The sequence below is a fragment of the Oryza glaberrima genome, chromosome 10, assembly GCF_000147395.1.
Source record: "Oryza glaberrima chromosome 10, OglaRS2, whole genome shotgun sequence".
Taxonomy (NCBI): Eukaryota; Viridiplantae; Streptophyta; class Magnoliopsida; order Poales; family Poaceae; genus Oryza; species Oryza glaberrima.
The window spans coordinates 964,615-1,036,703 of record NC_068335.1 but is presented as its reverse complement, the minus strand read 5'-3'; the positions used below and the strand labels follow the sequence as shown (position 1 = coordinate 1,036,703).

The window sequence follows — 72,089 nt, the reverse complement described above, 5'->3', positions numbered from 1 at the left end:
CGAACAACGTTTGACCATTCGTTTTATTCAAATTTTTTGTGCAAATATAAAAATATTTATATCATACTTAAAAATCATCTAATGACAAATCAAGTCACAATAAAATAAATGATAATTACATAATTTTTTGAATAAGACGAATGGTCAAACGTTAGACAAAAAGTCAACGGCGTCATACATTAAAATATGGAGGTAGTATTACTTATAAGGTGGTTTAATTGAGTGTTCTAACATATAGCCCTTATAGATATACCATGTTATCAAATTATACATGTTTCAAGTCGACGCGACTTAAATAATGTTAGATAGGTACTTGAGTTGAGAGAAGGTTTAGTGCTAAAAAAAAAGGGTTTGTTGGAACCATGCCACCATAATTTTGCGAAATTTGAGATATGCCACCCGTATCTCAATGACATGTAGGAACCACATGAGTCAATGACATATGGGTCAGGGTGGCATATCACAAATTTTGCAAAATTTGTGTGGCATGGTTCAAATTTTCCCTAAAAATTATATGTGCTGGGATTCCCTTATTGCCTTCTATTGATGGTATCTCTAATCAACAAAATACAAATATCGGCAATGGGCTCTTTTAGTGAAGCATTGGATGTTGGGCAACCTCATGCAACTCAACGCTAGTCATACTTACTATAACCCTATGAACCATGCAACAGGTCACACAACCACACCTGACATCTCAAATGATTTTCTATTAGACAATGCTTGGATGGATGTTTTTTTATTAAACTAGGTGAAACCCCGCGCGTTGCTGCGGGAGTTTATCATGAGAACAATAAGTAAAAAAAACGTGTAAAATAGCTTAAAAACATAAGCTTATATAAACATAAGTTTTCATAAATTGATGAGATTTAAATTGAAATAGTATGTAGAATAATGATTTAGATGTAAAAGTAAGATGATGTGGCTTTATGAGGCGGTTGGACAGAGGCGGCCTGCACCCCTCGGCGGCGGGAGACGACGGGAGGTAGGCGGCAGGAGACGACGGGAGGTAGGCGGCCCGCATCCCTCAGTTGCGGCAGGCAACGTGCGGTGGTGGGAGGTGGTGCGACGGAGGCGGCCCGCGCTGGATCAGGAGGTGTGGCGCGGCGAAGACAGCAGGCATGTAGGGATGCAAGTGGGGCGGGCTTTTTTTTCGGCTCGCAGTCCCGCCCCACAAAAAAGCCCGCAAATTTGCGGGCTGGCCATCCCGCGTGGACCTTGCAAAATTGTTTGGCCCATCCCGCACAGCCCGTTGGGCGCCACGGCATTAGGGTACAGATTGGGAGACGCGAGACGTAGCCGCAGCGGCGCAGCCGAGACGGGAGACGGGAGACGGCGGCGGCGAGACGGCGCCGCAGCGGCCGCTACTCTCGTCTTCCTCGTCGCCCATCCATCCAAATCCAGCAGCCGACGCCCTCCAGTCTCCTGATCCAGCGAAATAGCGAATCCAATGCATTTCATACTTCAGTTCTTGATAGTTCTTGATAGATCCATCCAATCCAAATCCTGCAGCTTGCGACGCTGCGCTGCCGCCTCCAGATCTCTACACACTAATTAAGGTACAAGATCAAACTAACCTTTCATGTGTTTCTTGTGTATTTATGTGAATCAACGAATTGCTTCTCCAAGAATGGCAGCAGGTTGTCTCACTCACTCTATTTGTTTTCGTATATGTTAAACTTTGAGTGTGATTGGTGATCTAGCCATTGTTATACTGGACATCAGCGTCTGCAAATGATCTATTGCATCTTTTTTTTATCTAATTAATGTGGTGCATGATCAGCTACCACTGGTTTGACATAACAAGATTGATAGGTGCTCATTCAGAGAAGTTTCCTTCAAACTAATTTCTTAATTATTAGCTTCAGATTTTTTTTTTCTTGTTCTATAGTATATAAAGTACAGTTACATGTAGTAGTAATATTCACCCCAGATGTTACACTGGATAATTATTTTTTCATGTTTTCCCTGCATCTGCATTAGTTATTCAGAATTTCATCTTGGTGAAATAAACAGAACACTTACACAACTGTTGGCCCAATCAGACTATCAGAGTACTGTTCTAATAGAGGACCAATCAGGCACATGTGCTGATAGTAGAGTGCTACGCATTCTTTTTATTATTTGCCCTTCATGATATATAGTCTATTTGTTTTGATTTTTGAAGTGCTATATAGTTCACAAGTGCTCGCAATTTTACTCTTTTCATAAGTGCTCACAATTTTACTATGCTCACAATTTTGCTCTTTTCAGCACAAATTTTCTTCCATGTCGACCCCATCATCGTTTGAAGCTACTGAAGAGGCAACCCTTTTAGGGGCAAAGCGGAAGTCTTCTTTAGATCCTCCTTCAGCCAAGCGACCACGGTCACCTATTTTGCCATTAGTAAGGTCCCCAGGGGTGAGACACATGATGTCCCAAGTGAGCTCTCCATCTGTTAGATCTCCAATGGCAATTATCAATTCTTCAAGGCAAAGAACTCCATCACCAGCCCCAACTTCTAATGATATCGATATGACAAATCAGACAAGAGCGACTCCTTGTGGGAGTCACGGTAAGAAATTGCTGACTTTTCTTTGAAATTATTTGTTCTGATTTTTGTCGTTATCTATCCATGTCTATGAATTATTATTTTTACATTAATTGATTGCATGCATGTACTGCAGTTATATAATATGTATGCAATAGCCATTAATTGATTGTTACAGTAATCTATTCATGTCTATGAATTAATTTATATTAATTGATTGTGTGCATGTACTGCAATTGCACAATATGTATAAACTGAACATAGAGTACTTGTCGAAATGTCGCTGGTATACTTATAATATTCGTATAATACTTGTCAGTGCAGTATTTTTACTTTACTTGTCACTAGTGTATTTATAGCAATATTTTTGTGCTTAGCCACAGGGAGAGCAAGAAAACTGAAATCTACAATGTGGAAAGAATTTGATCCAATACGTACTAATGATAAACTATCACATGCTAAATGTATCCACTGCAATAAGATTTTCGTGGCTAGCCGATCTTCTGGGACTAGTCAGTGCCTTAGACATTTGAAAGTTTGTAAGGTCAGGCTTAGAATGCACCATTTGATTGAGCATATGCATGCCAACTTATCCCCTACCGCCGATGTTATGAAGAATTGGAAATTTGACCAAGAAGTGTCACGGAAAGAACTTCTTAGGATGATTGTGTTGCAAGAGTTACCCTTTAGCATTGTTGAGCATGTTGGATTTAGGAGATTTGTTGCAAGTTTAAATCCATATTTTAAGGTGATATCAAGAACCACACTGAGAAATGATTGTATGGCTGCTTATGAGGATCATAAGTTAGCTTTATTTGATGTCTTGAAGAGCTCAAATTCTTGAGTATCTCTTACTGCCGACATGTGGACTTCCATCCAGAACTTAGGCTATTTGTGTGTTACCTGTCATTACATTGATAATGAATGGAAGTTGCAAAAGAGAATTATAAAGTTTGCTCTAGTGCCGACCACACATGATGGCATCACTATGTTTAGTGAAATGCTAAAGGCCATTCAGGAGTGGCATATCGAAAATAAGTTATTCAGTGTTACCTTAGACAATGCAAGTGTGAATGATACAATGATGACTCATCTGAAAACCAATCTTGTTGGTAAGACAATGTTGCCTTGTGATGGAGTGTTGTTGCATTTCCGCTGTGCTGCCCATATATTCAATCTAATTGTCCAAGATGGGCTAAAAACCATGAGCAACGCCATTAACAGTATAAGAGAAAGTGTTAAATATGTTCGGAGTTCGCAATCACGTGGTCAAAGGTTTGAAGAGATGATTGCTCAAGTGGGAATAAAAACTAACAGACGACCATCGCTTGATGTATCAACGAGATGGAATTCGACATACTTAATGCTCGAGTCATCTTTATTGGTCAGAATGGCCTTTGAAGCCTTGGATCGGCATGACATAAATTATTTGCATCAACCCTTCGATTATCAATGGACAATGGCTGAGAAGCTTTGTGCTTTGTTGAAAGTTTTCTATGAAGCTACTATTGCAGTATCTGGTACGTTGTACCCAACTTCAACATGCTATTTTCATGAACTTTGGAAGATAAAGATGGTTTTGGACAAGGAGGCTACAAATGAAGATGTCACCATTGCATCTATTGTCAAGGAAATGAAAGAAAAATTTAAGAAGTATTGGGACGCTCAATACTTGCAAATATGTTTCCCGGTTATTTTTGATCCAAGGTATAAGTACAAATTCATTGAGTTTCGTTTGAAGTCTGCATTTGGAGCTGCTGCAACTCCTTACCTTAAGGAAATCAAGAGTAATATGCAGAAATTGTTTGATGAATATTCTGCCAAGTATGGGGGCTCAAACAACATCAATTCTCAGCCCGAAACAAGTGTTGAGCAGAATGTTGATGCAAGTAATCAATTCGCTGATTGGAGACAGTTTCTACATGACAAAAGCAGGAGCAAAGTAAAGAGTGAGCTTAGTCGATATCTTGCTGATATGCCTCAGGAAGGTGATTTCCAAGATGGGCATGATTTTGATATCTTGAACTGGTGGATGGTAAACAAAACAAAGTACCCTGTGATTTCACGAATGGCACGTGATGTTTTGGCTATTCTAGCAACATCAGTGGCATCAGAGGCAGCATTTTCAACTGGAGAAAGGATCATTAGTGACTATAGAAGTAGACTTTCGAGCAGTACTGTAGAGGCATTGATTTGCCTTCAAGATTGGATGAGGGCAGAAGGTTTGGGTGATTTCTTTGCACGTGATCTTGCTAAGAGTGATGACCAAAATGTGCAACATTCAGGTATTTAAATTGAGATTCGTTTGAATTAACTTGGCTATTCTATATTTTTGTATAGTTGTATACTACACCACTAACATCATTGTTTAATAAAAAAGAAACAAACATCCAACAGTCCAGCATGTACTCTTTTTTATTAACTCCATTGTTTCTTCGTAATAGGAAGTTCCTATACAGGTGAAAATGCCTATACACCTCTAGTAACATGTAGTACCAGCACAACAACCAGCAGCAGGTTATATATCTCACTATCCTCGATAACTGCTTGTTATTGTCAATTATGTCCTTTAATTCATATTTTGGATGCATTCTTAATTGATGAAACTTAGTACATATTTACTCCATTCTACAATATGGAATAACGTTGTGATCAGTCGGTTGATGAATTCATTTCTAATTTTCGATTAGTAGTTTCTCCACTCTAACTTTATTAAATTTAATTTAATGTGTTGAAGGTAATATAGAAAAAGACCGGAAGAGCTCATGGAGTTGGAAGCAGTTGTTTGTCACTTTGTCAATTGGGACAGTTGGTTTATCATGAAGAGAAAATGCATCATCATCACTCTAACTTTAGTCATGATGTTGAAGGAAAAGAATGGTGTTCTTATTCAGTACTATACTTGTTATGTCATTGAAAAAGAATACTTTCACATGAAAATAATACAGTTTTCATGTGCTAAATTTGGGATATGGAGTAGTTATGTGCTTGTGTGATTGATGAACCTAATTAAACAGAGATGTGCACATTGTGGGCTGTCCAGCGGTGACCGTCGGGCTGAGCAATCCCGCCAAGCCGTGCGGGGCGGGCTGCCGTTTGCCCGCACATTCAGTTTGCGGCTGGTGTGGGGCGGGGCGGGACGGCCCACAACCCATCCCACTTGCAATCCTAGGTGAATGTGTCAGCTTCATCTTCGTCAGTTCAGCGAATTTAGTAGTAGCATACATGCATCGCGACAGGTATATGATTGGGAGCTGGCCGGAGACAAGATAACACAATGTGATTGCGGTTGCGACTGCGACACAAAACTGTCACTACTTGTATTTTCACACACAGAAACAGACGTAATGTATGCATCACGGAAATTTATAGCATCTTGGACAAATTTTCCTTCTTCAGCAGTGAAATATTAGGTTGTAAGTTGCGCGCTGCCGGCCGGTAATCTCGATCGCCATCCCAAAACTTGCCAGCGGTAAAATGTTCTATAGTTAAACATGATATACATATGCATATTGGTATGTTGTTCACTACTACGCTCTCTCCGGTTTTCAATGTTTGGCGCCATGGAATTTTAGGCAGACTTTTGATTATTTGTATTATTCAAGTTTTGTTTTTAAATATGTAAAAGTATAAACCCTACTTTTCATCAAAGATATATTCGAGAAGCTTGAACGAAGATAGCTGAACTATTGTTTCAGGGGCGCGCGGGGCACGACCAGAAGGCTGGGTTGAGTGGCGAACGTGTCCCACTGCCAGCTGTGGGCAAGCGTTCACTGCCATAAATGAAACATGTTTATGGGGGAAAACCCCAACCAGCCTGAGGTCGAAAAGACGCTAACGCTGAGTCATTAGGAGCAACAGGCGTCTGGATATGCGTCGCGCCTGCCCAGTGACACCCGACTTATCCAACCGAGAAGAAAAATAGTCGTGGTACTATCTTGGATAGGTTGAGGATTGCCAGGCCCACCATATGCCGCGTGGTGGGCAGGATGGAAACCCACCTGGGCCAGATCAATGCCCAGGGAGCCCGGAGCAACTTAATCATATACTTTTGGTTGGTTTCTCGGGAAGATTAGAAGGGAACCAACTGGCAGCGACAAGACAGCTGAGTGACAACACGAAGGAAGAGCAGAAAAATGGCACTGTGAGCCCCTCGGGGACGTGCTACATAAAAAGGATGCTTGTTCCTTAGTTTGAAAAAGGTCTAGTTTGTAATTTCCAGATCCAGATAGTGAAAAAAAAATAGGAGTAGGGGTATTACACCTTTAGGTGGCCTGAACCTGTATAACTACTTGTGTTCATTTGTCTTGTGGGGAGCTGGACCCTATCTTGGAGATCTTTTCCACGTCGTGCACAACTAACCCCCTGGACGAGTATTCACTCGGGGAAAGATCTGCACTTCCTCGCTGCTGGAGAATCGCTCCTCCAACACTTCCCCTTTCTAGCGATTAGAAATTTGTTACCTACTTGAGTTCTTGCTAAGTATTACTCCCTCCGTATTTTAATGTATGACGCCGTTGACTTTTCGAACAACGTTTGACCATTCGTTTTATTCAAATTTTTTGTGCAAATATAAAAATATTTATATCATACTTAAAAATCATCTTATGACAAATCAAGTCACAATAAAATAAATGATAATTACATAATTTTTTGAATAAGACGAATGGTCAAACGTTAGACAAAAAGTCAACGGCGTCATACATTAAAATATGGAGGTAGTATTACTTATAAGGTGGTTTAATTGAGTGTGCTAACATATAGCCCTTATAGATATACCATGTTATCAAATTATACATGTTTCAAGTCGACGCGACTTAAATAATGTTAGATAGGTACTTGAGTTGAGAGAAGGTTTAGTCATAAAAAAAAGGGTTTGTTGGAACCATGCCACCCTAATTTTGCGAAATTTGAGATATGCCACCCGTATCTCAATGACATGTAGGAACCACATGAGTCAATGACATATGGGTCAGGGTGGCATATCACAAATTTTGCAAAATTTGTGTGGCATGGTTCAAATTTTCCCTAAAAATTATATGTGCTGGGATTCCCTTATTGCCTTCTATTGATGGTATCTCTAATCAACAAAATACAAATATCGGCAATGGGCTCTTTTAGTGAAGCATTGGATGTTGGGCAACCTCATGCAACTCAATGCTAGTCATACTTACTATAACCCTATGAACCATGCAACAGGTCACACAACCACACCTGACATCTCAAATGATTTTCTATTAGACAACGCTTGGATGGATGTTTTTTTATTAAACTAGGTGAAACCCCGCGCGTTGCTGCGGGAGTTTATCATGAGAACAATAAGTAAAAAAAACGTGTAAAATAGCTTAAAAACATAAGCTTATATAAACATAAGTTTTCATAAATTGATGAGATTTAAATTGAAATAGTATGTAGAATAATGATTTAGATGTAAAAGTAAGATGATGTGGCTTTATGAGGCGGTTGGACAGAGGCGGCCTGCACCCCTCGGCGGCGGGAGACGACGGGAGGTAGGCGGCAGGAGACGACGGGAGGTAGGCGGCCCGCATCCCTCAGTTGCGGCAGGCTGCGTGCGGTGGTGGGAGGTGGTGCGACGGAGGCGGCCCGCGCTGGATCAGGAGGTGTGGCGCGGCGAAGACAGCAGGCCTACGCCAATGGCCGTGGCCGCGTCCCCGTCGCCTCCTCGACTCGTTCCACTCCTCGTGGGTGCGCTTCCGTGTCGCCTACATCACCCCACTGCTCCAGCTCCTCGTCGACGCCTGCGTCGTGCTCCTCCTCGTCCAGAGCGCCGACCGCCTCGTCCAGTGCCTCGGCTGCCTCTACATCCATCTCAACCGGACGGGCGAGGCGAGCGCGGCGGGGACGGCCGGCTCGGGCACGTGCTCGGGCGGCCACTTTCCTCCCGCCTCCAACGCGGACCTCGCCCCGCCTCCAACGCCGGCCGCCCAACTTCTCTCCGCCTCCTCCTCCTCCACCGGCGCGGATCTCGCCTCCCCAGCTGCTGTTGCGGCTGCCGCCTTCCTCCTGCCGCAGCCTCCCACGACGCCGCTGGTCACCCGAGCTCGCCTCCACCACCGCTGCCCGCTGCCCAAGCTATGCCTCCGCTGGCGGCCATCTGAGCGAGCGGCCTCCGCCTAAGACGACGACGACAATGCCTAAGAGCGGGCGGCCGAGTAAGAGAGAGAGCAGAGGGATTGGGGAGGGGAGATGGATGACATGTGGGTCTAGGTGTTTTTTTAATTTTATTTGCTTACAGGATTGCCACGTTGGAGCTACGTGTGCAAGTTCAAGTCGAAAACAGCTCAAAACAGTGCTGGGGGGGGGTTATTTGTCTGGTTTGCAAAGTTGGGGGCGAAGGATGTCCAGATTTTTGGTTCAACGGGGTAATTCGGTCGACCGCGATAGTTCGGGGGAGAGTAATTCGTACTTTTTCCTTTTAAGATTAACATTGGTGTCAGCTGAGTAATCAGTGCCGCATTCATTGTGCTGGTTGGGAAAACCGGTACCTAAGCCGGTTTCCCAACTGGCACCTATCTGTGGTTCTGTAGTAGTGTAAGTAAGAAGAAAAAGGAACAGTGTTTGGAACACTTCCAGCTCTATCTAGCTTGCGTGCTACCAAGTATCATTGGTTATCGCGTCATGCTACTTATGATACCTATCATGCTACTATTGAGTATCAGCTGATACTGTTAAGTATAATGCTGTGATACGTATTAGGTATCATGGGACTACCAAGTATCACATGATACTGATAAAGTGATACTAATAAGTATCATTAGTAATCACCTGATACTAGTAAAACAATACTAGCTAGTACTCCCTCCGTCCTAAAAAAAGACAAACCCTGGGTTTCCGTGTCCAACGTTTGACTGTCCGTATTATAAGAAATTTTTTTATAATTTCTATTTTTATTGTTGTTAGATGATAAACATGATTAATACTTTATACGTGACTTGTCTTTTAATTTTTTTTTCATAATTTTTTTAAATAAGACGAACGGTCAAACGTTGAACACGGAAACCCAGGGTTTGTCTTTTTTTTTTTTGACGGAGGGAGTAAGTATCATTAGTAATCACCTGATACTAGCCACGTAAGCCACGCGTTGCGTGGCTCTTAAAGACCCGTTTGAAAATGTGTATATATGGCTCAGGCCAACGGTGCCCTACTATTGATATCTCGTTGATGGGCAAATAAATGGTGACACTATAGCTGGTAGGTTTACAGATATCAATCAGCAGTTTTGTCTAAAATCCAATGGCACTGTAAATTGAAAATCAACATACAAACAGCTTCGGTAACACATTCTGAAAGTAACAGAAGCATAAAGGAAGTAGTATTATATTAATTAGTTCGCTTCATAATATAAGATGCAACTTAAGTATGAGGAATCAGTCAAAGGATAACGTTGATTACAACTTTAACTAATAATCTGCAATCATATATTTTCTCAGCGATCTAAAGTGGTAAGTAAAACCATCCTTATTTTCATTCGTCATTTGATCAGCCTCAAGTGATGTGCACTTGAATATTTAGTATTTAGCAGCATAAATTCAGATATCATTTTAGCCCTTGGAAAAGCATATATGTAAACTGCTGAAACCCTGTCTATGAACAAAACTATTTTTACTGTAATCATAAATGAATACAGTAATTCACTCTCCATGGACAAATTCAGCATGATCATAAATGAACATAGTAGCTTAGCTTATTTTTATGGAAGAACATCAATCAATTGTTGCAGAAAATAGTTGAGCTTCAACTCCTTAAATTAGTATAGCATGTAGGATACAGCAACAAAATCTAGCATTTACCGAAAGAAGTGTAATCCTAAGTTTTCATGCTGTTGGTGGCATGTTACGGTTAGGGAAATACACCCAGGATCATTTGTGCAAACATCAATTGATGCTAGCGACCCAATCCCTCCAAAGATATTGCTGGGATATTTTGGTGTGCTTGCTTGTAATTTATGAAATTGATATTCAGAATTAATTGAAAATTTTATATACACTTCAATGCATCATCTATTGTGAGCTGAGAAGTTAATTTGAGCAACATATATTGGTCAATTTTAATTTATCTCTAGTTAAAGTCTATTAGTTACATCCAGCAAACAGAAATTTCTAATTAAATTGAAAGCCATTGGCTTTAATCTTATTTGGCTTAAAGGGTAACCTTCCCTGGTTTCTGTTCAAGCAATTTATCAAGCACGAAACATGCAAAAACTATATATCAAGATGGGACAACTAACCAAATGTTTGCATACTGGCTTTGGCCATCTTCACACACTGTACTTTAACACTGACTCGCAACGAATTACCTCAGATTCTAGCATGCTATTCCAGCTGGTACGCAAGCTTTACTGGGTTCCAGCCTCCAATGCTGCCCATGTCGCATCTTGAAGGGCGATGGCCAACCACGCCTCGAGCCCGTCGTCACACGCATGTCGCCAAGAAGGAGAGCAAGGGCAACGCATGATGTGGAGGGGGAAGCCGATGCCTTTGGCTTGGAGGTGGGGGTCGACTTCGATGGCTATCTCCGATCTGCCGTCGTGGATCTGATTTTATAGCACCAAACTCGCCTAGAGGCAGCGGCAATAGCTGGGAGGAGGCATGGCTAAGGCGCTCGAGCTCACTGGTGAGGTGGTGCAGGATCCAGTGCGCCTATTCTGGGACGCGGTCGAAACTGGTGATCCACTTCATGGTGGCGGTGGGGAGGTTGGCGGGCTGGCGGCGGCGGTGTGGCCGTGTGTGGTGAAGAGACAAGGAGGGGAACATTCTCTCCTTTTTTTTTGGTTACCTAGGGACGTGGAAGGATGTATTTGAAAAAGAGCTTTCTCGAAGGATCCAAAAGAGATTTTGCTAATAGAGATATCTGACGGATGATAATGTCCGGAGGATATATCGAACGGTCCTTGATTTCTCGATGACGTGGCCCAATCAGATTGCAAGAAACTTTAGTTCTTTCAATACTTTAGATTGGTGAAGTGATACTACCAAGTATCACCGGATATTAGTAAAGTAATACTACTAATAAGTATCACTATATTAGTAATCAACTGGTACCGATACTACTAAGTATCATCTGATACTATTGTTCCATTTTGATCTAACCTAACCGTTTCTCTGGAGAGGCCAAAGCAGCAAAGCAGCCATCAACGGAAGAAGGGGGTGTTGCTCCACTTCTTGCTTCGTCATCGGCTTCTTCACTCGTTGCATGTTTGCGCCATCGATTATCCTGTGCGGTCCACAGCCCGGCGCTGGGATTGCCTGGTTTCAGATAGAGCCACTTATGACCCGCCTGGAACCTAAAGGGGCTTGCGTCCAGGAAAATCACATGTGTAGTAGTGTCGTTGTCATCAACTAGTAGGTCAACCTCTTACAGGTCACGGCGGTGGCAGAAACGGTGGCCGTTGGCAATGGTACCATGCACTTGGACTGTGAGGAGAGCGAGCAGTGCCAAAGGTTGATAGTGGTACAACACGTGGTCAGATCAGGCTTGCGTTGGTTATTAGTCTTATCTGATGGAAAATAAGAAAATAACGTTCCTAGATTTAAAACGATCTCTATGATGTGGACAAGATTGGAGATTTTGACGACTAGTATACTTTCATTCACAAAAGGACATAACATGTGTGCATCATGAGGAAAAGTATGTTGGACTCTGGTACACGAAATTTGAATTCTTCTTGAGCAGTCCATTCATTGGCTGGGCTAGCATTGATCAGGGACCATTAGAAAAAGTCTTTACTTGTCACCAGTAATCTCGCCGTCCCAAAACTCATCAACTGTTTTATATGGACCGGTTTTGTGGACGAAGATGTCAAGAGTTCCCCTCCACTCTGGGAGGGTGCTTATCTTGTGACGATCATCATTGGTGAGCTCCCAATCAAAGATGCCTAGATTCTCTCTTAACCTGCTCTTGTTGAAGCTCTTGACGATTACACAATCTCCTTGCTCATACACCCACCTCAAGCATACCTACACTTCCAGTTTGTACTTTCAGTTCTAAATAGTTTCATATCTAGTTAATAAACATGATATGCACGATAAGATTCACTAAACAATGCAACATAGGTATATATAGTATTCACCAGAACAAATATTACCATAAGTTTCATGTATCATCTTATCGGCCATTAAACAAACCACTTTTGCCTTTTGTTTTTCCTGCTACGGTCTCTAAATATAATTGCATAGCTGGAAGCTTAATTTATCATAGCACATATAAAAAATTGACATATATTGCAGTGTTCTGTTTACCTGGGCAATAGTTTTACCCCTCTCCATGGCAATCTGTTTGAGAAGAGGACAATCCATGACAGCATTGTTGCTCCATGGTGTACCCTTTCCACCTAAAGGAGAGTAGGCACAGAGCTGAATTCCTTTCTCCTTGCAGAACTCCCTCAATTTATTTTGCCGACAGTAGGGGTGCACCTCAACCTGCAAGTGTTCATGTAATCCCGTGAACAATATTAATAAATTAATCAATGTACATGTTGAAATGTTTTGGACAAAGAGAATAAAGAAAGAAATGTATATGTACAACTATAATATAAACAGTACCAAGTAGTACTAAGAAAATGTTGTCTCCATACTCATAACTAAAATACCATTTTTCCTTTTTTCTCGCAAAAAAAAACTAAAATACCATTTCCCTTTTTCTTCTTACAACCCCTCTTAATCTTTATGTCCTTGTCTCTCTCATCTGTGCATGGCCATGACGAGTAACTACTTAAAAAAATACTACCTCTATATTTTAATGTATGAAGCCGTTGACTTTTTGTCCAACGTTTGACTATTCGTTTTATTAAAAAAATTATGTAATTATTATTTATTTTATTGTGACTTGATTCATCATCAAATGTTCTTTAAGCATGACATAAATATTTTCATATTTACACAAAATTTTTAAATAAAACGAATGATCAAACGTTGGTCGAAAAGTCAACGGCGTTATACATTAAAATACGGAGGGAGTATTTGTTAAGATGATCCATAAGTGATTTACACGGGCATTTTTCCAACTTGCCTGCAACCAAGCTAGGGCCTATAGAAATCATGGATTTGTGTAGGCAAATTCCAACCCGTGCGGAAATCAATTTTCACGGTGTGGCTCTCTCAAGGACCCACCCATGAAAATAAAATTCCAGTTTAATTTTTATAGACATAAAAAACCCACAAAAATGACTAAACTTCAAAATGTTATAGAAAAATCACTTTATGTCCGATTGAGGTGAACCACGGTTCTCCATGATCCTTGTAATATTTTTCTTCATATGGTTGGGTCCATATTTACTTAAAATATTTATTTTAATATGGTTGCTCACTGCCGTGGTCTTTATATGAGTTGATATATATGTTATGCATCTTGACATTAATGAATGATCAGACACAAAAAAGTATTCCATGAAAGTATTAATATTGTCATATTACAGAAAACACTAATAGAATATCGTATAACTTTGGTTTACCTCAATCAGGTTTAAAATAAATATCTAGAATTGTTTTTAAGTTTGGACTTTCTAACCCTCGTAAAAAGGAAAAAGTTCATTTAACCCCCTAAACGTTGAATAAAAATCCATATAACACCCTAAACTTTACAGTCGGACATCATCCACCCCGAACTTTGCAATACAATTCATGTTACCCCTAAATTAGTTTCAGACAGTGGTTTTGCATATTTTAAAGTTTAAATGAGCGATTTAAAAAAACTCGTATAACATACTTACATACCTCAATCATCGGTCTTAAATTATAGTATATAGTAACATCATATTAGTATTATATTGGTATTCATTTATTCAAGTGGAGATTTAACATATATGTCCAAGGCATATGTCACATATTCAAAATCATCCATCGAATATGCAAATTATGTAGTAATCATTTTGTAAAACCACCATATGGGTTACATGAATAGTATTGTAAAGTTTAAGGGTTGGATATCCGGTTTTAAAGTTCAAGGTGCTAGATGGAATTTCATCTAAAGTTTAGGGGTTATATGGACTTTTCCTTGTAAAAATAGATATCAAAGCTTGTAATGAATATTAGGCACCTAAACGATCTCATATATAAAAACTTTCAACTATAAAGTTAAAGTTGTAGATCTCATTGGGATCTACAATTTCCTTGTAGAACATTTCTCCATCCGAAGTCATTTGAAAACTAAAACAAACAATTTCTAAAATATATCTGAGAACGAAAAATGAATATTTGAACACACCTCAACAATCTGAAATAAACGAACTTTCAACTGCAAAGTTGTAGATTTCGTCAAGGTCTACAATTCTCATATAGAGTTTGCCATCATCTAACTTCATTTGAAAGAGTTACTTTTTTTTCATATTTGAAATTATAAATGATCTCAAATAAAAAGACTATCAACACAAAAGTTGTACATCTCATTGAGAGATACAATTTTCATATTAAGTTTGTCATCATCCGACTTTATATGTAGTTGCAATTTTTTTTCATATTTTAGTGGTATTCCCATATTTTATGATGGTTTTCTTACTTACAACCATCCGCTAAAAATCGATTTTTAAAGACTGATTTCACAGGTATCTGAATGTAAAAATAGACTTACCTTCATAGCTAGATGGATTTCTTAGATACCCGTATGTAAAAAGTAGGTTTTCGTAGGTGATTTATGACCTGAGACAGTGTCAATTATTTTTGCAGGTGTATTTTTTCTTGGCTGCCGGAGAAAAAAAATGATATCTTCCTAGAAACGTTTCTTAGTACTGAGACATATATGCAACGGAGGTGAGAGGGCGAGGCTTGATTGGACATTATGGCTGAGTTTGACAGTTACGTGGGCTCTAGCTGATCGTGAAGCTTGACCGGAATCGCCGATGTGGACACTTTTTTTTTCATTTTTTAATATTGTTATCCCACTAAATAATGCTAATGGGTTTTTCTCTAGTTGATGGTATATATATAGATGCAATTCCAAAAGAGTCAAGATTATTATAATGTATAGGAATGTTTGGAACTTTTACTTGATTTGCTGCAGGAGAGATGGTTGCGAAGGAGAGCAATGTCTCGAGCTTCTTGCAACTGAAGTTGCTAACACCAATAGCCTTGGTGAGTCCTAGCCTTTGGCACTCCTCCATCTCCTTCCACACTCCCTCCATGTCCATCATCACAAGGTCATCCTTGGAATATGTCATTGACTCCGGATCTTCAGCCAACCTCATGCTCACCGGAAAGTGAATCAGGTACAGATCGAGATACTCCATCTGCATCTTCCTACAATATTCGTACAAATCAAATCAACCACACAAGCCAAATGCTTGATCATATATGCACCCTCCATTTTTTTTTAATGTTGGTTAGTTAAAAAAGAAAGACAACAATGATGGTGATGGTTCCGCCATCCTACCACCACCGCCGGTTTTGCTAATTGGCGCAGATGCCGAGATGGTCACCGGGGCATGCACGCAAGTGCTGATTTATCGGTAGCTAATTGGCCTAATCCAATTAGGATGGTGCGATTAGCGCCAGCCTCCAATAATGATAACGGTTAGTATTTCCTTTTTCCTTTTTTCCGGGACTTTCCTTTTTTACCGGAGATGTTTACTTCGGTTAGTTGTAGATAATAACCATAATTAAATTTTTTTTTTATATTTAATGATCTTCTTTTACTAATAGATTAAAAAGAAAACTATACGTGAAGTTAACTTTTGAAAACTTTTTCAACCCAGATTTAAAAACTTAAAACTTTCAACTCTAATTTAAATTTTTTAAGTCAAATTTTAAAAACTTTCAACTTGTAGTCTCAAATTTGAGACTTTTAACGCAGATTTGAAAACTTTCAACTCAAAAATTGAAACTTTTAACCTAAATTTAAAAACTTTCAACTTAGGATTTAAATTTTTTTTATATTGAAAAATTTTTAAGTTAAGATTTAAAAATTTTTTACTCAAAAAATTTTTTGGTAACACGTGTGCTACCGATTAAAAATTCGAAAAAAAAACATGAAAAAAACAAGGAAAACACGTGAGGGGAGAGGAAGCGAAAAAAAGAAAAACGAAAAAGATGGAAAAAAGAAAAACGAAAAAAGATAGCGTGGAAAGGTCAGCTGATGTGCGCGTCAGTTCCGTTACTAGTGCCCATGCACCAGTTAGCATCCTGGCCACCACCGCCGCTGTCATGTGAAACCACTGACCCATTTCCATGCCTCCCTCCCACAACCTGCTGCTAGTAGGCTAGTTTCTAGCCTATTTCATTTTTATTTTTTACTATTTGTCTTTTCGTATTTCTAAGCGGCTAGCTATTAGAATTTCTTGACGGGTCTCAGATTATGCTACATGGATCAAATACAATATTCTAGTTAGGTATATAGAAAATTTATATCGACTGGTTAGAGTAGCTACGCAGCTGGACATGAAGAATGACACGAATAATTAATGATCCCGGTGCAACGCATGAGCATATATAGCTAGTCCAACAAAATAAGTTGCAGTTATACTCACCGGAGCGCACGCCTAAGAGATGGCAGGACATGGCCGGGGTGCGCGTGGGCAACCCATAGCTTGGACGTGATGTAGAGCTCGTCCCGCGACGCGACGAGGCCGGCGCGCACCGCCTCCGCCACGGCGTCGCCGAGGATGGCCTCCGTCTGGTACACGGCCGCCGTGTCGAAGTGCCGGTAGCCGGCCTCGATGGCGCGCAGGACGACATCCTTCACCGTCGACGGGTCGGTCGCGCCGAGCGGGAACGAAGCCGTGCCCATGCCGACCCGCGGCATCGGCTTGCCGGAGCTCAGAGCCGCCTCCGGCATCATCCCCCTCATGGTCATGGGATCGAACCGATCGAGAGAAATTGAAGATATGGCTCGACAGCCAATTAATCTGGCCATATATTGGTACGCGAGGCCTCATATCAGCGACTCACCGTGTGACAGCTACATCCCGAACGACCCAAGTTCTTCATATTTTCTTTTGGGAAAAGGAAAAGAGAATATTTGGGTGCTTTTTGTCGACGGCACTAGCTAGTTGCAACACTATCTCCGTTATTTAATAGATAATACAGTTAGTTTATTTTTAAACTTCTAATATTTAATTCATTTAAAGTAAAACGAGTATCAAAAGTTCTACACGAAGCAAACATAATATATTTTTCTATTTGCACAGAACTTTTGAGAAATGATGAATAGTCAAACATATTAAAAAAATAACTACATCATATCTATTATATACTAAAAGTCTATTAAACATCCTATAAACGCTATTAAACCGCCACATAGAACTCCCACAATCGCTCGTACGTCGCCACGTGGCATTTAATCATCTAGCCATCGATTTTCACTAATATACGGTGGGCCCATTATTTTATACCATTAGATTTATTTATCTAAATAGAAAGGGATAAAAAAAGGGCCCTCATATCCCACCCCTACCGTCCAGTACATATGCTTGTGTATGTGCGTATGTGCCTCCCCCATATATTTTATTTCTCTTCTATTTTCCTCTTTTAGTTAGATGGAAAAAACATTTTATGATTTATCCAAATACAATGATAAAAAAAAAGGGCCCGTATACCTTCCCCGCGTATCCAGTATGCACTTGTCTTTTCTCTCCTATTTTCCTCTTTTAGTTAGATGGAAAAAAATATCACCTCCCCCACATATTTCTTCTCTCCTATTTCCTTCTTTTAGTTACATGGAAAAAATATTTTATAATAACAAATTTTAAACAATTATATTATCTAAATCATATAAATAATTTTTATTTGTGCGCACTATTAGATTATTTTCTGTAAAATTTAAAATTGAATATCCAAATTAACTATATTAATTATTAAAGAAATTCAATACTTTTAGTCATATATATTCTACGAACTATAGCTATTGTTCATTGATCCATACATTTTTTTAAAAAATATAATATATTTTAAACGTTCTGATTAATAATATGGGTGGGCAAGTTTGACCGCAAGAAAACTAACCAGTTGAACTATGCTCACTTCATAATGTTGGATATAAAAACAACCATAATTTTTAAGATACATTTTTAAAATACTCCTATGCCTTTTAAACCGGTAGAAGCATTATTTCTAACCGTTAGATCTATCTTATATAGAAAAAGTGTTTATTCATGGTACATAACATTTCAAAAATATTACTGTGCAATGATGATACTTCGTCGTTATCGTGTTATTTCTAGGTTGCGTGGAGTCTCTCATCTACTCTATATAAAATGTTCATAGATAGATCGCTTCTTAAAATATATCAATGATATTAGGCTATATAAATCCATGTATTTAGTGGAGCTTCATTTCCCACCCAACATCCTTTAACATATTATAATAATATATTATACATCAAAAGAAAGAAAAACACCTTACGTTTTATTTTACACTTACTTTACTTTCGTTGACATGTTTTCTAAGAAAATAAATCTACATTCTTTTGAAATGATTAAGAAGATTATAAATAATTGCTTATAAATATTACTTATATATGATATAATATAAAACTGATAGGTTAAAATATTATTAAACAATTAATTAACGCTAACAAAAACAATTTATGGAGAAATCGTGGCGGATGTTCTCCGGTTAATATATTGCTTTTATAAATACGTCAAACCACTACTGGTGAAAGGGTTTTCACTCACGGTTCGTAACCCCATATAGTCCCGATTATGCAACCGGGACCACGAATCTATCTCTAGTCTTGGGTAAAATAACCAGAACTAAAAATTATCTTTAGTCCCGGTTCCTATTTAAACCGGGACTAATGTGGTTTTTGCACTACCTAGCAAAGATCATTTCTCCAGTAGTTAACTTAGCGTATGACGTACGCCCGCGCGAATGCACGAGCTACCTTCCTAGTTTTATAACATTTAAAAGGAGGTATAGTCCAACACATATTTTTCATTTGCTGATATATACATCACATGTACTGCTAGTGTGAGAGTACTCCATCCGGTTAGAATAACATCACACGCTGCTACTTCTAATATTACGCAATTTATAACTGTGAGCAGGCAGATCAAGCAACGCATATATTAGATTACTTAAACCCCGTGGGATCTTTGGAAGGTTAGGGACGCCACGTCATCGGTTTTTTCAAAAACACCACTCACCTCTGATTAATCACATTTTGGGTTAATCACGTTTTGGAAAGTAAGTGTGCCACGTCATTGTATTTTTTTGCAATAAAACGCCTGCACTTCCTGTTAATTGTGCGTTGGTTCCTGCCGCTATGGTCCGTTCGATCACGCGCGAGGGACGAGCGTGTCCCAGCGTGGCTGCTCTTCCACCATCGTGAGATTGTTGGATCAGAAACGGACGGCCTAGATTTGGCAAGAACCCTAGCCACCTCGCGCTCGCCTCTCTTCTCGCTCGCGCCGCCCCGCCCTCCTCCCTCGTGCGGGTCGCCGCCTCGTTATATTATAAACCAATAGGTATATAGTTAATTTAGGCTGTGTTCTTCCCCCAGTTTTTCCAACTCATCTCTCTTGTTTATCGCGCGCATGCTTTTCAAACTGTTAAACGGTGTGTTTTTTGAAAAAAATTCTATACGAAGGTTGTTTTAAAAAATCATATTAATCTATTTTTTCTTTTAAAAAATAGCTGATACTTAATTAATCATACAATAACACAGCTAGTTTTATTTTTAAACTTGTAATATTTATTCATTTAAAATAAAACGAGTATCAAAAGTTCTACGGGAAGCAAACATAATAGGTTTGTCTATTTGCATAGAACTTTCGAGCAAGGACGAATAGTAAAACGTACTAAAAAATAACTGCATCATATTCTAATAACATTTAAAAGGCGGTATAGTACAACACATACTTTTCATTTGCTGATATATACATCAGATGTACAGCTAGTGTGAGAGTTACTCCATCCGGTTAGAATAACATGACACGCTGCTACTTCTAATATTATGCCATTTTATAACTGTGAGCAGGCAACCAACGAGATCAAGCAACACAGATTTTATTTGAAACTAGCAGGTATAGAATTAATTTACGCTGTGTTATTCCCTAGTTTTTCCAACTCATCTCTCCCTTTTTTCGGCGCACGCTTTTCAAACCGTTACTCGGTGTGTTTTTTGTAAAAAAAAAAATTCTATATGAAGGTTGTTTTAAAAAATCATATTAATCCTTAATGAAACATGCAATAATACATGTTTCATTTTGCGTGCCAGGGATGAAGGGTTCCCAACCCCTCCTCCCGAACGCATCCTAACCTTGCATCAGAAATAGGTGTGGAAAAAAAAAACCTCGGGCTCGTGAGCTTAGCTTGGGCTTGGCTTGAGCTCGGCTCGGCTCGAATGAAAAACAAGCCAAGCCCAAGCCTCCTTTTTAGCTTGTTGTTGAAATGAGTCAAGCCCGAGTTGGCTCGCGAGCCGCTTGTTTGGGAATGATATATGTCAATGATTTACTCCTGATTTTCTTAATGATTACTAATTATATATAAAGAGATGTTTCAATGGGAAGGCTCGCAAGCTAGCTTAATCTGGCTCGAGCCAGGAAACGAGCAGAGTCGAGCTCATGTTTTAGCTCGTTTCCCTATCCAAGCTGAGCCAAGCCAAGCCTAGTTTGTTGTGAGCCATTGCAATCTGAGACGAGTCAGGCTTGACTTGGCTCGTTTCCACCCCTAATCAGAAATCTATTTATCTTCTATTATATAATAAAAGTCCATTAAATTTCCTTAAAACACTCTCAGGTTGACACATGGTACTCTAAAAACGTTCTCAAGCTGCCACGTGGCGCTAGAAAATCCTAAAATTCTAGAAAAAAACAAAAATATCCATCCCTGATTTTCACTTAAATATGTGGGTCCAATATTATACACCGTTAGATTTATCAGAAAATACTACGTTACCGTCCTCTCCCCGCAGGCGCTAAAATTCCATTAAACTTTCTTAAAACGCTCTCAGGCGGACACATAGTACTCTAAAAACGTTCCCAAGCTGCCACGTGGCGCCAGAAAATCATAAAATTATAAGAAAAAAAATATCCATCCCTGATTTTTACTTAATTATATGGGTCCAATACTATACACCGTTAGATTTATCACAAAATACAACGTTACCGGCCGTCCTCTCCCCGCTGGCGCGTGCGTACATGCGCCATCCTCCCTCCTCTTTTTTCTCAACGGTAGTTAATTAAGATCAAAAGTATTAGTATCGTGTTAACTAATTTTAAATAGTATTGGATTTATATCTCCATAGGGCATAGACCACCAGGGCACATAGCCGTATCTCCCAGCCGCAAGTGTACTAATAGATGTACATGTATGTATATATGTGTATGTGTGATCATTTACAAGAAAAGAGCACGTGGCTCTCTCCCATTGGCTCTATCATGTCCGGGCGTCCGGTTAATTCAAATGCAGGTACATATAATAAAAACTTACTATCTACACCTTCCATCCCAAAAACCAAATTCATAGTGAGGATTTGATATTTTTGGACGGATGGAGTACATAACCAAGCTAAAAAAGAATAGTACAAATCTACCAAACAAATCAACTAAGGATGCTTATCCAAACCAACATCAATTTGGGCCGGGCTAATTATACAAGCCAGTCTATACACACCAAACAGGGAACAAATACACCCTAATTAAATCTACTTCCTCCGTTTCATATTATAAAACTTTCAAACATTGACAACATTCATATAGATATATATTTATAGATTTATTAACATTTATATAAATATGGACAATGCTAGAAAGTCTTATAATATGAAACGGATGAAGTACATAGTATCACTGATAGTGATGTATGAATATTGGTTCATGTTACAAACCTTCAACGATGTACCATTGCCTGTTCTTAACATGTACCAGAGGTGATCTTCTCAACACATAATTGGTTGGACCAGCATAATATTGATCAAGAACAATTAAGGTTTTTAGTTGTCACCAGTGATCTCACCATCCCAAAACTCATCAACAGTTTTGTACGGACCGGATTCATGGACGAAAAAATCAAGGCATCCCCTTGACTCCGGGAGGGTGCTTATCTTGTGGTGGTCAACATCAGTGAGCTCCCAATCAAAGATACCTAGATTCTCTCTCAACCTCCTCTCATTGAAGCTCTTGACGATTATGCAGTCACCTTGCTCATACACTCATACACCCATCTTAGGCATACCTGCACTACAATTGCAAAATGTTTCATATATATACATGTTAGAATTCATTTCAAAATTACCTACACACACATAGTTTCACTTTTTCATACATATAGGAAGTGATAAACTCCTAGCCTCTACATCGACCAAGGTTGTACAAAGCCAAAAAAAGCATGACAAAAAAAGGCATGGTGTTCACTATAATAGATATATTGGCATTATCATTTTGTCAAATACAAATATAACAACAATTTCTATTTGCCATGGGTCTTTTTTTTCTTATGATATCTAAATTTAATCAGTTCATCCAAAGCTTATCTTGTTGTAGCTGATCCAAAACTGAGATGACATAGTATAGTATTGTGTTTACCTGGGCAACTGTTTTGCCCCTTTCTAAAGCAATCTGTTTAAGAAGTGGGCAGTCCATGACATTGCTACACCATGAAGTGCCATTTGCACCTAATGGAGAGTAGGCGCACATTTGGATTCCTTTCCCTTTGCAGAACTCCCTCAACTTATTTTGCCGGCAATAAGGATGCACCTCAACCTGTAACCGTTCGCTGATCACAATAAGTGATTGTATTAAGTATTAATTAATTATTCCTTCTGATAAAAAAAGTCTTGACAAGGATAACATGTAGGTCAGTATTTATAATTTTAACTAATAATTAAGTTAATATATATACATATATATATATATACATATATATATACATATATATATATACATATGTATATATATATATATATACATATATATATATGCAGTGTCACATAAATGGTGCCATTGAATTGGAGATGTTTAAAATATTAAATTCTGTACAAGGTAATGTTATGGAGTGAATGAAGTTGATTAAAAAATGAAATTCAATCTTGGAGACCATATCAAAGAGCTAATATGCCTTACTTTTCTCAATCAAAAGATTAATATGTACATATGTGTGGAACAAAAATTGATACTGCCGGTGAGCCCACTTTGTTTTAGGAAAAATAAAAATGAAGAGGGGCAGTGATGCCGTTTTCTATATTTTTTTTTCTCTCCTAGTTAACTCGATATATTATTTTAATGGGAGTAGTGTCCATTAGCAAATAACCAAAGTTTTAGAGTATCTTTTAGCATAGCCACATTTTTACGGTATCTCTTGGCAAATACCATAAATTTTGGATGTTCAGTAGCAAATTTTGCCAAGATTATATTGTTTTGTACAAATTACCTGATTTGCTGTAGGAGGGCTGATTGCAAATGATAGTAAGGGTATCAAGCTTCTTGCAGGTGAAGTTGCTGATGTTAGAATAAATGGGCTAGGCCCGATTTATTCTATTAAATCTCAAAGGCCCATAATAAATGTTAAGGATAATAATACCACTTTGGGAATTAAACGAGGAGTATCTCAACTTAAATAGGAAGTTATTGGAGGCTCCCTGTTGACCGGTTGAGGTGGGGATCGGAAAGCCACACGCGCGCGCGAGCCGGGCGGGCGTGGGGGCGAGGCGTGCGGTGCGCCTACGCCTATCTCTATCCTTTTTGCAACAGACCATCCCGAGATTGCCTCCGTAACGAGATTGCCTCCGTAACGGGCAGGCGAGTCAATTCCAATTGATCGCGTCGTTACTGCGGCAAAGGGCGGATATCGCTCCTGCGCTATAAGGAAAGATCTAATCCGATCAGATGCGGCTACTCACTTTCCATCTGGTGTTCTTCCTCCTCCTCCTCGCGCACGCCTGAGCTGCTACTGTTCTGCTTCGCTGCTTCTGATCGCTTGCGCGCACGAGAAATCGGAACTGCGGCAAAGGGCGGATATCGCTCCTGCGCTATAAGGAAAGATCTAATCCGATCAGATGCGGCTACTCACTTTCCATCTGGTGTTCTTCCTCCTCCTCCTCGCGCACGCCTGAGCTGCTACTGTTCTGCTTCGCTGCTTCTGATCGCTTGCGCGCACGAGAAATCGGAACAAGCAGGGCCTCCGGAACCACACCTTCGCCTGAGATCTGCACCGGGCAGGCGGATGATCAGGTTTTTGGGGAGTGCTTCCGCACGACTGCTCCTCTTCATCGTCATCGTCTGCTACCATGTCTGGTGCCGTCGCCGCCGCTGCTGCTACTGCCGCACCTGGAGATGGAGGCACGCTTGTCGACGGGGGATACCCGTAGACCGGATATAGAGGGTATTGGGGTACGCTGGTACGAGGATCTACGTAGTACGACATCAAGCAAACAGGAAACAGGGATTATACTGGTTCAGGCCCCTTGGTAGGTAATAGCCCTAATCCAGTTGATATGGGATTATATGATGGAAACCACAGATTACAAAGGGAATAGTAAAGCTCGACGATACCGACAGGATCGTAGTCGAGTTGATCCGACTAGATCTCCCGGCGACTTGGCTTCGATAAGCTCCGGCTTCGTAGGCTGTGGTGGATGTGTTGGCTCTAAGATTCGATGCCTTAGGTCCTCCCGGGGGGTCCCTTTTATACCGTAGGTCAACTGGTCTCCAAGTAGGACTCAGAGACATCGGACCCGACACGATATAATGACGACCGAGTTCTATCCGAGTAGGACTCTTTCCATCTGTAGACTCCATGATGGACTTCCTTAACCTATGCTGAGAACGTCCGTATACGCGCAAACATACCATATCTGTCACACCCTAAAAATTTCAAATATATAAATTGTTGTTTAATTGGAATTATTAGAATTGATTTTAAAAGCCCAGAAGAGAAGATCTAATTTTAAATAATAAATCCCAATATAAAATGGGGCTAGATAAAATTTTATTAAATACTTTGCTTAATTCTATAATTCCTAGATTTTTCTGGGATTTATTTGAGCTAAGGAAGTATTTTTAATAAATGGAATTGCATTTCATGAATAATTTAAATGGAAAAAGGTTTTTAAAAGTCTCTTTTGGCTTTGGGCCGAAAGTCGGCCCAAAACCTTCTCTCTCTCCTCCTCGGCCCAAGTCGGCCCAGTCCGCAGCCGCAGCCGTCGCTCGCGCGCGCGTCCGCCCGCTGACAGGTGGGGCCCGCCTGTCAGGGTCGTCGTCTTCCTCGCGCCGCCGCCGCCCGAAACCCTAGCGCCGCGCCGCCGCCGTCTCTTTCCAAATCCGGCCGATCCTTTCCGTTTCCGGTGAAATCAATAGAGGGGAAATGATCTTCTCGATCTCCTCTACCTTTTCCCTTTTGGAACTTCGGCTAAAATCGTTTGGAAAGCGGAGGATTCGATCTCGAATCGGATCGGTCTCTCTCCTCCGAACCCTAGACTTTCCTTCTCGTCGCCGGCCGCCGTGGGCCTTCGCCGCCGTGTTCTTGCCCCTATAAAAGGATCCCCGGTGTCTCCGCTACCCGTCGCCACCCTCGCCTTCGCCTCTCGTCGTCCGTAGAGCCCTAGCGCCGTGAGTCCTCGCGCCGCCGTCGTCGCCGCCGCTCCAGCCGTGCGCCGCCGTCGCTCCAGTCGTCGCCGTCGCTCGAGAAGGCCGCCGTCGTGGTCGCCGTCGCGTCGCCGTCCTCGTCAGCCCCTTCGCCGTCGCTGTCGACCGCCGGAACATCGTCGCCGTCGTCAAGCCGAAGGTTGCCGCCGCTTCTTCCTCGTCGCCGACGTCGTCCGGTCATCGTCCGCCGTCGCTTTGGTCGCCGGTGAGTTCGCCGTGCCGACCGCTACCCGTAGGTGCTCTCCGTTCGCGCCGCCGCGCCGTCGTTCGCCGGCGAGCTCGCGCGGTTCGGTCGCCGCCGGAGATGACGTCATCGCCGACGTCATCGATGCCGTCCGCCGTGGTCCGGCCGTGGACCGGTCGATCTCGGCCGTTCGTTTTGGATGGATCGATCTCGGCCGTCCGTTCTCGTGAACCGTCGCCGTGCACCCGGTCCACCGCAAACCCTAGCCGCTGACGCAATAAATCCTCTTTTCCTTTTCAAAAATAATTCATTATTGCGTCATAATTCAATTAAAATCCATATAAGGGTTTTAATCCGATTTAATCTTTAAAAATTCATAACTAATTCATCTTAGCTCGGATTTAGTTGGTTCAAGTCTCTAAATTTTTCTAAAATTGAGATCTACATGTTAAAAATATCCACATGTACTGTTCATGCTTGTTTATGTGCTGTTTTGGTGTTTTGCTCTTTTCTGTTTAGATTCCGACGTTTCCGGAGAGTCCGTTTTCGCAGGAGAAGAATTTGAAGAGTTCCAAGGCCAGCAAGGCAAGTCACACAGATCCCAAATAACCCTTTGAACATGTTGATCCCGTTTAAAGCTATTGTTTCTATTCAACTATTGCATTTATTTTCGAATGTCATTGGGTGGAATTAACCTATTGTTTGTTATAGCCCTTTTGTTCTTGATTACTTTATTCCTTGATACCTTGGGTTCTTATAAATTGACTAGTTGAGCTTTATATATTGGTTCAGCTAGATATTAGATGTGATTGCTTAGCCATGCTTAGAAACATTAGCACACTATTGGGATAACTTATGACTCCCTATTATTCAATGATGGCTTAATGATAACTCATGATGGTTAATCATGATTGGTTAATTAATTAATTTGCCTACTAAAACCTATTAATGGTGGGTTGTGAGCACATGGTTTTGATGGTCGTGCTCATGACAATTAAGGACCGGTTCACGAGTTTCGGTTGTGAAACATTAACCGTGCCAACCACAAGCCAGCGTGGGCAACGGCTTTACCTTTTGTATAGCATAGTTCATTGCGGGGCACCAGACTGAGAAGTGGCGGAGATAAGCCCACGGGGGTCGCTGGGGAGTCCATGCCTTGTTTATAAGGGGGTGATTATGATCCAGGAACGGTGCGCTGTGGTGGATTGTGTTGTGCGAGGGGTACTGTCACAGCTCCTTTCTGAGGTACCGTGGTGGTATCAAGGCGCATGGTGACATGTCGTGGGGCTGTGTCTTGTGGGTACAGTGGTACACCTCTGGCCAGAGTAAAGCTATTCGAATAGCCGTGCCCGCGGTTATGGGCGGGTTTAACAATGTCTTTCGTGATTAGTCTCATACCTCTCATCATAATAAAAGATACTATGACTGGTAATAATTTGATTAGCTCCTGGTTTGGAATGGTATATTCCTGGTTTGGAGATAGAACTGTGCAGCCGGGATTGGTTGTTCAGAATGGTTGGGCCTATGCAACAGGGTATGTTGTATAGCGTTGGAATAATATTGTTTAATTATTACTCAACTGTTTTACTAAATTCTGAAATGTTTATTAAATGCTGTTTATGCAAATGAAACCCTATTATGCCATCCTTTGTTATCCTGTGCACTTGCATATTTGCTGCGTGGCTTGCTGAGTATGTCATATACTCACCTTGCAATCATCCATCAGAGGAGGAGTTCTACAGTGATGCTGATGGTGTGGAGGATTAGGTGTAGCCCTGGTCAAGCTGCCTGTGGAGTGGAATCGTCTGCGCCGTTTATCTTATTTTCCGCTGCTTAGATCTTTATTGATTGAGAGGGACTATCTACCTCTGTAATGACATTTTATTCGCTTATTAATTAGAGTAATAATTGTACTCTATTATCAATTTGTTATTGTGTGCCTCGGCTGATTCCTGGACGAGGGTTCGCGCACATGTAAGCGTTTGGAATTTTGGATAGAAATTCCGGGCGTGACAATATCGATACGTGACGTATATCGAAGGGTAGAGGGTATACCTTACCCGTAACCCTGACAGTAGCCCCCGACTTCTGCTTAAATGAACTCGTGAAATCGATTGCGACTTCTGATGTCGAAATTGTCGTTGTTCTCAGTGTGGGGACCAAGAGACAAGGAGTGATCGACAACGTCGAGTGAAGTTCAACGGTCATGAGTGAATTTAAATTGAAATCCGAAAAACTGTCGCGCGTAACGGACCTAGAAATTTCCAGTGGCCATCTCTCTCCTTTCCTTGGAATCGCACCGGCGGAGGTGCGTCTATTTAAGGGAGTTTTGGGGATCCCATTTGAGGTCCGCCTGTTGAAAAAACTCTCCAGCTTCCAAGCGTCCCTCGTCTTCTTCGCTCCCGCAAAAAACCCTAGCCAACTCGTCTCAGTCCTTTCTCTGGCGATCTCCGGTGGCCATGGATCTCGACAAGTCTACCTCCACCAGTGCCTCACTAAAGAAACTGCAGGAGGATGGTGCCCTTCCCGGTCACGGGACCGCAGAGAGGGAAGTAGGAGGTACTAAACCCCAGCCTATCCTGGGTCACATGGTTGCGGTTGAGGACTTTATTCTCTATGGTTTTCTTCCTCCGCCTTCTGAATTTCTCCTTTTGGTCTTGAATTTCTATGGTCTTTCCTTGCTCCATTTGAACCCCAATTTCATCGCCTTCTTGAGTATTTTTACGCATCTTTGTGAGGCCTACATTGGGGTGGAGCTGTTTCTTGACCTCTTCCGCTTTTACTATGAGTTACGCTAGATGGAATCCAAAAAGGTGTCCGGGTGTGTTGGTTTCCGACTTCAGGATGGCCTGAAGTCACGATACATCCCCTTTCAGTGCCTCTCATCTCGCAGCAAATGGCGGGGGAGGTGGTTCTATCTTCAGATAGAGGATTCGGATCATGTCTTCGTTGTACCTAAGGAACAGCCAGACAAGAGTTCATCTTGGACCACCAAACCCGCCTTGACCCCGTCCCTCCAATCTTTCATTGATATCATTGACGACCTCTGAGAACGGGGGTTGTTGGGGTATGAAGTTGCTACCGACTTCATTGGTAGGCGGATCCAGCCGCTTCAGGCTCAAGCCCATCCTGCCTTTGATTATTCTGGGCCAGAGGACGCGACCCGGGTTTCTCCTCGGGGTATTTCCTTTTTAGTTAAATTGACTCCCTTATGTGCGTGTTTTTCCCGGGTTATCGGATTCTGTTCTCGATCTACAGGCTTGAATAGTGCAACCGTGGAGCGCCGCGTCGGCCAACTGATGATCAGCGGCCCGACAACGGCGAGCAACGTCCCCGTCCCCCTTTGTGAGAAAGGGGCAGCCGAGCGCGACGCTGCCATCAATGTAAGTGTACTTAGCTGTCCTTTTGCATTTTTCTTCTGGGATCGCATTATGACTTCATGATACGTAGGCTCTCCCTCTGACTGATATCATCGGGCCACTTGTGGACCATCATGTGGCGGCGTCGCTGAGGGAGAAGGTCGCCAAGGAGGCGTCTGACGCTGCTGTTGCCACTGCCACGACGAGTGGCGGCGACGTTCCGAAAAAGGGAAGGAAATTCTCCTCTGTAGTCGGACATCGGCGGAAGATACCCACTCCCTCGGTAAGTTCACCCGTTATTTGATCACGTAGTCGGAAAACTTCCACCTCACATCATATCGATTGTACTCCAGGCCTCGGACGCGTCTCCCCCGCCTCCGCGACGGCAGCGGCTTGTGACGCTCAGCGAGAAGTAAGTGAATAAATTTGAGGTTTCGTGATTTCGTCGAACTCTGTCTCAATCGCAGCCTTTCGTAGGACGGCGCGGGCGAAGGCGGCGTAAGATGGGTCTGGAGGGACCTCCAGTGCATCTCCTACCATGGCCTTGACGGATGTCGTGGTCGTGCCCAGGAGCCGTGAGGCGACACCTAGCGGCCTAGCCAGCGATCTCGTGGCTGCTCGTGGTTTGCCGGATGCCGTCCTCACCTGGGAGGAGCTCCAGGTTGAGATAGGGCGCCTCCTCGAGGCTGGTGCTCGCGGTGTTAGCCGCGAGATCGCGGAGGTGAGGGCGGCGGCTGCGTCGTCGGCGAATGAGCGCGCCAATCGGCTGGCGCGCGATCTAGCGGAGGTTCGTGAGGACCTCCAGAAGATGAGGGAACTGGTGGCCGGCAATGAGCGACAACGGCAGGGGCTCGAGCACCGCATGTCGGAGCTTGAGAACAACTTGTCGAAAATCTGTGGCTTGTTGCGGGTCACCTATACTGGTCTGCACCAGCTCGCCGGGGAGTGCGGTATCAAGTCTACCATCCCGGCGAATCCCGATGAGTTCTCGCTGACGTCTTCTCTTGCGGAGCTGGTGACGGCGATGGAGGAGATCCCCTCCAAGCATGCGGCCAGGATCGAAGAGGAGACGTCTAACGGGATCTACACCGGGGCATGCCACGTCCTTGCTGTGTGAGGCTGGCGCACCCTGAACTCGATATGCGGAAGATCTTTGATCAGGGGGCGGTTAGCGACGCGTGCAAGGATGTGATGGAGGAGGTCGGCGATCTGGGGAGTCCGTCCTCCCGCTTTTTGAAGATTAGGGTCTTAGCTCTCTTGTACTCTTTAGTCATGCCTTATAAAACTTTTATTGGTTCCAACCGCCCTAGTGTGTGCGGTCATTGCCTTAGCTTTGTTTGGCATTTTGATCTCGAGTACTTTGTTGTCCTTTATAGAGATGTTGATGTCGAGGATGTGCTGTGGCGCGGGCAGCCTGAGTTGCTAGTGGTCGTTCCGTTACTTGCGTCCGAACCATATGTGCCGGAAGGCGATGTAGATCGAAGTTCGCCTGTGGAAACAAGCATGGCGGTGACTCCCTTAGGTTGGTTGTCTTTGTTACCATTTCCTTTGCCCTTCCGTCTGGATCGACTTGATTTGTTGTGTTCGCGGGATAGAAGAGTAGCTTGACTTAGTCATTTCCATGCTGAGCAGATCTCGAGAGTGCGCTTGTTGACCAGGATCGTCGCATCCAGTATTGGAGGACGAAGTTTGAGGTTGCGGAACTCGAGAGGACTATGCTGGAGGTGAGAAAGGATCAGGCCGTAGAGACACTCCGGGGTCGTGAGGTGTGGTTCAGCTCGTATCTGAAGAGTTGCTGCACATCCATGTCAAGAGTCTGTAGAGAGCTCCGAGTACCCCGTGGGGATCCCGAGGAATCGGCGGCCGAATACATCTCGTGGCTGAATGGGGCCTACGCCCAGCTCGAAGGCATCGGTCAATGTATCGACGAGGCCTTGAAGCAGGAGAGTCGTCGCTCAAGCCGATATGCCGGGGGGCACGTGCTGGCCTGTATACGAGATCATCGTCCGCAGCTGCACCTCGAGTTCCTCCGCGAAGGGTTTTCTCGTTCTCGGAGAAATCCTATGGAGATAGATGGCCTGGCGAAGTCGATGGCGCCGCTGGCGGAGAAGGTTTTCCAGTCGATGGACTGGCGTTGGCCTTCCTGGTAGTCTCCGTGTCCTGTGACAAATGTCTTTGGAAGAAGTGTAATATAGTTTTGGATTTTGATGGAAATGTAAGAAATACTTGTGGAATAGAAAAGAAATCTATCTAACTAAGCTTTCTTACTCTGGACGTAGTGTGTATGAGTGTCTTCTCACTTCGCGACTTCGATCAGTCGTTTGAGTTATACACTCTCCCTAGCCCCCAGCCTTGTCATCGGAGAATTCTTCTTGGAAGATAAGGCTCTTGGACCTTTGACTTGCCTCGGTTGAACAAGCACTGATCGTAGCCCCCAACCATGAAGTTGGAAAGTTTATTTCCGATTACACGGCTTGGTTAATACTCACGGCAAGAACTCTTACACGACCAGATCTTACATGGTCTTTCGTCTCTACAGGATCTGACAAGGCCTTATCGGCTCTGGGCGTCCCCAGCCGAAGTTCCCTTAGGTTCCTCGGAGGCCTTGTCAAGACGGCGTAAAGGGACATGAGGATAGGTTTCAACGCTAGGTGTCATCTGGGTAAGGGATTATCGGGAAGGAACACTTTGATTGTTGTCTGTACCTGAAAAATAGGCATTATTGAGGCTGTAAGATGTCTTACAAGTATGGATACTATTGACTTATACATAGAATTTACGTAATTGATCAATGTTCCAGGAATTTGCCAACTCGCGGTCATCACCGCCTGCGATTTTGAATGCGCCTGGCCGCAGAACTTGTGTGATTGTGTACGGTCCTTCTCATTTGGGTGAGAGCTTGTTGCGCCCTGCTTGGATTTGAACCCGTCGGAGGACGTAGTCGCCGATCAAAAGCGTGTGTGCTCGGATGCGCTTCTCGTGGTAACGGCGAAGGGCTTGTTGGTAGCTGGCTGCTCGAACGGCAACTTGTTCGCGATGTTCCTCGAGTAGATTCACATCGTCGTATCGCTGCTCCTCCTGATCCTCATCGGAGTACATCTGTACTCGTGTACTTTGATGTCGTAGCTTGGTGGGGAGCATGGCCTCTGAGCCGTACACGAGGAAGAAGGGTGTCTCCTTGTTGGGCGTTGTCGGTGTGGTACGCACGGCCCATAGTACTGATGGAAGTTCCTCGACCCACTTCTTGTCGTGTGACATGAGCCTGTCGTAGACGCGGGTCTTGATTCCTTGTAGTACTATGCCGTTTGCCCTCTCGACTTGTCCATTGCTTTGAGGGTGAGAAACCGAGGCGAAGCAGATCTTTACTCCCATCCTGATGCAGTAATCCTGGAAATCGGCACTAATGAACTGGGAGCCGTTGTCTGTTATGATACGGTGAGGCAATCCGAATCTGCAGAATATCCCTTTGATGAATTTGATGCCGTTGCGGCCTTGATTTCCCCCGTGGGTGTCACTTCAATCCACGTGGTGAATTTGTCGATCGCTACGAATAGAAACCTGTAGCCGCCTTGTCCTCGTGGGAATGGCCCGAGTATATCTAGCCCCCAGCACGAGAACAGCCAAGTGAGAGGGATAGTCTGGAGTGCTTGCGCGGGCAGCTTTGTGTGTTTACTGAGGAATTGACAGGCTTCACACCGCTGAACCATGTCGCAGGCGTCTTTAAGGGCGGTTGGCCAGAAAAACCCTTGTCGGAAAGCTTTTCTAACTAATGTCCGACCGGCGGCATGTGACCCACAGATCCCTTCATGTATGTCGAGGAGGTGTCTACCGTCGTCGGACGAGACGCATTTTAGGAGTACCCCGTTTGGTGCCTTCTTGTATAGATCGTTGCTGATCATACAGTAGACTTTTGCTTTACGGGATATTTTCTCGGCTTCTATGTCGTCCTCGGGCAACTCTTCGCTGCTTATGAATTTAATGAGTGGGGTGCGCCAGTCGTCCGTGGTCTTGATATCGGCAACGGCGCGCTCTGCCTCTGTAGCCCCAGAGCTGGTGTCGAGGGCGACCGGGCTATCTTCGCCGCTTGCCTCTTTCACTGATGGCCTCGTCAGGACGTCCAGAAAGGTGCCAGGTTCAAGTGGTTCTCGTCTGGACGCACGTCGTGCTAGATCTTCTGGTTCGATGTTGTCTATACGGTATACATGTCGGACCTCGATCCCATCGAACCTTTTTTCCACCTTCCTGACTTCTGCGAGATACTTGGATAACTCGGGGCTAGAGCACTTGTAATCTTTATGCACCTGGTTCGCGACTAGTAAGGAATCCCCTTTCACGATCAGTCGCCTGACTCTGAGTGCAGCTGCAGCTCTTATCCCGGCGAGTAGTCCTTCGTATTCGGCTGTGTTATTGGTTGCCCTGAAGTTGAGGTGAATTGCATGCTTGAATTGATCTCCCGAAGGTGATGTCAAGATGAATCCTGCCCCTGCTCCCTGGCTATTGAGTGTGGAGTCGAACGCCATTGTCCATGTTTCATTGTTGATTTGGTTGTCTGACCTATTATCAGGCATGGTCCAATCGGCTACGAAATCGGCGAGTACCTGTGACTTGATGGCTGTTCGTGGCACGAGGTGGATATCAAATTGGATTAGCTCGACTACCCATTTCGCAACGCGGCCGACAACATCTTTGTTTCTCATAACTTCGCCGAGAGGGAAGGAGGAGACAACTGTAACCCTGTGGGCTTGAAAGTAGTGGCGTAGCTTTCTTGATGTCATGATTACTGCGTAGAGTAGTTTTTGCATCTGTGGATATCTTGTCTTTGTGTCGTGGAGAGCTTCGCTGACATAGTAGACTGGTCGTTGCACCTTCTCTCTCTCGACAACAATGATAGTGCTAACGGAATATGGCGTGGCGGCAATATAGAGAAATAATTCTTCATTAGGTTGGGGGGCAACAAGTACAGGTGGATTGGATAGGTAGCGCTTGAATGCAATAAATGCCTCTTCGGCCTCCTGTGTCCATACAAATTTGTCTTGCTTTTTCAGCAGAGCGAAGAAAGGTTGTCCTCGCTCTCCCATCCTAGCGACGAACCTGCTTAGTGCTGCCATGCATCCGGTTAGCTTCTGTACTTCCTTGAGTCTTGTAGGCGACTTCATGTTCTCGATTGCCTTGATCTTCTCGGGATTTGCTTCTATTCCTCTGCCAGAGACGAGGAAGCCGAGTAGCTTGCCCAATGTTACTCCAAACGTGCACTTCTCTGGATTGAGCATGAGGCGATATCGTCGGAGGTTGTCGAACGTTTCCCGCAGATCGTCAATCAAGGAGTCGCTTGTCTTGGTCTTGACAACAATGTCATCAACGTTGGCCTCGACATTGTTTCCGAGCTGGTCGCTAAGTGCACCTTGGACCGTGCGCTGGAAAGTGTTTCCTGCGGTTATTAGTCCGAATGGCATCTTAACGTAGCAGAATACCCCGAACGGTGTGATGAATGCTGTCTTCTCCTCGTCCTCTTTTGCCATGCTTATTTGGTGGTAACCGGAGTAAGCGTCGAGGAAGCTCAACAACTCGCAACCGGCTATTGAGTCCACCAGTTGGTCTATTCGAGGAAGAGGAAAGTGATCCTTGGGACACGCCTTTTTGAGGTCGGTAAAATCGACACACATTCTCCACTTCCCGTTGGCCTTCCGTACCATGACTGGGTTGGCTAGCCACTCTGGATGGAGTACCTCTCTGATGAAACCGGCTTTGAGAAGCTTGTCGAGCTCTTCTCATATGGCTTGTTTTCGATCTGGTGCAAATCTCCGCAGTTTTTGCTTTACTGGCTTGGCATCGGGTCACACCATGAGTTTGTGCTCAATCACCTCCTTGGGTGCCCCCGGCATGTCGGACGGCTGCCAAGCGAACACGTCAGCATTGTCGTGGAAGAAGGTGATGAGCGCGAGTTCCTATTTCTCGCCTAGTGAAGCCCCGATCTTGATTGTCTTGTCGGGGTTGGCACTGGATATTGGAACGATCTTGATTGCGCCGTCTGGTTTCGACGTCTTGTTTGTCTTGCTCACTTTCTTGGGTGGCTCTGCTGTGGCAGGCGGGCTGGGCGTGTGCTCGACCATGTCGAGGCTCCGCTTGTCGCATTGTACTGCCAGCTTAGCGTTCCCTTGAATAGTGATTGTTCCCTTCGGTCCTGGCATCTTGATCACTTGATACGCATAGTGAGATGCGGCCATGAACTTCGCGAGTGCAGTTCTCCCAATGATGGCATTGTATGTTGTATCGAATTCAGCGACATCAAAGGTGATCTGTTCCGTTCGGAAGTTGTTTGCTTGGCCAAAAGTCACAGGCAACGTAATTTTGCCCAATGGTTTGGACGATAACTGAGGAGTGATTCCATGGAATGGTTGATCGGTGGGTGTCAACTCGCTTCGTGGGATCCCCATCGCGTCCAAGGCGCTGGCGAAGAGAAGGTTGATTGAGCTGCCGCCGTCGATCAGTACTCGGGAGACCTTGATATTACGAATAGTGGGTTCGACCACGATCGGATATCGCCCAGGGATGACAGCAGTCTTGGGGTGGTCCTCTTCTGAGAATTCTATCTTCTGCTCGGACCACTTCATCTTGGGCGCAGCCCCCTACCACGTCGAACAGACTTCACGTTCCACTTTCTTGTATTCTCGCTTTGAGGAGTATGCCGTGGAACCTCCGAAGATGTGTGAGACATGGAGATCGTAATCTGGGTATGCTGAGTCCGATTCCAGAGTAGACGCCTCAGCGTCCTTCTCAACCACGCGTACTCGCTTGCCTTTTTCCGATGCCATGTGTTTTGCGAGCGACTTTTTGAAGACGAGGCAATCTTCTAGAGAATGTCTGTTCGTCTTGTGTATAGGGCACCATACTTTCTTCGTGTCACTGCCTTGTGGGTCTGGGCGCTTGGGAGGGTCCGCGTATTCTGTTGCGAGAACTTCTGATTGAGCTTTCCTTTTCCCACTCTTGCGATTTTTCTTTTTGCTTGACTCAGGTGCGTCCTTGGCTGGTTTCTTCTCTCCTCCGGTCTTCGGTTTGTCGTTCTTGCATCTCAGTGCGTCATCCGCATGAGCGCATCGGTCGACAATTTCGAATAATATCCGAGTAGTCATGATGCACCTCATTGCCAACTCCTGAGTAGTATAGCGATCTCTGACACTAGATTTGAAAGCGCGAATTACAGAAGCATCGGTGATATCAGGGATTGTGTTTCTGCACTCGTTAAAGCGTCGAACATAATCCCTCAAGGATTCGCCCGGGTTCTGTGTCAACGCATGTGGGTCGTCTTCGATCATGTGGCGCTTGTAAGTTCCTTGGAAGTTGGCTACGAACTGCTGCCACAAGTCTGCCCACGAAGAGATCGAGTAGGGGGGTGCATCAGCCATGAACGTGCAGAGCCTTTCAATGCGGTTCGCAAGTAATTCGCCAACGCGTTGTCGTCCACTCCGGCAGCGCAGAGTACTGTGGAGTAAACCTGAAGGAACTCTTCTGGGTCGGTGCTCCCATCGTATTCCTCTATTGCTCCAGGTCGGAATCTTTCGGGCCATCGGACATCCCGAAGTGAACGGCCAAAAGCTCTACACCCAGCGCTAGGGGCGGTGGGTTGTCGGCGATCATGCGTCCTTTGTGGATGTCTATCCGATGATGAAGATGACGAGAATGATGACGATGACGATGGGTCGCTTGGTTCCGGCGTACGATTACGGGGACGTCGGCCGGGTTCTCGAGAATCCTGTCGTCGTCTCCCGCTGTTGTCTCGGCGCTGATCTCCATCATCGCCGTCATTATTGCGACGTCCTCGACCAGTATTGCCTAGTACCCGCCGTTCGCGATCGTTGTGATCGTGGCGGTTGTGGCGGTTATCACGGTCTCGGTCTTCGCTTGAATGGCCTCCTCGATCTTCGTTATCGTGACGCCGTGAAGAGATATGACGCCGGGAACGGTTCTCGTTGTCTCGTGTGCGTCGTGCCTCTCGGCGGCCATTCAGGTGATCGCGGAGATCGCCGGTGCCACGAGGTGGAGGGGTCGCTCGATGAGGCGATTCCCATCGTTCAGGGTCTTCACCATTTGCATCGCCAGTTGGTGGCTGTTCCGGGTGCGTTGCAGCAACGGCCTCTTCGAACGCATTGCTGAGGTTGGTCACTGATTCCCGTAGTCGTTCTGTCCAACGTGCGAGATCGTCGTTCAGAACGGGATCGTAGGGGGTTTCCCTCAGTATTGCGTTGACGGCTCTGATGTGCTGGGCCGGAGTAGTCACTTGATTCTCCGCTTCTGCATTGGTGCGTGCTGACGTGTCGACATCGTCGATAGCCAATACCTCACGCGGCGTACTCGTTGTTGATGATCCATAGTCTTCGAGTAGGTGCAAGACTGATGGTTCATGGGGATCAATGTCGATTACCCCAACAAATCGATCTGAAATCGGCGTCGCTCCTTGTTCCTTGTCCTCATCCCTAATGGGGATGCGTGACTGCTGGACCTTAGGAGGTGGCGTCTTCATGGCGCTGAGAAAGACCTTGTAGCTCGAGAGGTCGTGATTCTTTGTCTTGTGAATAGGACAATAGACATCACGAGTTGGAAAGGTACACTGAATTCCACGCTCTTCGCAGGCACGAATTTCAGCATGGACGTTGAGAAAGACCCAGCAGGCTTGCAGGGTGTGTTTCCTGGTTTTGTGGATAGGACACCAGGACCTTGTCACCTCAGAAGTAATACTCGTCGGCTCGTGATTCCTGTCGGAAAGACAAGGCTTGGCCGCACTAGGATCCTTCTCGGGTTCGGATGTCGTTGACGTTCCGATCTCCGCTTCGGCGGGAGGATCCTTCGACATGGAGTCGCCCCGGGTTGTAGCCACTACGTTCTCGTTTCCGGCCATTGGTGGACCGGCTGAGATTGGCATTGTGGTCTAAACCGGAAAGACGATTTCGCCGACTTGAGTCCACACCAGTGTTGTTGAAGTTGGAACTCCTTGGTTGAGGGGGTGTTGACGTTGTTGTTGACGAAGCTGGATGTCAAAGTAGTAGAATCTTGAGCACCAAGTCCCCCTACCTGGCGCGCCACTGTCGACGGGGGATACCCGTAGACCGGATATAGAGGGTATTGGGGTACGCTGGTACGAGGATCTACGTAGTACGACATCAAGCAAACAGGAAACAGGGATTATACTGGTTCAGGCCCCTTGGTAGGTAATAGCCCTAATCCAGTTGATATGGGATTATATGATGGAAACCACAGATTACAAAGAGAATAGTAAAGCTCGACGATACCGACAGGATCGTTGTTGAGTTGATCCGACTAGATCTCCCGGCGACTTGGCTTCGATAAGCTCCGGCTTCGTAGGCTGTGGTGGATGTGTTGGCTCTAAGATTCGATGTCTTAGTTTCTCCTGGGGGGTCCTTTTTATACCGTAGTTCAACTGGTCTCCAAGTAGGACTCAGAGACATCGGACCCGACACAAAATAATGACGACCGAGTTCTATCCGAGTAGGACTCTTTCTATCTGTAGACTCCATGATGGACTTCCTTAACCTATGCTGAGAACGTCTGTATACGCGCAAACATACCATATCGATACGTGACGTATATCGAAGGGTAGAGGGTATACCTTACCCGTAACCCTGACAGCGCCGGGAGCCAGAGCCGCTGTGAACGACAACATCAACGGAGGCAGTTCTGCCTCACAATCCAGCGGAGGGACATTCATAGGGTATAACCTTCGCTTGTTGTTAATTCAATTTTTGATACTTCTGTTAGTCGCAATTCTATTGCGTTCGTTGTATGGTCATGATGCTTATTATATCTTAAGCATGCTCCTGGTTATATTAGATTTTATCACTAGATCACTCCACTTTGTTCATGCCATGATTATTGTCTTAATATTTTAGATTAAAATATGTCGATATATGACTATATTTCCAACAGCTGACACCGATGGCTTTGGTAAGACCTAGCATCTGGCACTCCTCCATCTCCCTCCATACTCGCTCCACGTCCATCACCGCAAGGTCCTCCTTAGCGAACACAGCCGATGGTGGGCCTTCTGGAACTCCAAGGCTCACCGGAAAGTGAACCAGGTACAAGTCGATGTACTCCACTTGCAGATTCGTACATCCATGAACCATTGCTCAAACCAACTACGAAAATGCCTGCCTTTATCAATTGTCAAATATATAAATATATATATGAACATACTCCCTCCTTCCCTAATGTTTAACGCTGTTGACTTTTTTAAATATATTTTACTGTTCGTCTTATTCAAAAACTTTTGTGAAATGTGTAAAACTATATGTATACATAAAAGTATATTTAACAATAAATCAAATGATTGGAAAATAATTGTGACATCCCCGCCCAGGGCTTAATAGGATTAATAGAATACTACAACTTCTTTTTCGGAAGCCGATCTCGAAAGAACTCTGAGGTTAAGCGTGCTTTGCCTGGAGCAATTTCGGGATGGGTGACTGACCGGGAAATTCTTAGCAGGTGCACATGAGTGAGGATAAAGTGTGCATAAAAGATTTGTGTTGGTCTGCGAGGGCTTTCTATGACCTATGAAATCTGCCAGATGTAAGCGGGACATTACAATAATTAATAATTACTTGAATATTTTAAATAAGACGAACGATCAAATATTTTTTAAAAAAGTTAAGGCGCCAAATATTTAGGAATGGAGGAAGTATATAGCGAGCTCTAACTATTGGTGCATGCTGACCGGAGTGTCCTACGGAGTGCCGGCACCACACGACCGGGGTGTGCATCGTTGATCCATAATTTGGATGTGATGTAGAGTTCATCTCGCGATGAAGAAACCAAAGCCAACGCGCACCGCTTCTGTCGTGGCCTCACCAAGGGCAGCCTCTGTGCCGTAATTGGCCGCCGTGTCGAAGTGGCGGTAGCCGACTTTAATGGCGCATAGGACGGCCTCGCTCACGGCGACCGGATCGGCTATATGCCTAGCGGGAACGTTGCCGTGCCCATGCCTACCCACGGCATCGGCTTGCCGGAGCTTAGCGCCACCTCCGGCATCCGTTTTCCCTCTGCACCGTCCGCAGCCATGGGGGGATCGAAGTGGCAATTGTGGGAGATACAGGATTGATGAAGTATATATTGTGTGTCCATACTACTCTCTCTCTCTCTCTCTCTCTCTCTCTCTCTCTCTCTATATATATATATATATATATATATATATATATATATATATGTATGTATGTATGTATGTATGTATGTATGTATGTATGTATGTATGTATGTATGTATGTATGTATGTATGTATGTATGTATGTATGTATGTATGTCTAAATACGGGTTGTTGACGCAGCCTCTAATTAATGCATGGAGAGCTATAATGCTATATATATTATAGTATGAATTTTTGCCCGTACGTGTCGGGAGTGGCTGCAAGTTGGAAGAGCCAAACGTGTCTATGTCAGCAATTAAGCTTATGACAGCATCCACACACACTGTTATTGTATTTTTGAAAAATAAGAAAATTTGTTTTCTTAATTACACTAGTTTATCTACAACAACTGTACAGTTAACACAATGTGGGTGTGACACCCTGCATAGTTTTCTTACTGTTTCTGGTGTTTGCACTAATGGAGAACATGTCAACACTCAACTGTGCCACCTATCGGCATCGGTTAAGAAAAACTCACACTAATAATAGAGGGAGGGTTTCCTGTCCACCCACCTGACCCGCACTGATAATAACCCTAAACCCGCTCTCTACCACTCCGTCTGCTCGACTCCTAATCTACCTTAGCTTTTTCACTTCTTTGGTGAGCAGCACCCACCTCTCCTGCCCTCATGCGGTGCATCGGCCAATGGAACCAGTCACCTCGATCCAGCCCAATGCGGTGGAGCAAGCGGTGTGAGGGTTATTTCCACGGTGACGGCGGCAGATCCACGGTGAGCGGCAGTGGTAAAACTACGGTAGATCCACCTGAGCTTGACAGTTACAAGCTAAGTCATTCTATCCTGCTCCTCTCTTTAGGGTTCAATTTTTTAATTTAGTTAGTTGCATCGGGGGTATCGATATGGTCACAAATTCCAAAATTTCGGTTATTTTAATTCGAAATAATTTGAAGTTTTAAACAAAATATGGTCAAATTCAAATATTTTTGCGGAATTCACGAATATTGCAAAAATCCAAAAATTCCAGGTGAAATAATTTTGTATGGGATCCAATAGACCCAAAATTTTTTAAATTTCAGTCCAAACTTTTGTTCCCTGCCTCTCTCTCAGCTTTCACCACACTCTTTCTTTTTCTCTCCCTCTCTCTCCCATGTGGCAGAGCAGATCTGAAACGCAGCTAACAGTTGTTATTCTTTGGGGGTGACTACGAATCAGGCGCCCGACGTTGTTTCTCAAGATGTATTCAAAAAATGTTTCAGTATTGAAAATGGTGAAACACAATCAATCAAATCATACAATGAAAATTTTTGGTACAATATATGAAACAACACATCCAAGTGCATCGAAAAAAATGAAACACCATGGAAAACCCCACAACAACATTTCAATTTAACTAATGAAACATCCAAGTACATGAACTGAAACATCAAATATTCAAATAAAAAAAAACCAGATCAACCCCTCCCTCTACTCTGGTGGTTTGCCACCACATCGATGTCGGGATGCCGCCATAGGTGAGGAGGTGGCACCGGCGTGCACCTATGGAGATGACGCTGTGGCCGAAGAAATGCTCAAGAATCTCTACCACCTGCTCCTGTGGCCACTCTGCAACACCATCGCCCGATGCCATGCCGAGCAGGGCCACATCCGTGTGGCTGCCGCTGTGCTAAGGTTGGCCACGTCCTTGCCACCACCACTACCATGGCTTTGCTCTTTTGCCAACCCATGATCGGTAAGCTCTTCATGAATGCTGGCCCGTTGCCTCACAGATAGAGAAGAGAAAAGGCGTGGAGAGAAGAAGGGAGAGAGAGAGAGAAAGGGATGATGGAATGGATAAGAAACTAGTGCCTCACATCCGACAGTGATGTAGGGGTATGTATATTTCTATGTGTCAGTTGTAAGAACCGGTACTAATGCCTGCTAATAAATGGCAATGAATACGTTTTCTGTGGTAGTGACGTAGTGTTTCACTATTTCGGCTGGTAACATTGGCAATTTTTTTTGACCGAAAAATAGTGGGAAAATCCCCCACTGTAATTTTCATTAAATAAAGGAACTGTACAAAAAGATTACAAATTGTCAATCCATGATTGAAAAGAGGGTCTCAAAACTACTCTAAGTCTAGGTAAATGTAGACTTAGCTCCCTCTTTCAGGCTTGCTTTCCATCTACTGAGAGAGGGAGATACATTGTTGAATATAAGATCATTTCTCTGCCTCCACAAGAGCCAAGCAGCCACTAAGAAGATTTCCATGAAGCAAAAAGGAGACAAAACCAAACCTCTGCACTTGAATCATTTGATGAAAATCAAGAGAAGTATCCCATGAGAACCCAATCATATTCCAACAGGCTGCAGCAAAGGGGCATTCAAAAAACAAATGATCTCTTGTCTCTCTTGATCCTAAGGTACACATGACACAAAAGGAGGGTACATTTGGGGGCTTGCATGCTCTCTCTCTAAGAGATCCCTTGTATTTGTTCTGTCCAAAAACATAAGCCAAGCAAAAACTTTTGTCTTCATATATGCTTTACACCTCCAAATACAAGGCAAAGTAACTGGGGTTGTAGAGACCAAAAGCAAAGCTTGTAGAACTTCTGAGAGGAGTAAATTTCATTTCCCCATATATATAACTCCATCTACCAGGCTGTGAATAGACTGAAATCTGTGAAAGATCATCCAGATAAATTTTGTACACATCATAAGCTTGCACTGACAAGGGCAAATGGAAGTGATTATGAACTGGCCGGTCTTGCAAATGCTGGGGCACATTATGATGCAAAGTTTTTTTATTTATTTGATCTGGCAATACTATAGTGGGGGCATATAGCGTTCTACTTTCATTAAATTATTTTACTATAAAAAATAAACCAGTAATGTAATAGCAAATTATCTTTTCCTTATATAAATTAGAGGTTCCTCTACGAGGGAACCTCATACTAAAGGCTTATATTATAAAAAAATATAGAGTTTTTGTCGATGTGTTTGTCCATCGTACGACTTCTTTGATCCTGTGGTGTATTTTATCGCCCATTGGTCCTCTATGTGTGGGTACTTAAATAAGGAATCCTTCCGCACGGCCTTTATCACTAGGTGTATGCATTTGTGTCACCTAGCTAGATGTAATTTTTCCACCTTAATACTTTGTTTTTATATAATGGAACATAGCATCCCGGCCTTTGCTCAACAAGTTACAACCAATTATTACAACCTAACACTTAGAATGAGTGCAGTTCAAATAGAATTATAGAAATAAAAGACACCAATCATAAAGAAGAAACAAACCAAATACTACCAACCCAAGATAAAAAGTACACAATTATTAAATTCTGTTTATAAACCTCCATCCGAAATTGGCAAACAGATGCATAATCATTTTCTCAAGATTACGACATGCAATCTTTAAAAGCTTGCCATCTTCATCACACCTTTGTAGTTGTATCCAAGACCTAAGCCAATGTGTTGTCTTGAAAATTACCCGAATATATGAAACATATGGTGTTTTGTCAAAAATCTTATCATTCCTACTGTACCATAGAGCCTAACATATAGCAGATGCTACTATAAGTATAATTTTTCTACTTTTCATGTCCACTCCCTAAAGCCAATCATCAAAAAATATGGGATATGCTATTAGGAGGGTATAGACCAAAAGAAAACTGAACTGCTCTCCAAATAAATTTTGCATAATGACATTCCAAAAAGGATGATGAATGGGCTCATTTTTTATACAGAAACAACATCTCAAACTTCCATTCCAATTCCTCCTTACCAAATTATCCTTAGTTAACACAACCCGTTTAAGCAAGTACCACATAAAGATCTTAATCTTAAGATGCATTTCATATTTAACACTTTATTAAACTTATTTAACAAATAACTATTCACAAAACTTATTCTGCAATGTTGATGCCAAACTCTGTAGTCTGTACTGTTAAATATATGTCGAAGGAAATGTGCCTAATTAAGGAGAGCTCCTGTAGCATGAAGGCCTCTCTTTGTTTGGGACGGCTACCAACAACCCAAAATTAGTCTAGCGCGAGGTAGCAAATACTAGGGGGAAAATCAGTTCGGATAGTTTCCGATACCCGCACGTATTTTAGAAACGGATAGTCTCGAATAGATAATTTTTTTTATAGTACCGGATTTGAAAATGAGTACAGATAGTTTTTTTTAAACGGAAACAAATTTGGAAAGACGAGATATGGTAATTAAGACCAGTATCCGGTAGAAATTTGAAACGGTCAGAAACTATCCGGATTCTTTTCCATATCTCCGCAGGTAGCAATCAATTTTTTAAAAAAACATCTCTTTTCCATATATCAGCAGGTAGCAATCAATTTTAAAAACTAAGTATATATGCATAACTTTATCATATAAATTTAGATGAAGATAAACTTTATATTAAAATTGTAGAGCTAGACAAGATCTATAACTTGGTTGCTGGCAACTTTATCATTTGAGATTATTTTGGGGTTTAAATATTCGTTAGAAAATACCATATGTATTTTTACAACTCAGACATACGATTCAAATGATCTCGGATGGAGATGTCCTCTATAACAAAGTACAGAGCTCAATGAAATCTAGTACTATTTTATAGTTTTTGATTTTTTTTATTTAAAAATATTTGAAGCGCAAAACAAACATTATAGGTTTCGAAGGGGTAAAATAAGATGAATAGTATCTTCAATCTAGAAAAAAAAACTTGCTAAGTGAGATGATAAGTTGTGCATTGAGGAAGGTGGTCTTGGGTTCAATCAACGGACTAGGAAGTTAAAAATTATTTTTACACTATCAAAATACCCATGCATTACACTATGTGAAGCCAAAAAAGAGTAGGTTGCAATGTATGGTTATTTTTTCGGCACTTGATATTGATAGACAATTTTTTTTCATATTGTAAAGATTAGTCATAGTAGAAGAAATATTTTTGGCTAGCTATCAGATCAAGCTCACTTCACTCCAATCGTGCAATCACTTTCACTCTAAATATCAAAAGGAAATCATACAATAAATGGAAAGAAAAAAATTGATGTGGTTAGGATATGTAAACCCGATTCAATTAAAAAAACATGTAACTGTTTCTATTTTACTTATAACTATATAAAATTATGCAAAATCTAAATCGAGAGCGCTCTCGATTTATTCCTAACTAGCGACCTTATCAGCTATTGTCCAAATACGATCAGCCATTTGTCCAGATATGTGTCTTGAAAAATCTTACTTTAATATAGTACTAATTGATCAAGCAAGTAGAAAAAATATTTCTACCATCTATGCTTTAAATAAAATTTTCTCTTAAATTACTCATCCAATTTATAATCCAATTACACCATTGTGTTTGTAACAATTAAATCTTTACAACAAGATCTCACATTATTATATTTTAATAAAAAATCACAAATTACTTTTATAACATATCTAACTTACTTTTAGATTTCACTAAGTTGCTTCTTAAACATATAAAAGTAAATTCAATAAAGTTTTAAAGTAATTAACATATATTATAGAAGTTACTTTCTTTTTTTATAAGTACTTGTTCAATAAAGTTTTAAAGTAATTAACATATATTATAGAAGTAATTTAGATATATTATAAAAATAATTTATATTTTTTTATCAAAATATAATAGGTAGATAGTGTATATCATAGATGAAGTGATAGCTCTGTGTAGTCACGTCTATAAAACTGCATTACTATTTCTCCAATTCCTATTTAAGCTGGTGCTGCTCCAGCGGGAAAAGCGAGGTGGTATTATTCGTGCTACAATACTGCGATGCTGCTGTGATCGGTTGGTACAATATCGTGCTGTACTGTGTTGGGCTGCTGCTATGTGGGCTGGCTACTGGGCTGCGGCTGCTATTTGCTGCTGCTTCGTGCTGTACAATATCGTGGAGTAGCTTTCTATTTTTCTCTTTTATTACTAGCAAAATACCCGTGCGTTACACCGGGTGATTACGGAGTGTGTACACTGACAAAAAGTATTGTTTGGTTTAGACAACTAATCTGCTAAAAAAATTGTTTATTTTTGGATAAATAATCTGCTATATATTTGCGGAATATATATGATGTTTAGTTTGGATGATTTGTAGCATGAGAGAAAATGGATAGACGAACAATATGACTGTCTTTGCTCAAAAGGCGATGGATGGAAATTTGTATGATGAACCGGACGGAGATTGTACAGTGACCAAAAAGTGTATTAGATAATTAGGATCAATATTACGATCAGAAAAATACGAATATTTATATTAGTTATAGATTGATAGACAGAGAAGAGATAGATATTATAAAACTTTCAATCAACTATTTATTTATTTATTTAAAAAAGTTATTAAGAATTTAATTTGTGTTAATTACTAAAGAAAAGTTATTAAGAAGTTGATTAGCGTTAATTACGTGACCCAGTTAGTGGGCCGAGCCTTCTCGTGTGTGGGTAGACTCCAGATCCGCCGCTGGAAACGAAGCGACGCTTCCTCGCCCTTGTCACAAACGAAACGAAGCGGTTAGAGAAAAGAAAAGGGGGGGGGGGGGGGGGGGGGGGGAAGAAAAGGAGCGCCGTTTCCTCTTCCTCATCGCCGCTTGCCGCTCCCCTCAGCTTGCCGCCGCCAATTCATCAATCTGCTGGTCGCTGCATTCTACTCGCCGCCGGATCTCGCGCCTTTGGGCTCGTGGCCAGCGAATCCGACGGCTGGAGGAAGATCGCCGGATCGGGTGCGTCGGAGACTCGGAGCTCGTGGAGGGAGGCAGCGGGGCGGCGGGTTCCTCCCACAGTTAGCAGCGACGGAGTTCGTTCGCGGGCTACAGGCGGACGGATCCAGTGGCAGCTTGGGTCGCGGGTAGCGGATCCAGTGTCGGCTCGGGGCATGGGCGGTGGATCCGGCGGTGACTGTGACCTAGGGCGCGAATCTGGCGAGCGCGGGCGGTAAGTCCCATGGCACTGCTGATTGGAGGTTGACACCACAAGTCAAATCCTCCTCCGTGAAATTTGGTTAGATCTCATCTATTGCTCTGCCTTGTTGATTGCTTGTTCTTAGCAGTCGTGTGGAATCCTTTGTATTTATGGGTTAATTTCATCCGATTTTGAGCCTAAATCGAGTCTGTATCCATCTTCCTTTCGTGTTTTCGTGTGGTGACGGAATCGGACAATGAGAAGATATTTTTAGCTATTTTTTTAAGACGGACTCATTTTTTTTCAATTTTTTCGATCATTCACAAAATTGAAATCGGATTGGAATTTGAGGAACGGACGAAAATACGGACGAATAGAGGGGGTGACGACCGGAAAAATCCAAATATTTATATTAGTTATAGATATAGAGTTGCGGCGCTTCACACTCCATGTCGCGTGTCCGGATTTTGTACCGCGCGGATCAGCAATGAATTAGGAATCGAAGGCAGATACCGATGGACGAAAAAAAAATTACACAAACATTATGTATTTTTTATTAGGTATATAGGTTTAGATATGGGTCTCTTAAAAGGATATAAAAATAGATTTTCGCAAATGGTTGATGGACCGCGTACAAAAACTGAATATATAAAATTTAGAAATATTGACCTATTGTTGTAGAAAAATAATAAAGCGATATGTCTTCACTGACTAAGGAAGCTCAATTTGAGAAGATTTATATCCCGGGAGATATTCATTACCGTATTCATTTCACTCTATATTCGATCAATATCTTTATTGATAATATTTTATTCCGTTTTTATACAGGTTTTCAATTCTGATTATGTTTCTGAAAAAAATGAAAATAAACATGGTAGATCAAATTTTCATCCGTTTCTGTTCCATTTTCATTACTAGCTAATACTGAACAGAATAATTGAATGCGGCAGGTAAAATCGTTGCAGCAATACTCATACATCAACCTGAAACGACCATCCTAGGCTGTGACCAAGATGATATCTATTGATGACTTTTTAAGAAATGCTAGATAAAAAAGTATTCATGTTCGGTATCAAGATCTCGAAATTTCAATATTATTTTGGAAAATACCATATTTATCGATTACGAATAGAAGAAAGATAACAATTGAGCACATCTGGCGCTCCATTTCACACAATTATTTTGCGAGAAGACAGAAGATTAAAATTGAATTACAAATTATTTTGCTAGATCCCCAGCAAGCATGATCCATCCAGATTATTGGTGCATAGGGCCAGCCTGCGACATGTTAAGCACCATCCCACAAATCTTCGACGCACTTGTAAGGCCCATTGTCACAGACGAACTGCATTCCAGTCAGACCCCTCTGCTGGGGGAGTTTGCTGATTTTGTCTCTCTCTTCCTCAGTGAGCTCCCAGTCGAAAATATCAAGATTCTCCTTCATCCTATTTTCATTGTATGTCTTCACTAACAAAACATCACCCTGCTCGTACATCCACCTCAAACAAATCTGCACCACAAATTAAATATTCAAGTCTCAATTAACATGGTATGCCCATTTAATCTCTTACCTTAAATTCTGTGAACAACTGTTTTCTAAATTATTTATCTGATTGAAGATCTGATTGCACCGTTAATATTAAATCCTCTTAACAAAATTTCATAATATAATATTCTAATAAAACATATATGTGTTTGACGTTTTGAAATAATGTTTCATACGTGAGAAGAAAAAAGTGGATGTTTCAAGTGGAACCAACCTGAGCAAGCGTCTTGCCCTTGGTTTGGGCGATGTCGTGCAGGACGCCGGAGTCCATCACCGCGGCGCTGCCCCACGGCGTGCCCTTCGCCCCCAGCGGCGAGTACCCGCACAGCTGCACCCCCTCTCGCCGGCACACCTCCCGCAGCGTCCTCTGCTGCCACATCGGGTTCATCTCCACCTGGTTCGCCGCCGGCCGAACCACGGCGAACGACAGCAGCTGCTCCAGCTTCTTGGCGGAGAAGTTACTGACGCCGATGGCGCGCGCGAGGCCCAGCCGGTGGCACTCCTCCATGCCGCGCCACACGCCCTCCATGTCGAACGCCGGCGCCATCTCCTCCTTGGGGAACGGGAAGTCGTAGCTGCCCGGCGCCACGGTCGCCGGCCAGTGGACGAGGAGCAGGTCGACGTAGTCCATCCCGAGGTTGCGGAGCGTCTCCCTCGCCGCCGGCACGACGCGGCCGGCGTGCAGGTCGCTGCACCAGAGCTTGGAGGTGACGAACACGTCGGCGCGGGAGGCGACGAGGCCGCGCCGGACGGCCTCCGCGACGGCCTCGCCGACGCAGCCCTCCGTCGCGTACAGCCTCGCCGTGTCGAAGTGGCGGTAGCCGAGCTCGATGGCGCGGAGCAGCGCCGCCGTGGTTTCCGAGGAGGTGAAGGGGAACGCCGCCGTGCCCATGCCGATGCGCGGCATGGTCGGGAGCAGCGCGCTCGCCGGCACCTCCGGGATGGTCGCCATTGCCATTGCCGTATTGCAGTGTAGTGTAGTGGACATGACAAGGACGTGTGTGGCTATATATAAAGAAAAAATGGATTTTGTTCAACGCATGCCGCAATGCAGACAACACAATGATCGAATCTGTTCAATGCATGCCCCTAATGCAGACAATGATCGAACGCAAGAGACAATAATTAAGGAGAAATAATGCAAGAGAAAATTCGATCGGCTTGATTTTTCGTAGCTGAGTAGTTGATCACGTTGAATTATCAACAATAATTCAGTTTTTCTGATTTACATTGTACTATTATTATTAGTTTACTAGTCATGCAAATCTTGCAAAATAATTAATTACAAACTGTACATGTAATGCCCAAAGCTATGTCACGTGCAAAGTGATTTGTACACAAGGCTGTGACCAAGACGAGATATGTTATTGTCTTATCAAGAAATATATAAATCTTTTAGTATCTTATTAAGAAATATAAAAATGATGATTCGATTTTCCTCTGACAACCTAGAAATTTCCACAATCGCACCAACCGGGATGGCAACGATCCTCGCCATCGGCTAGTGAGCTGGGGTCTGGCGACTCCACCCATATATACCTACAGTAGTGGCGGATGCAGGAATACTTTTGAGCCTAGGCAAGTCTAACAGCGAAAAACAAATATACATAAATCAATTTAAATATGTATACCTTTTATCAGATACGTATGTAAAACTGACGGTCAACGAGATCTAATTTAGGAGAGAATATATCAATGAGACGATGCTTATATAGGTTAGACTATGAAGTTTGTACTATCTTATTGAAAAGAAAAAAAGACTGATACCAGAAAGTTATATAATTTTGCCTTTAGATCACAGTTATGATGGTGTGAAATTGAATTAATTATCTTGAAAGTAATAGGCATTTAGTTAAGCATGGTAATCAACAAGAAGATTCACGTGCAGGAGGGCATTACCTATAAATTGTATGCTGATTAGCTGGTGACTAAACACTATAACTAAGTACTGATAAACTGCTGCATAGTGGCTGAGCCCGGACACTTGCCCGCTCTGGCCGGGCCCTAGCTCCGCCACTGCATACCTAAGATGACCTAAGATGTGGATGGTTCCAACAGTCATGGCTATTTGTTTTTTTCGAACGTGCAAGCTCCCTGTACACGAATCTATTGTTATTCTGCTCCAACAGTTGTACCGAAATAACGAATACCTTGAGCAGCTAGAAATTGAAAAAAATAAGAATTTTCCTAAAATGAAAAATGCTTCCTTTCTAAAGGGAATTAAATAAATATTAATTTTGATTAATATCAGAATATTGAATGAGTTTATGCTTCACTAATTGAATGATAAATGACTACAAACGAAGGTGATAGGTGGTTTAAAAATAAACCCAAAATTTCAAACATGTATCTAAAATCACAACAAAAATAGTGAAATGAAATTAGCTCGTCGGGAATGCATCCAAAATCATTATAGACCCAGGGAATTAATTAGTAGTTCCCAACCACGGGTGGAGTGAAATCCAACAAAAATAGATCAAGAGTCGTGTACATTTAAACTAAATTTACCATCTTAAATTTAGCATCCTAAATAAATTTCTAGGTAGCTAATTAAATTTGTAATGTATCATCTATGGACCTATATATGTATACCAGGGGAGTAACCATTTTTCGTGAACGTGTCGACGAGTTTTAAATAAGTGGATAGGTATACAGCAATTAATATACATGTATGGTCCATACATTGATCGCAGAACGTGTACGGGAATGGTGCCGTGCCCATGCCTGCTGCACATCGGCATGCATGTCAGGGATGCTGCCCATTCCAATGTGCTGACTGTGTGCTGGAGCTGGACACACAGGATATGACCACGAGCTAGGTCTGTACGTCTTTTATAAAAGTTGTGCTGTATGCATGCACCGTCGCAGAAAGAGCACAAATGCAACAGGCAATGAAGGTATACTACTATGCTACCAAAGTCTTACAACATGCACGCCTGAGAGATTAATTTGGATTGATTTGTTCTTCTAGCTGGACCAGCGTAAGTTGATCAGTTGAGTACCAGCACTAGGGGAAAATGTAACTTGCCATAAGTACGGCGAACAAAATGCTGGTCACATCTTAGACAAGTAGCCAAGAAATTATATCTTTGACATGTGAGATTATATGATGAGTTGCAGGTATATATGACATCAACCAAATTAAAGACTTATTACTAAGAAAGTGTGGTGTGCCTGAGTTTTTTTTTTTTGAATTTTAAGCAGTAAGAGTATTGCCGAATATATTAGAAGGATAACTGAAGTGTTTACAAGATGTTGATTACATAAAGATAATATGACGCATCTCAAGGATAGATCATACATTGGAACTACAAATTAAGGTGGCTGAAAAGCAAATTCACACTCCTGTAGCTCCTCAAAAATCAGATGTGCCGTTTGCGGCACGTTTGGTTCCTTCCCTTGGAATATTTTCCGGTTTCTCTGCAACCAAACGTGCCACCACATTTTTAATAAAGTTCCAATTTTCTCCTTAACCTCCAGCCTGCTCCCCAAAGAAGCTATGCTTGCCATCCATATTGGAGTGATTTTGGTTGATAGTGATTCCTCTTGCTGATGTCACTAAATTCCAAGTCTATGGGGTGAAATCACATTGTCTGAATAGATGATCGGTATCCTCAAAGGCACCCCTATATAAGGGGCATATCCAATCACATTCCCAGTGCCTAATTAGCAAGTTTTCGGCCATCAAGGTTTTGTGATGTAAAATTAACCATCCTAAGAATCTTTGCTTTGGCAGAGCTTTTGCCTTCCAGCTGATGAGGAAAACAGGCGCCTGCTATGATCCTAAGAACTGAAAGCAATATGCACTTTGGGTTGTATATTCTCCAGTGTTGTTTCTTGTCCAGCAATTTTTATCATCCTCGTTTTCATCCAGCACGATCTGGCTTAGCATTCCTCTTAGATGAACAAGCTCGTGAATACTGTCAACATGTGTAATCTGTCTAAGAGAGTAGTGGAGCCAAGCATTCTCAGTGATTTCAACATAAACAGTCATGTTCTTTCTCTTTGCCAGGCTAAAGAGATTTGGGGCAATGTCTTTCCAAAAGATTATTTTCCTCCCATTCCCAAGCTGGATTTTGGTACAGGCTTGGAACAGTTGGTTGTCTTTTTCATTGCAGGGCAGGTCCATTTTGTCCCAAGGCCTTGAAGGGTCTTGCCAACGCATCCAAAGCCATCTTATTCTAACAGACGATGAAAATCTTTCTAGATCAAGTATTGGTTTGGTTTGGTAACTTTACGCATCCAACCAAATAGCCCCTTAGTACTTTTTGAAGAAATTGATAAAATCTATTAGTACTATCTTGCGAATAAATAGATAAATACTAAATTACTTTCCCTCGGACAACCTAGAAATAATTTCCATGATAGCACCACACTGGGGAGTTAACCAAGATGTTATTCATCCACGAAACCACCAACATGTTGTCCATGAGGGGGTGGCAGAATCCCACAGGGGCAATGGACCAGTCGGGTCCCATTCCCTCCGCCCCCCGTCGAAGTCCACTTCTCATTCCCCCTCCCTCTCTTCCTTCCCTCCCTCTTCTTGGGTGTAACACCCTGAAAATTTGACCAATAAAAACAAAACTCTAAAAATATGGATTTTCAAAAAAACTTTTAAATTAATTGCATCATGCCGATCTTATTCGCCTATTTTATTTGGATTTGATTTCGAAGTTCATTAATCATGAGTAAAGAATAGTTAATTAGGAATAAACCCTAGAAGTAAATTGGTAAAATAAATATAATTTAAAATAAAGATTAGGTGTGGATAGAAATAAATAAAATATTATCGCGACCATATTTGTATCAATTAAATTTAAATGCGATGGAATAAGAATTAACCCTAATTAAAAATTCAAATAAATTATATAAATAAAATATGAGTAATATTAATCTAGGATGAATTCATTAGTTGAGATAACACAAACATTGAGAAAAATTCATATATGCAAAAATTAGAAATTGTGGAACCAAATTTATATAAAAAATAGACTAAAATGAGAGAAATAGGAAAAAGACACTGTTCATTGCACTCTAGGTGCTCGACGGGGTCCCCTAGCCTAGCCTCTCTTCTGCCGCACGCGCCTGGCCGCCACGAGCCCCGCGCCGCCCGCCGTCTTGTCGCCGCGCCGCGCCGTCCTATTGTCGCCGTCGCCGTCGCCGTCGTCGCTCCGAGCCCCGCGCCGCCGCCACCGCCTCGCCGCCTCGCGCCCCGTGCGCCGCCGTCGCGTCGCCGCCCGCCGCGTCGCCGCCCGTCGCATCGCCGCTTGCCCGTCGCCTCGCCTCGTCACCATCGCGCCGCGCTGCCGTCGCGTCGCCGCCCGTCGCGTCCCGGCCCGAGCCGCACGCCGCCGCTGTCGCCATCGCCGTCGACGTCCCGTCGCCACGCGCGTCCCATCGCCGCCTCGCGCCCCGCGCCGCCGCGCCGCCGTCGCGTCACCCCTTCCCCCTCTCTTTCTTCCCCCCCTCTTCCCTATAAAAACTCCACCCCCCTCTCCATTTCCCCCACTCCATCTCCCTCTTCCTTCCCTCTTCCCTCTCCACCATGCCACAGCCTTCGTGCCGCCGCGCCGCCGCCCTCGCGCCGCGGCACCGCCGCCTTCGTGCCGCCGCGCCGTGCGCCGTCGTCGCGCCGCCCTCGCGCCGCCGCACCGCCGCCTTCGTGCCGCCGCGCCGTGCGCCGCCGTCGCGCCGCCGTCGCCGCCGCCGCCGTCGGTAAGCCGCCGCCTCCTCCCCTTGCTCGGTCGCCGTCGCCGCCCCGGGTAGCATGAGCCGAGAGAGAGAGAGAGAGAGGAAGGGAGAAGCCGGGGGGAGAAGGAAAAAGAAAAGAAAGAGAGGGAGAGAAAAGAGAAAAGGAAGGAAAAGAAAAGAGAAAAAGAAAGAAAAGAAAAAAAAAAGGGGAAATAGAATAGGGAGGTTAATAGTTTAGAAAATTTAAAATAATTAGAATTTAATTATAGATTAATTATAGTCGTAGAATTGCAAAATTTAATATATATTATAGATTATTCTTGGTAATTTCTATAAGAAATCAATTCGCGGTAGTAATTTAGATGTAATTAATAACTAAACAATTAGATGAATTCTTATAGATTATTATAGATTATTTTTGGGTAATCTCTATAAGTAATCAATTCACGGTAGAAATTCGGATTTAATTACAAGGGATTTTAGCCGTGTATTGTATTTAGTCATAGACTAAATTAAATCGTACAATATTATAAGATAATTCTAGGATTTCGTCCGATATTTAGCTTGCGATAGAAATTTCTAACCTATTATATGGATATAATGCTCGGGTAGATTAAATTAAAAACTTATGATAACAAAATATTTATACCCGCAAAATAGTTTAAATCGAAATTGGGTTTGCCCTAGTTCGCGAATAGTAAAGTTAATATAAAAGAATCGACTTTTGCATTCGACTTCCATTTGGATTTATTTGGATTTTTATTTGAATTCTAACCGAATTCAAATCAATTTTCGCACGTAACTATAGAGCCCGAGGGAGTTGCGGATCCAAGCGAAGGTCAAGACCCGCAAGACTTTGAGCAAGGCAAGTCATCACTATTCTTTTAACATGTTGATCTCAATTGCGAAATTATTTTGTTTACAGATAAAATTGCATGCAATGATGAACATCCTATTTGTGAATATGCCATACCTTGATTATTGTTTACCCTTATTCCCTTGTAACCATGATTACGTATGAGTCCCTAGTCAACTATGACAAATGCTTAGAGATGCCACTCTAGAATCATGCATACGCATATTTATCAAATGCTATATGCTTGGGCAATTACCTTTGGGAAGGTAATTGAGATGCGGCATGTGGAGACATGAGCGCCACATTGCCATGATGTTGATGACATGATTTGTGAAAGGAGAAATAAAATTAAACAACTGTTTTCGACTAGGGCGGACGGAGGATTTGGGTGGTATCCGGAAAAGACTAGTACCGTCCCCGGTCAATTAAGGACCGAGCCATGAAGTTAAGCATGAAACGACCCCCGTACAACCGCACTTCTCATATGGGTATAGACCTAGCGGAGTAGATAGCTGAGCGGAGGCAGTATCCATGTATAGTGGTTTCTTGATGTGTGAGGCAGGGGCTCTACGGTGGAGCAGCCATTGGTAGAACCGCGAGGCGGGTGTCTATAGTGGTGTCGCCATCGGTAGGACTGCCATGTGAGAATTTAAACATAATTATAACTTAATGCATATGTGAGTCCTTTCTTCCCGGGTGCGCTAGAACTCCTCTCACTGCTAGAAACCGTGTACGCCTAGAGTGCATGAGGATGTAAGGTTCATGGAGCGGGTACTGCCAATGCGAGGTTATCGAAAAGCTTTGCCGTGATACGACTCATGTGTTGGGACGAGGCTCATGTGTTGGGCAGTCGCGGAGTGCGGGTAAAGTGTACATCCACTGCAGTGTGAGTAAACCAAATCTATTCGAATAGCCGTGCTCGCGGTTATTGTGCACCGGGACATGTATTACACTTGGCTAGACTCTAAATTCTTAACTTGTGTGGGATGGGATATTGCATGATGATTTCTATACTGATGGAGCCACTTCCTGAGAGGCGGGAATGTGGACGTCCTCAGAAAACCATGATGACTCAATGGCAGGAAGCTATCCTTGGGATCACAATGGATGGTGGACAGAACCGTCATTGTTTAATATGAACACTGGTGCTAAAATTTGATCAGTCTGTGCTAGGTCTTAGGTTTGTGAAAAGAATTACAAAACTTGCTTTGCGCAAAAGAACCATAGCCATCTTTTGAATACCCCTATCATATGCATTGTTGCTGTGGTGGCTTGTTGAGTACGGTTGGTACTCACCCTTGCAAATATAAACTTAATCAGAGGCCGGAGATGAAGCTTCGGAGGATCCCTATGCCTATTACCAGGAGGGTGATGAAGACGATGGCGCTCAGTATGTCTTAGTTACGGTCGTTGCCTGTGGCAGTGGCGTGCCGCTGCCTTAACTCCACTGCCTTACCTACTTCTGTTTTTGGAATGTATTCCGAACCGCTCGGTCCGATGATTTAAGACTGTGTCTGTGGGCTTATGATGTAATAATTTGTACTAGACTCTCGTGTATGTGCACTGGGTATTTCAGCTATGAATTCGTGTGTACCAGACTACTTGATCCAGAGAAATGGTACTGTTTACACGATTGATTCCTGTTATAAAAACGGGGGTCCACATTGGGCCAGCCCAACTCTCCTCCCCATCCCTTGGACCTAAGTCTGTTATTCGTCCTCCATGCGGCCCAGCCGGCCCAGCCATCGGTCGTCTCCCTCCTTCGTCCGACCGCTCCTCTCCCTTTCCCGGTCGGAACCCTAGCGCCACCGCCCCTTTGATCTCCCTCCTCAGTTAATTTCCTTTCGATTTGAATTCAAAACGCTGGTTCCTCTCCATGTTTTCCCCTCTTGATTCAGCCTTTAATCGTCGAATTTAATCTCCGGTAAACCGCCGCCATTGATGGCTGGCCGGCGAGCTCCCCGGCCTTTCCCCTCCTCTCCCCAGGCCGTTTCCCTCCTCCTCCAGCCTATAAATGCTGCTGATCCTCCTCGTCCTCCCCTTTTGCCTCCACCCCGCAAGACGAGCCTCTCCCTACCCTCTCCCCGCTCGGCCTCCTCCTCCACAGTGCCGGCGAGCTCCGGCCGCCTTTCCCCGTCGACCGGAGGCGCGCAAGTCCTCGAAGCCGCCACCCTCGGCTAGTTAGACATACTTCTTGTATGTGCACTAGTGATACTTGCGTGCAACTTTCGTCACGTTCGGGTAGAATCAATGAGAGTTTCACAATAGTTGGTGCAAATTCGGTGCACCGAATTATCGTATTCTATGGATCATTTTCTCGGTGAATCAATGGTCGAAAAATACCCATTCTTGCTCATTCCATGAGTGGTTGGTTGTACCATAGTCTTCTAAGCTGTTTCTTCCGTGCAGTCAAAAGAGTACCAACGCGCTTATCCATCTAGCATGCTCATTCCTCATAGTGGCTTGGAGGTACCGATGAGAGATTGAAGTGCTAGATCAAACTCATCGATTGAATTAATTGTACCATAGTGCTTCTTGCTCTATCGTAATTTTGACATTGAATAAATATGTGAGAGATATTCTAGATTTAGCAACTTTTCTAATTCGTGATGCCAGTCATCTTTCATTATTCAAAAATATGCGCAAATTAAATGCTGGTAAAATGCACAAGTGTTGCAATATAATGGTACACAAAATTTCCTTAAATAATTCCAATATATTCTATGCTATTCTATACATTTTGTCGCAACGATATTAACTAAAAGTAATAAAAGCATCACAAATAATCAATAATAGTAAATGCAATAAATAAATTTCATAATCATAAACATCAGCAATTAAGGTACCTTAAGTGCAAAGTTGAGGTCGATTCAATATCCCCTGGCCCTTTTATACGAGAATATGATTTTCGGCGATATTTGCAAATTCTGAGAGCCATTCAACCAAATAACCCAATACTGAGAGTTAATTGTGTACTTTCTGGAAACTTCAGGGTTTAAAACACAAAGTTTCCTATAAAGAGGAACATGCGCTTAATTTCCAGGAAATCCGAGGGTCTTTTTGAAAAATCAGAAGATTCTTTCCAATTTTTCTTTTTCTTTTCCCCTTCTCTTTCTTTTTTTTTTCCTTCCCTTCCCGTTGACTTTGACTTTGGTGAGGAGGAGGGCGCCGGTTGGGGAGGTACGGCAGCCGTGTGGTGCCCTCCTCCTCAATGAATAGCCCCCCCCCCCCCCCCCCCCCCACCTCCTTATATGACCATTCCTCATATATGGAAGGTTTCGGTAGTGTATATGGGCTTATAAAGTCCTCTTATTCATCGAATGCATATAGAAAAATAATGACAGCCGAGCACATATAGCGTCTATTTGTACTATTTCTTTTAACCAAAAGGAAAGAACTTAAAATCGAGTGGCAAGTTATTGCACATAATTAAGATAGATCCACATCATGATCCATCATGATTATTTAGATATATACTCCACTGTATCTAAGTAGCTTGCTAGACGTCACCATCCCACAAATCTTCAACTGATTTGTAAGGCCCATGGTCAGAGATGAATTCCAATCCAGGCAGGCCCCTCAGTTGGGGCAGCTGACTGATCCTCTCCCTTTCTTCATCTGTGAGCTCCCAGTTGAAAATGTCCAGATTTTCCTTCATTCTCTTCTCATTATATGTCTTCACCAATAAAACATCACCTTGCTCGTACAACCACCTCAAACAAATCTTCACGACAGAGTAATTATATAGTGAAACTTTATTTTGACCTGATTTTTTTGTTTGGTTTAATTAAATATTTTATATTCATTTAATTTCTAAACTTTTGTGCTTTGATCACTTTTGATACACTCCCTCCAATTCTATAATTTTTGATGCTTTGAACATGGTTACGGTCAAACTTTTATAATTTTAACTATCAATAATTTAATTTTTAAATATTTAGTTTAAAAGCAGTACAAAACAACATATTTAGATTTGTCTTACAAAATACTATAATAGAAATAAAAATATATTTATTTAGTTTACATATTATAATAATAAAGAATCATAGTTGAAGATATATTCTGAAGACCGTATGTCATTGTTAAAAACTTTATGGAATGAATTGTTAAGCACTATGGTATGAATTTTTTTTTTTTAGAAAAGAAGTATATCAACCTACCTGAGCAAGCGTCTTGCCCTTGGCTCGGGCGATGTCCTGCAGGACGCCGGAGTCCATCACCGCGGCGCTGCCCCACGGCGTGCCCTTCGCCCCCAGCGGCGAGTACCCGCACAGCTGCACCCCCTCTCGCCGGCACACCTCCCGCAGCGTCCTCTGCTGCCACATCGGGTTCACCTCCACCTGGTTCACCGCCGGCCGCACGGCGGCGAGCGACAGCAGCTGCTCCAGCTTCTTGGCGGAGAAGTTGCTGACGCCGATGGCGCGCGCGAGGCCCAGCCGGTGGCACTCCTCCATGCCGCGCCACACCCCCTCCATGTCGAACGACGGCAGGATCACCTCCTTGGGGAGCGGGAAGTCGTAGTTGCCCGGCGTGAGGCTCACCGGCCAGTGGACGAGGAGCAGGTCGACGTAGTCCATACCGAGGTTGCGGAGCGTCTCCCTCGCCGCCGGCACGACGCGGTCGGCGTGCAGATCGCTGCACCAGATCTTGGAGGTGACGAACACGTCGGCGCGTGAGGCGATGAGGCCACGCCGGACGGCCTCCGCGACGGCCTCGCCGACGCAGCCCTCGGTGGCGTAAATCCTGGCCGTGTCGAAGTGGCGGTAGCCGAGCTCGATGGCGCGGAGCATGGCGGCGGTGGTGTCCTCCGAGGAGGTGAAGGGGAACGCCGCCGTGCCCATGCCGACGCGCGGCATGGTCTGGATAAGCTCGCTCGCCGGCACCTCCGGGATGTTGGCCATTGCAACCAGCAGAAGTGCAGAGTGTAGTGTAGTGGAGAGGAGGACAATGAGGTTTTTCTCTGTGGGTAGCTATATATAGGAAAAGAATGGATCTCCTCCTTGAGGTTTCGTGCTGCAAGACTTAAACAACACAAGTGACAATGAAGGTAACATTTTTCTAGGTGAAGCATGGGCAGGGACGGGGCTAAAGCGAAACAGCTTAATTTACTTTACTTCAGATTTAAGTTTAAGCTAATACAGGTGTCTAAGTTTGTATTGAGGGGGTGCATACATGGTGAAAATAGGTAACGTATAGCTAAAAAATTTTCTTGACCGGGTTCCTGAGCACCCCTAATATATACTAGCTCCGCCCCTGCATGGGTAAGTTAGTAAGAGATCAATATGCGGTACAAAGTTCATTTGCAATGTAAACCTGAAATATCATGGGATAAACAAATGAGCATCTGATATTTGTTCGTGTTATCATGAGTAATTTTTTTTTCCACAAGATTAACCATAAGTAACTTTTTTATTTGAATAAACTATTTAGTGGCATGGATAAATCTTAAACAATTATTTATGTATGCTACGGTAGCTTACAGGTTTGCAAATGCTGTGTTAGTTAGTACCAACACAAGACTCATTCATTTTTACCTTTTCTATTTTACTAGTCCTGAAAACTTGCAAAATGTATGATTAGTTGCACCTACCTGTACATGTCCATGACCCAAAGCCGCCTAGGCTGATGTGCCCCGTTGAAAGCGATCGAGATAGAAGTCTGACGAAGACTATGACGATCTATTAGTTACCTTATTCAGAAATGATAAAAACGCATCGAGGTTTAGGCCCTGTTTAGTCCCAAAATAAAATTGTTCACGCTGTCACATTGAATGTTTGGACATATATATAAAGTATTAAATGTTGGAAAAAAACAAGAGTTAATTACACTCTGGTCCACCTTTTATTGCCAAAGTTTCACTTTAGGCTATCCTCTAGCTCATATTTTCACTTTGGACTAGGTAAGATTATCTTTGGTGCACTTTGGACCACCCAAGTCATTTTCTTTAGCTGCATCTACTCTATAATATTGTAAACAATTGTTTGTGTAAGTTGGAAAAAATTACCGAGTTACGGGCTGCTGATGTGTTTAAAGTTGGAAAAGTTATTTATGTATTCCTAAAAAGTTTATGGGGTGGTCCAAAGTGAAAGAAAGGTAAAGTAACCTAGCCCAAAGTGAAAAAATATGTTAAAGGGTGGTACAAAGTGAAACTTTGGTAATAAACGGTGGCCCTAAACGCAATTTACTCAAAAAAAAAACAATTACACAGATTGCGTGTAAATTGCGAGATAAATCTTTTAAGCCTAATTAGCCATGATTTAACAATGTGGTGCTACAATAAATATTTGCTAATGATGGATTAATTAGACTTAATAAATTCACCTCGTAGTTTACTGACGGAATCTATAATTTGTTTTGTTATTAGACTATGTTTAATACTTCAAATGTGTGTCCGTATATCCAATATGATAACCAAACCCAAAAAATTTCTCAACTAAATAAGGCCTTACTCTGAAAACGTGTAAAATGTTCTGATATTAACTAGAGAACGAAATAGAGTGAAATCTATAACCGTTAGTTCTAGAGTGAGTACTACATGTTATTAACAATGTAAATATATTAAACGACAGAGTATTGTAAAAGTAAAATTTATAAATAGCTGAAATTTGAATTGTGGAATGAAGAATAGATGTAAAACACAGTATGAGATTAATTGAAATTAGAAATGGAAGATAAAATAAAATTAGCAATTGAAATTCAATATGAGTTACCAAACTTGAGTCCCTAAAATACTAAATTAAACTTTGGATTAAAATGAAATAATAAAATAATGCCAAGTCAATATAAAACAGTACACAATATTATTTTAAAATTCAAAACAAAAATTAAAACAAAACTACTCCTCCAAAACATGCAAAATGGTTAATTCAACCAGTACAATGTACGGAATTGGACTAGGTGATTCTTCACTATCTAGTATGTCTTGTTATCCTTGTCCATGTAATCTCTATAATGATTGATTATATAGCCTTTTAAAGAAAAGATGGGAATAAATTCTATGATTAAAAAATATGTCTCTCCCTAATTGTTTTCTTTATTCGACCCTGCATCCATGTATGCTGTTGCTTTTGTCAGGATATATGTCAGCTATATACTCCATAACTCTTGGTCAAGTATATATGCTATAGCTAGAGCTAGCTTATGGCGGCCACTTTGGTTGACCAGAAACAGAAAGGCAAGTGGCTGATGGCTGATGACATTGTTTGGCTTGAAGATATATGCTTTTTTAAAAAAATTATACATTACAACACAGACACTCACAACATACGTACACTCACCCCTGTAAACACACGCACGTAAACCCTACCCTTATGAGCATCTTCGAAGACTGGGCCGGTAAATCCTAAAGATTGACGAAGTCACTACACACGTCTCGTTGTGGACGGGTGCATCACCTGCCACTGAAAGTACAAAACCGTTAAAATCTAAAAAATTTACTCCCATAAAAAGTCAAACCCAGGATGAGGCTCGAAGATATGTGCTGATGAAGTAATATTGTTGCTTCTTTCCATGCAAATTCTTTGCCCGTCGTGTGTCAAAAAGATGGGGCCACTAACCACCAATTTTTGGAATTATCGGAGAAAACAGCCTTCCCCTCACACACAGCCTAACTGTTGGCTGCTTACCTGGTTTGTTGCATCCCATGGCGACTAGCGCAAAACACAACTACGAAAAGCATTTTTCCGTGTGTTCAAAAAGTGTTTTTTTTACGGAGGTCTTACCCGTCTGCATGGTGTCTGAAAAAATAAATATTTTCCCATGCGGACGGCCAAGCATACGGAAAAATATATCTTCCCGTGCGGTCGGGCGTGCGGTCGGGTTAAGTGGACCGCACGAAAAAATCTGATTTCCACGTGCGGTTGCTTATATCACCCGCACGTAAAACTAAAAATCCAAAAAAAAATAAAATCAAAAAATCCGAACCCTAACCCTAGAAGCCGTTGTCGCCGTCACCGTCGCCATCGCTGGATCTGCCGCCACTCACATCCCCTACCATCAGATCCGCGGCTGCCGCACGTGGGGAGGGCGGTGCCGCTCCCTACCGCCTCCTTGTTGTCATCGGTGGCGGCGGAGGCGGCGGATCCAGCCATCGTGGCGGCGGCGGTTGCAGAGGACCATCGTGGGGCCGCTCTTGGCCGCCTCCTCATTGTCGTCGGCGGCTGCAGAGGAGGACCGTCGCGGGGCTGCTCCCGGTCGGCTCCTCGTCGTCGTCGGCGGCGGCGGGGACGTGTTGACGAAAAAAATCGAACACACCAGTCTGGGACATCTGCTTAGCTCCTGTGCAGGTCCAAATCTTGATGAGATGCGGGCGTGCCAGTCAGTTTGATCCTGCAGCTGACAAGATATGCAAATAGTAGATCAAAACAGCCGATCGGCTGACAAGCCGATGGAGTAGTTCCAGCCGATAGCCGATAATAGCCGATGCCGATACCAGCCGATAGCGATAGTGTTTAAGCAATCGGCGCAATCGGCTATATGTCCGATGTAGATAATGATATAAAGGCAATCGGCTGATGATGATGTAATAAAATAACAATATAATCCGGTATAAACCAATCGGCAAATAATGATATGATAAATAAGCATCGATCCGAAGGTTAAAGCACACATCGGTTGGAGGTCCGATGTCATAAAATCCACAAGATTAGATTAAATAGTGAAACCTTTGTTGTCATCGGCTAAATCCAACTTATATGTATATATGCAATCCTTATGAGCCGATGCAACGTCCAGATAACTCACCGGCTGAAACCCCGATGAAACCCTTATTGGCAATCAAGAAGTAAGCTAGAGATTATGGTTCTAAGCACAACTTAGTTGTGAAATCATTGTCATGATTAATATTTGTGATGAACAATTGGCTATGCAAATGATTTAATTAAAGAATTGGTTTGAGAGTTTGTGTGAATGTTGGTGTGAGTGCGTGTGACTAATGTGGGTCAGGTTGTGATATCTGTGCCCAGAAACGGTTGTTTTGTCTGATTGTGTGCAGGTGACTTGAGGTCAGCCTTGGTCAATGGTGAGGACCGGGACTATGTTCAGGGAGGAACAGAGGTCTAGTGCGGTCAGGATACCATGTGAGAAGGTGACTAGAGTCCAGATTCTTAGAGATCAACTTCGGTCAACGGTGGGGATCGGGACTAATTAAACTCATGGAGGAGTTGAGGTTCAGACGGTCAAGGATACTGGGTGACGAAGTTGGATACGAGATGGCACATGGTGGATGGACACCGTGTGGGAGAGATCTTCGCAACGGGCTTCACGAGGTGTGTGTGCAAGTGCCGTTGTTCGCGAAGGAGATTGGAAGAAATTAGAGAGAAGTATATGGTGCTACAGTGCTTCGAGTTACTGTAGCAGGTCGTGTATGCATATATGTGTGTAAGCTGGTCGTAGCATATGCATCAATGCATGTATGTATGGTGATTGATGCATGCATATTGTGCCATGCATGTGTGATGGCTCGGTGGGCTTCGGTGGCAGCTAGCTGGAGGCCGAGCCGGTCCAGGAGCAGCAGCACGTCAGCCCACGTGCGATAGGCCCAAGCAGGAGCAAGCGCAGGAGATCGAGTCCCATGCGGTTGGCTGCGGCTGTGCGAGTTTTGGTAAATTGTAAAAGGTTTAGAAATTGAGGGATTGAGTCCTATTGTGAATAGGAGTTTTACACCTACTTTGAGTAGGGGGTTTTTGTGGTATAAATAGAGAGAGAGCGTGAGGCTTCCCGGTATCGCTTTGAGAGCAATTGAGTTGATAGTTTAGTTAGGGTTTCGAGTTTAGTCAAGATTTTTGTAAGGAGTGCTGTTGTTGCACTTTGTAAACACAGAGAGAAGCAATAAAGTTGTCATCTCCTTTGAGCGTTCTTCGATTTGTGTTTCTTCGGGTTCAGGCGGCAGCAAGGTGGTTCAACCGACGGCGTGTGAGCAATTCGACTGGCGGCGACAGGACTACGTCGAGATTTCCATCGATTTGAGGGTAACTTTTATTTCCGCTAAAAGTTTTTGGGTTCTTGGTTTTCCCTACCATTCACCCCCCCTCTGGTAGGCTTGGTTGCTTGTGTTCGATCCTACATTAGTATATCAAACTTAACTGATGCAGCACTAAGTATGAAAAGAAACATAATATCTAGACAATCAAGCCGTTGACTGAGTTTTCAGGGTGGTAGATGTCTAAGCTAATCTAATCTAGCAACGCAATTTAGCCGATACCGGCAGAAACCCTAAAACGAGAAGCAGCCGATAGAGCTAAATTGATATGCTAAGACTAGATTAACAGAGACATATGATAAATAGGTAGGCAAATATATCATCCAAACCAGAGCAATCCAAGAGGTCGAATGTACTGATGCAGCCTTGAACGACGCTGACGTAAACGATACAATTGCCTGGGGCAACGAAACATTGGACTTACCCCTTAGCCGGAGATCGAACACAGCCGATAGAGCTAAATTGATATGCTAAGACTAGATTAACAGAGACATATGATAAATAGGTAGGCAAATATATCATCCAAACCAGAGCAATCCAAGAGGTCGAACGTACTGATACAGCCTTGAACGACGCCGACGTAAACGATACAATTGCCTAGGGCGACGGAACATTGGACTTACCCCTTAGCCGGAGATCGAACACCGATGCAGCCCCGCGTCAGGTGCCAAGTCCCGCCGGACGATAAAATAAAGTAGAAAAGATAAAAGGTGGCGATGTGCCGAATTGTATTGATCATGAAGATGATTTACATAGACCCTGGGTGTACATATTTATACCCATGGGTTGATAAAGTCCTTGTCAGACAAGAAAGAAACTTTCCTAAAGATAAAAGGAAAACATAAAGTCTCTATCGGACACTAAACACACTTTCCTAAAGATAAAAGGAAACTAACAAACTATTTCTAATTAATAGATAACTTGCCATGCCGCATTCTCTTTGAACTCGGTCTCTTCTGGATAAGCTTCCTTTAGTAGATCAATTTCCTTAACCGAATATAGCAAGAATCCGATAATTGACGACTTGATAACTCTCATCGGCTAATCTCAGGACTTCGAAGCCGATGCTGACTCTAAGCCGATGATTACTCCGGGCTTACCAAATTTCACTGTTAACGGGACGACGTGGATCCGGTCGTCGCGCGCGTTCCCGAGCCGCCCGCCTCCCGCCTACTCCTGGCCTGTGCCGAGCCAGCCGCGGCGCCGCCCCCCGCCCACCACCTCGTCGGGGGCATCGAGCAGGCCACCTCCCGCACGCCGCACGCTCGCAGTGGAAGAGAAGGAGAGGAGAGGCGGAGAGAGAGAGGAGAGAAAGAGAGATATGAGTGAATAAAAGGAAGGAGGTGAAAAATTTAAAGTGAGTGAGAGGGAAAAGAGGGAGGGGTATTTTTGCGTGCGGACCTCATCGTATGTGGTTCAAATAAGAGGCCCGCACGCAAAAACCGATTTTTCCGTGCGGTTCACTTAACGAGCCATGCGAATATTATCGCGTGCGGTCGTATTAAGAAGTTGACACGGGATAATAAATCATCCCGTGCGGCCGATGACCTAGCCCCGGTGGACCGGTTTTTCCAGGCGGCACCACTTGCGGCCCGCCTGGAATATACTAGGGGCCTCGTAAAGAAAAACCTATTCTATAGTAGCGAAAGAAACTAATTACTACGTGATTGAAGGGTTCCTTTTATAGGTTTAAAATTGTTAGAGACCAAATACGATTGAGAATCTTGCACAAAAATTTGGTTGGAGCTCCTTGTTGTATACATACACATGCATAGTTTCACAAATGTTTTCAAGAGCTCACACCATTGATTTATTAATTAAACCGGTAACACCATTTTAGATGGAGCTAGATTTGATATACTGTTTACATAGGTGGCATTACTGTAGTTTGCGTACAAGAAACAAGAGTAAAACGTATGGCCATCCTAAACTAATTTGTATGTATCATCCAAGGTCCCTATATTTTTAAAATGCAGATCTAAATTTTAGAACTTGTTAAAGTATATTATTATCTAGGCTTAATTATCACAACTTCTTTGAGATCTTCCGTGACGCTAAAATGGCATTCTAAGCCATGTCAAGGAAGAGGAGAAAATAAAAAGAAGAAGAAAAAGATGGAAAAAGAAAGGGGAGTGGAGAAAAAAGTGGTAATTTGCTGATAGACACTGTACATATTATTTTATGATTTTCTGTTATTTTGGAGAGAGAATTTTCATAAAATGGCATATTTGCCCCTGGGACCAATTAGTACAGAGAGTTTTGTTTCCCTTACAAATCAAGTCCTAACGGCATGTTTGGCTAAGAGAAGGGAAGAGGAATGGGAGTTTCAAGGAGGGAGTTGATGGTAGGATTGGTCATGGGAATTATATTTTTAGTCCCCATCCCTTGTTTGGTTTCACATCAAATTCCCTTCAAGTCTCACGAATTAACAGGCCTCCCCCAGGTAAGAGATTGGTGGGAATTTGACCTCTTAATTCCCTATCTCAAACCTCCTCGAATTCCCAAGTCTTCCAACCAAACTACAGACTTAAACTCTCAGATATCATAAACTCCCTTTCCCCATCACCAACTCCCTCCAACCAAACAGGCCATAAGTGCTTTGATGGAGTAGGGCCCATGTGTCATTGGCTAGAGGAGGGAGAGAGCAGCAGCTGAGGCAGAGCCTTGCCGGCTGCACTTCTTCCCAGCAACAACGACAGCGAACGGCGGCTCCTGAGACGATGCGACCAAAAAGAGAAAGATGCGCAGGCTTCTTGCGAACTCGACGGTGGTCATCTTGTAGCCGGAGGTGGTCAGAATTGATGCCGGCGGCAGCGCAAGCGGTGGTGGCGGCTTCAAGGCTGCGGTGCAAAACAAGTTACGGGCTTGGTCCGGCCTAGATGATGCATGCATGTGTTTTCTTCAGGCTCTAGGGTACTCACCAAACTGTGCGCAAACCCTGGTGATGCTTGAACGGCAGCTTCTTTGTGCAGCAGCTCGGTGGCAGCGAAAAGCCGATGGTTGACGGTGCTAGTCCGGTCGAGCCAAGGAGCTGATAGTTCGATGCTACGAAGATGTCAGTAGAGACCTAGAGACGCTACATTAATTCATGGGGAATCGGGTTCTAGCTCACCGAGGACGATGGAGTTGAAGATGCCGGCGGTTGGCCAGAGTTTGGGAAGACGACAGCGATCTCATGATTCACGGCATCTCATCTCGATTGCTTGGGTCGGAGGGCTCCTAGGGTCTCGGTGATGACGATGGCATGGTGGATGGCCCGATCATGCGCTGTGGCGGCCAGAATGTATAGATGGTCTTGACAGTAGCGCAGAGTGCGCGCTAGCTCCAGGGTCAAGTCGGCATGACGGCACTCCCGTCGATCCACATCACGAGAGAGGGTGAGGTCAAAAGGTAAAACCTTCGGCATGATGAGATAAATAAGAATAGGGAAGAGATGATGGCAAGCGTGGCTTGATGACTAACGACAACGCCTCCTTCTTGGCAGCCGACGATGAGGAGGACAACGAGGAGGACGAGATGTAGCTCTCAGCTTCGGTTCCTTGGTGGTGGGGTGGAGAGTGACGAGAGACGACGCTGCTGGGAAGATAGAGGGCGAGGGGAGCGGCGGCCACGTCCTCGGACAAGGGTCGATGACGTCCTGCCGCGCGCTCTCTCTCGGCGTGGGAGCTCCAGCGCTGCGGCCATGCGACGGCGGGGTCGCTGCCATCCAGGGACAGAATGGCCAGCGACAGTGGGGATGCCCCCTCCCCATGCGCGGGTGGTGTACGACGATGAAGCAAGGAAGAGCTTGGGAAGAAGGAATAGAGGGTAAAATGGACAATTTACATGGTTTCTCTCTCCTCAAATAAGTAAATATTATATTTTAATGCTCATGGTGTCCTATGGCAAATTACCATATTTTTTTAAGTGTCCTTGCACAAATTCACGTTCAGACAATGTCCATAAGCAAATATCACATTTTTTAGTCTCCTGTACCAAATTTTGCAAAAAAAAAAGAAAATTAGGATGAGCAGAGCTGCAGAACTAACACCGGAAATAAGGAAAAGGGCAAATCGTCTTTCCTCCCCGATGCTGTCATTTCCGTCCTATTGAATAAGACACTGCATATTTTAAAATAAAACTCTTTTAAATATTTAACTAATAATTATATTATTATAAATTAAATTTTATTATATTAACGATTCAATTCACTTTCGTACGATTAAGATTTTGTTGCTAAAATTTACAGTATATGAGAAATTTTAAGATAGTTGTTTAGATTCCGATAAACCATTTAATTTATGTTTTTATTTATGTCTTAGATACAAGAAGACTACAAATATAACCATCTTGTTTGAAAAAAAAAATCAAAAAATAAAATAAGTCTACCACTTTTAAATCGAATGAGTACTAGTTATATGGCCGTTACTACTTAAAAAAAGAGGCATATAGAGATCGACAATATAGGTGCCGGAATTTTTTTTATTTTTAGAACTTTTTATGTTATAATTTTATTAATAAACCATTTAAAAAAATTCAAATCTGAACTTTTGGCAACGCCAGGCCATAACTCTGTCACACTGCATGCAGCTGGCCTGCCACGCCAGCCTCTTGCCACACCATTGTGGCTAGCGTGGCCAAACAACCCTGCCACGCCAGCAACTGGGCTGGCGTGACCAAAAGGTTCAAGTTCGTGAAAATTTTTTTTGGAATGATCTATTAATATAACTAAAACATAAAAAGTTCTGAAAAATAAAAGAATTTCTACGTGCCGTAAGTACTAAAATCGGCACCTATAGACCCTTTCCCATATCCACGGGCCGAAAAAACAAAAAAAATACATTTAAGCAACTAGTATCAATTCTATAGAAAACCGGCGCCTATACTATAGATGCCAATTTTTTTAAAAAACCCGAAACCTTTAATATATTGTAGATGTTGGTTAATTAAAAACCAACACCAATAATGTATTATCATAAAAAGAGGTGAGCCGAACCGTTTGCCTCCCATCCTTATCCTCTCCTCCTCTTATGTCTCTCCTATCCTTATCCTCTCTTCCTTTCTCCTCCACCGCAACCTCTCCTCTCTCTCTCTCACGGTCCCTCTCTCTCGGTCCCCCGACCCGGTGTCGGCGGCCCGGCGGCGGCACCCTCCCCTCCACCAGATTTGGCGGGAGGGTAGGTGGCTACAGCGGCGTGCGGCGGTGGGAGGGGAGGCGGCAACGGCAGGTGGCGCCCTCCCCTCCGCTAGATCTGGCAGGAGGGAAGGCAACGAGAGCGGTGGGAAGTGGTGGGAGGGGAGGCGGCAGCAGGGACGGCACCTTCCCCTCAGCCAGATCCGGTAGGAGGGGAGGCAGCGGTAGAGACGTGCGACAACGGGCTATTGATCCCTTGGCGACGGCGGCTGTGGCACCCTCCCCGACGTCAGGCCATTCTTAGTGTTTTTATTGTTCTGAAATGTTCTTGTGTTCTTGGATTGATTAGGAGTGAAGGGGAGCTACTCGATTGAGCCGATGCATCGAGCTAGTTTTTTTATTCCTGGAACCTAAAAAGTGTCGGTTCTAAACCGGCACCTATCTCCCTTCACATCAGTGTCACCTTCGTAGGTAAAATCCAACATCTTTATGGGGTTCCCAACCGGTACCAATAAAGATTTATGTAGACTTGCTGTAATAGGATCCGAACAAATATAGAATAATGGTTTTATAGGTTTAGTTTTATTTTTTTATCCGGTTTTGTTGGTCAGTTAATTTTGGGATGGGCGGTAGGATGGAAGAGGTGGACGTGGGTTCGTTTTGTGTTATGGAGGTTTTTCACACTGCTTGTGGTAGGATGGGACGGGGTAGGAGGAGGACGAGGTTGTTTGCAGGCCCTGTTTAGTTACCATAAATTTTTTCCAAAAAAAATCACATCGAATCTTTTGACACATACATAGAGTATTAAATATAGATAAATTAAAAAACTAATTGCACAGTTAGGGGGAAAATCGTGAGACGAATGTTTTGAGCCTAATTAGTCCATGATTAGCCATAAGTGCTACAGTAACCCACATGTGCTAATGACGGATTAATTAGGCTTAAAAGATTCATCTCGCGGTTTTCAGGTGAGTTATGAAATTAGTTTTTTTATTCGTATCCGAAAACCCCTTTTGACATCAGATCAAACGTCCGATGTGACACCCAACAATTTTCTTTTCGCGAACTAAACATGCCCTTTCAGCTATTCTTCAGTCTGTTCCTGTAGCAAGTCTAGCCGTAGTCATTGCATTTTTCAGTTCCGTCAGAATTGAGACTTGAGAGTCTCCCGTGAGCCGGTCTTTGCGCCATGTGCGTCGTTGGGCCAGAGGCGTAGTTCAAGTAATGGAGCCGGCCGCGACTTGATAAATGGGATGCC

The 72,089-nt window shown here is 43.3% G+C and overlaps 3 protein-coding genes and 1 pseudogene across 3 annotated transcripts; all 4 read right to left on the bottom strand.

Moving 5' to 3' along the window:
- Positions 1-12,056: 12,056 nt before the first annotated feature.
- On the bottom strand, positions 12,057-17,442 carry LOC127752857 (deoxymugineic acid synthase 1-D-like). Its single transcript, XM_052278293.1, has 4 exons — positions 17,007-17,442; positions 15,531-15,780; positions 12,790-12,969; positions 12,057-12,507 (listed from the first exon to the last, which is right to left on the bottom strand). Exons 1-4 carry the CDS (start codon positions 17,390-17,392, stop codon positions 12,274-12,276), a joined length of 1,050 nt encoding a protein of 349 aa, XP_052134253.1. The 5' UTR covers positions 17,393-17,442; the 3' UTR covers positions 12,057-12,273.
- Positions 17,443-22,411: 4,969 nt separating this feature from the next.
- Positions 22,412-40,676, bottom strand: LOC127752599 (deoxymugineic acid synthase 1-A-like; annotated as a pseudogene).
- A 7,920-nt stretch (positions 40,677-48,596) lies between these two features.
- On the bottom strand, positions 48,597-50,150 carry LOC127752931 (probable NAD(P)H-dependent oxidoreductase 2). Its single transcript, XM_052278383.1, has 2 exons — positions 49,407-50,150; positions 48,597-49,156 (listed from the first exon to the last, which is right to left on the bottom strand). Exons 1-2 carry the CDS (start codon positions 50,148-50,150, stop codon positions 48,935-48,937), a joined length of 966 nt encoding a protein of 321 aa, XP_052134343.1. The 3' UTR covers positions 48,597-48,934.
- An 8,886-nt stretch (positions 50,151-59,036) lies between these two features.
- Positions 59,037-63,383, bottom strand: LOC127752598 (probable NAD(P)H-dependent oxidoreductase 1). The gene is made up of 3 exons (XM_052278008.1): positions 63,365-63,383; positions 59,900-60,699; positions 59,037-59,463 (listed from the first exon to the last, which is right to left on the bottom strand). The coding sequence occupies exons 1-3, from the start codon at positions 63,381-63,383 to the stop codon at positions 59,239-59,241; spliced, it is 1,044 nt and encodes a 347-aa protein (XP_052133968.1). The 3' UTR covers positions 59,037-59,238.
- Between the last annotated feature and the right edge of the window lie 8,706 nt (positions 63,384-72,089).

Bases quoted from the DNA above. Each gene is read 5' to 3' on its own strand.
- LOC127752598 (XM_052278008.1), bottom strand. The intron at 59,464-59,899 runs GTAGGTTGATAT...TCTGTCGTGAAG, and splicing joins AGGGCAAGACGCTTGCTCAG to ATTTGTTTGAGGTGGTTGTA.
- LOC127752931 (XM_052278383.1), bottom strand. From the start codon at position 50,150: ATGGCAATGGCGACCATCCCGGAGGTGCCGGCGAGCGCGCTGCTCCCG. The intron at 49,157-49,406 runs GTTGGTTCCACT...TTTGTGGTGCAG, and splicing joins AGGGCAAGACGCTTGCTCAG to ATTTGTTTGAGGTGGATGTA.
- LOC127752857 (XM_052278293.1), bottom strand. From the start codon at position 17,392: ATGGCCAGATTAATTGGCTGTCGAGCCATATCTTCAATTTCTCTCGAT. The intron at 15,781-17,006 runs GTGAGTATAACT...CGAATATTGTAG, and splicing joins TCTCTTAGGCGTGCGCTCCG to GAAGATGCAGATGGAGTATC. The intron at 12,508-12,789 runs GTAAACAGAACA...CTGGAAGTGTAG, and splicing joins GGGGTAAAACTATTGCCCAG to GTATGCTTGAGGTGGGTGTA.